Below are 72,089 nucleotides of genomic sequence, written 5' to 3'. Positions count from 1 at the left end.
GACTGAACAACCCCAACTCTCTCAGCCTGTCTTCATAGCTCCAGCCCTCTGATCATCTTTGTGGCCCTCTGCTGGACTCATTCTAACAGGTCCATGTCCTTCTTGTGCTGACGACTCCAGAGCTGCATGCGGTACTCCAGGTGGGGATCTCACCAGAGTGGAGTAGAGCAGCAGAATCACCTCCCTCGACCTGCTGGCCATACTTCTTTTGATGCAGCCCAAGATACGGTTGGCTTTCTGGGCTGCAAGTGCACATTTCTGGCTCATGTTGAGCTTCTTGTCCACCAGCACCCCCAAGTCCCTCTCCTCAGGACTTCAGACCAAGTCTGAAGGGAGTTGCACATATCCATATGGCCTACCTGGTCAATACCCTTCAGCGTGAATCTCTGGCCATCCAGCTCCTAGGAGGAAGATCAGAGATATGCAATACCTTCTGTAGTTTTCTCCTGAATACACACAGCTGGAAAACTTCCACTCTGTTTTCCCTTACGATGGCATCTCATGCCTGACACCAAGCACAGCAAAGGACCAGGGATCTTTCCGGGAAGGTTCTGGCATTATCTCAAGGACAGAGAGGTAACCTTTTTAAATCAGGATGATCACAAAGGAAATGTCAGGAATAATGTCTCAAGAGGTCCCTCGCTTTTTTGATTCTCCTGAAACCTTCAGATGAGATGCCATTATGAGATGATTTGACCAAATAGGATAAAAACATGCTGTATCACTGCTCTCAGGCCCATACATCTGTCTCACGTGAGTCTAAATTCTGCTGTCAGCATTTTAACATAAATCACAAACAATTTCCCGGAAATGTTGGTCCGATTGCAATTAAGTAATATTGTAAAAACAAGAAAGGTTCATAAACTGAATTTTGCAAAAAATCTTAAGCCTTTTTGATATGTTGTGAAGAAATATCATGTAAGAGATCCTGGTTCTGTGTTCACATCAATTATTCACAAATTGTTATTAGTGTTTTCTTTGAATGATAATTAGTCACTGTTTATAAATCACAAGGTACTATTTCTCTCTCTTGATATAGAAATGACATTTGTTAGACCATATACTAGAGAATGTCAGTGACTGAACATATGAATTTTCAGGAAAAAATCATTAATGAATAAATATTGAAATTTTGGGATTTTGCAGAAACTGCCATTTTTACATTACATCCTTGGAATAATATGACCCAAGAATAAGAATCAAAGTGATTTTTTGAAAATTCATAATAAGCTACTTCAAAATATTTGATATATTTTATATATTTATTAAATTGTTCCATTAATCTATGGCTAAATGTACAAATCTGTAAGTGGTGTAAAACTGTATTGCTAAAAAACTGGAAATTATATTAGAAGAATTAAGATTCAAATTAAACCCTATTCATTGATGTAATCAATTTATTTGAAACGCAAAGCTAAGATTAACCTGTTCAGACTATACTTAAATAAAACAAATGGCAAAAAGAAAAGAGAGCTTTTTTTTTTATTATTCTTTGTTTTGGTTTGGTTTGGTTTTTTTACCTAATTGACCTAATGGACACTATTTTCATTACTTTTTTTGGCTTAGAGGACCATTCTTTATTTTGAAGTCTTTCCCTGCTTAGAATCCAGAGCTCTAGAGGTTACTTATGATGAAAGAATCTTTGAACATCCATTATCTGCAGGCACTGAAAGATTGGAGCTGTCATTTCCAGAAGTACACATTGACAGAAAACTGCTATTTTTTAGTCTAATTTTGTTTTGAGAAACTGTTTAATACAGCACTGTCCATCAAGTAGGTATCGAAGGCCTAAATATGAAAGATAATTTGAAAGCACTCAGTGTCAGTGTTATGTCACCTACCAATCACAGTACATTGAAAGTATTCTGAATGACATATGTTCATATTTTATCAACAAAGGTACTATATACAGTGATATGTATATGATGAACAGTTTTTACCCTCATTTTCTGAGAAAATAAGTTAATGATCTGTCTTGGTATGTTTACATATGTCTGTCTGTCTCTCTCTCCTCTCTATGTCATCTGTGAAAAACATTTTTGAACACTCTGGCAGATCGGAACCGATAAAGAGAAAAGGGCATAAAGATAATGAAGTTTCCTGAAGTTTTGTGAAAATATGCAGTGGGGTAAAGAAATTCCATGATTTCTTCAGCTTTATATTAAAGAACAAGGAGCCTATTTTATAAATGCCTCAGCCACTGAATAGAAGAGCATCACTCAATGCTTGCAGTTAACTGGAGGACACAAATCTGAAAAAATAACTCAGACCTCATTAGTTCCATGCCCATAGAACAATTTTTTTTTAGCTTTTATGAATACTGTTGTAGGAGGAATACTGCATTTGCATTGCTGTTGTGAGTGTAGTCTGTTAAATGTCTTGTTCTTAATTTTCTAACAAAAGAAATATATGTAAAACAAGAGGGTGCATATACGAGAATAATGTAATATGGGCATACAGTTGCATGCATGTACATGTCAATGCAAAACTTGGAGTTGTACTCTTTTTGGCTTCCAATTTGAATTCCAACATTTCTATATGTTTTTAATGTCGCATGTAAATCTTGTTCTGTAATTTCTGTTTTTACTATCATAATACTCATGGAAGCAAATTATTCCAGAAAAAAGAAACTTCCCCAAATATTGATCTGCACAATTCCATTCTTTTTTTCCTTCTTCTTTTCCTTTTCTCTTATTTATTTTTTCTCCCATTACAAGGTAATGATTTGATTGTATGATGTGCATTATTTTTGTTCTTTGTGAGCACAAAAACTAAAAGTGAAACAATCTGAAACAGAACAGCCAATGCAATAGTCTTATGTCAGACTGAAAAAAAAAAAAGTTTGAATTAAACAAATTAGCCATTTATAACTATTTCAATAGAATCCTGGCTTGGCCTTGAAGTACAGTTCAGCATAATAAAAGGGGTATGATGTCTCAAGGGAATTTACTGAAACTATTCTGGAAAATTTTAACTGAGGTTGTAGAAGTTTCATTTCAGATCAAACCAAGGAAAGTCCTAAATCTCCTTTTCTCCAGTAAAGGGACAATGCATAAGAAAGGTTTCCAAGACATTAAATCCTATATAAATAGATAAAAGGACATGTACATTTATATACACACATACACAAAAATTTAAAATACATTGTCAGACTAGTAACTGAATGATTATTCAATATTGTGTGCAAATTACCATTATTCTAGGTCAAGTCTTACAAAATTCTCTGTAACCATTGTTCTCAAGTGAGATGTTTACAATTTAACACTTCTACAAATGCAGTCACTGTGCTAGATGAGCTTTTTTTCTGAAAAAATAGCTAATTATTTAAATCCCTCAGTGGAGGTGAGAACTTTCGAGAATCTGACAGTATTATTCAGAAACATATTTTTAAAGTTATTTAGCAGCAGGATCTTCAAAAGTATTTAGGGCTTAACTTTTTTTCAAGGCCCAATACGTTGTGTCAGGTTCAGTTAAAGGCCATAGGAACATTTAAATACCTATACAGAGTTTGGTGCCTGAACTTTATAATAATCAACAAATACCTGATCAATGAGGCTTAATTCACTTGCCTCACAAAAATGTCTAATGCTGTTTGAGATGCCATAGGGTCTCAATGTCTGTCTGTCTGCCACTCCAGAAGAGTGATATAATTGGATATCTCAGTTACTTGAATAAATAAGAGTTTGACACCTAATTCTAGGTTTCTACCATCTGGAACAGAGTCTCACTCCTTACAGTTTGGTAGAATTCACTGCACTATTAGATTTTCAGCACAATTCCCTCAAAGAAATTTTAATGATCTCTATCAACTATGTCAGCTTTGACAAAAGCTAACACCATATGAATAGAAGGTTACCTCAGACTAGTTGACTAATGTGCTGGGATTCATTGCCCCATATCAGATATCAAAATTGTAGATGTTTGCATGTGAGCTAGTCACAATAGTGTCAATAAGTACTGTAAGGTACCATTCATCTTATCAACAGAAGTGTCTGTACTGAGGCCTATGTCTTAGAAGTTCTTGTTTTTGTCATTGGACTATATTGATAGGGTGGCCAACTCATCTGTAGACCCCTAAGAGATGTCTGATGGATCTTCCATACAGCAATTTTTTACTCTTCAGTGATTTATAGGTATGTCTCAGTCCTAACCTTTTTATGCTCAAAACAGGTAGATGCCTATGTCAGCTGTGGGTCTGAATGTCCAGTTCACCAAAAATTATGTTTTAACAGGAATCAGAGCCTTAATTTGAAATTACTTGGAGTTAGCTGACTATGCCTTTAAACATTGACTACTAAAAACTCTGTTATCCACAGAACCTGGAATGCAAGCAGAAAATAAGGAATCTTTGGCTATGTCTGCTCAGTCAACCAGAGGCAGAATTGATGGTGTCTGAAACTGCTAAATAAAAGAGAACTGGGGACTATCTATCTCTGCTCCTCATGCCAGGTGTCACCAAGTGACTTAAGAAGCTGTACTGCTTAGGGATATACCTCTGCAGAACTGACAGGAGAAAACTGGGGAGAAAACTCAAACACTTGACATCTCACCATATACACTGCTTTTTGTTATCTCATTTCATAGCAACATTGTGAATTTTTTGCAGCATTCTCCTCTCTCTCTGAAGGTCTAGCAACTAGCTAGACAAGTATGGATATAAACTAGTTGATAACTACTTGGCCTCAAGGAGAGAGGTTGGTCTTCGACTCTTTTTTATTAAGCAGTGTTGGCAAAAAGCCATTTAGGTCTTTAATCCATTGCTTTTTAATATAGACTAGGACATTAGTAAGACAGTGGCTCCTACCAATCTTCTCTATGAACAAAATGTCTCCAGGGAAAAAGACTGAAAACAATCTTTTACATTTTTAACAGTTACAGGAGGTTATACTTACAAAATGTTCATGTAATTGCACAAAACATGAGATTCTAATTCTTCTTTCTCTTTTACTGATGACTTTACTTGACAACTTTGCTAGCTTCCAGGGAAATTTTCTCAGCAAATTTCACCAGCTTATTTGTGAGGAGAATCAAAAGGCTGAACAGCATAATATTTGAATATAAATTACAAGAAACAATCTATTATTTTTTCAGATCTTCTGCTTAAAATTTGAAATTCAGTACTTACACCATAATTGTGCAGATGTATTGCAGAGTTGCTTTCTCATCATTGTGAGTTTTTAACTAGCAATTGTGCTATAACAATTCAAAGCCACTTCTTTAATCAAATCTTGCTGATTCTTACTACCTTTTGTTTTCTGATGCCATAGTTATGGTCATATTTGTGATCTATATTCTCCACATCAATGACCTCATGATCACCAAACTTGTTTAATTTATTAATACAACTATAAGGGGTATCATCTCAGTACTTGCAAAATAGAGTGGGGTCAGTTTCCTGCCATTTATTAGACCTTCCTTTTGCTATACTTGATTTCTGCTTTTGCTTAAAGCTGCTTTTCTATCTGTTCCTACACAAAAACTGTAATTTCAGGTATTAAACATCACATATTTTATTAGCTGATACTATATGACAAGTGCTCAGCTTGGCACATTCTTTAAAAAATGAGCAAATGCATTTTGTAGAAAAGGACTGAGTACTTACATAGTAGAAGTAGTAGCTATGGTATTACGTACTGAAATAATTCAGTAGCCAATAAAAATAAAAGCACATTCTTTGCTGTCTTGCATTCTGAAGAGCATCTAGTCTGAACACAGAGAGAGAGAAGAAAATATAACTTAGGAAAAATAAAGAATGTGACAATGGCAAAAATACAGTGTTGGTTGGGTTTTGGTTTTTTTTGTTTTCCCAGTATGGAATGAATACATGGATTAAAAAAAAAAAAAAAAAAAAAAAAAAAAACAAAAAACCCAAACACTGGAGGGAAGTAGAAGATAGGGACTTTGTGGAAAAGAAGAAAGATCATTTAATAAAGTTGATGTGAAGAGACTGAGAGAAGGGTGAAGCAAAAAATACCACATCACTACAGAAGTAGGAGTCTGTGTCTACACAAAACAGTGGCCTCTCACTGTTGGCCTTTCATGAAACACTGGGACTGACTCAAGGGGTAATGCTACATTTTCTGTCTTAGATTATACTTGGGATGTACCAAACTAACAAGTAAACAGTTCCAGTCACTCTTCCACAGGTTACTGATGTGTGGCACAGGGAAAGTCCAGAGCCATTCCCCCTTAAGCGAATCACCACACCACCCAATTGCAGAAGTAGATGGCCTCTGAGGGAAACTTGGTCACAAAGTAAGTTCAGAAGGGAAGCGTGAACAGAAGGAAGTGTGAAGTTCCTCAGAAATTATGTAGTTAGGGATACTCATTTTTGTAGATACAGTGTTGGGTAAGGGGGTTACCTCTCAAGGTGCTTAATTTCTTTCTAATTTCTGAAGTAAAACCTCCCTGGTATGCAAATAGCTTCCATCCTACGCTACCTATGGCCTGAGTATGCTGTCCTCCAGCGCCCATTGTTTCAAAATTATGTGAGAGCTAAAGTCTGAGTTCATCAATATCTGGTTCTTTCAAAACTTTTGTAAACTCAGTTCCAGATGGCCATCTCATGCTTATTGCATAGAGACTCACAAATTACTTGTTTTAGTACTTGCCCATGACCTGATCCAGGTACAAACTTTCACAATAGGGTTTATGTAAACTGTAACTAGGACAAGTAGCATTATTTTCCTTTTGCAGTGTCCACAACACTCATTTAGGTCAAGAAAGACAAAATAGAAGTTTTTCCTCTATTTATTTGGTTTTTAAAACATATTTTCTATAAGGTCCATAAAGAAAATGCTCTTAATACTGGACTGTAGAACAGTTTTTTGTTTTTTTTTTCACCACACCGTTTGTCTGTTCAAAGTAGAACAGTTTTAACTAAAGAAAGAATGAGTTCACATTCCTCTCTAAATATTATATCTATTAGGATTTTCTTTTGGAGATATGGCTTAAGTATCTTCAAACAAAGGAAGAACTGCAATATGAATATCCAATATAATTGCTGAAACTTCTATCTACTAGGCTATGAGAGCAGAGGGAGGTACTACTTTCTTTTTCTGTCACTGTCTAGAAGATAAACTGTTTTAAGTGCCTAATCTTAGGGTGATATTCAAGGCTATGAACCCAGTAGAACCCCTAATAGCTTTATAGAGTCATAGGCTAAACTGCATTTTTATCAGCACTCCATCTTTCTGACATTAGGTGGTTTGTACTTCTTTATGTTGCATTTTGTATGTCTCATTCTAAGGTACTCAAATTTTGTAGAGAGCCTGAGTTTGCTGTAAAGAAATCCACAGACAGAAAGATATAGAAAGTTTGGCTCATTGTTCAAATACCAAATCCACTTAACCTCTAATTCTTGGAAACTGGGTATGCAGAAGGCACAGGTAAAAGCACGCAACAATAATATGACTAATAAAATAATTCATAAAGGTTTCTTCATACATGCTAAGGAATATCACATGTTTCAGCCTCACTTAATTAATATGTAGTGCAAATTCATTTTCATGAGCTTTCTTTTCCATTCATCACTGATTTAGCAATGTGCAAGTGTGTGGTGCCTCTGCATAATTACAGGTGCCTGTTTCATTTTTACTAGACAAGGTATAATTAATACATAAATTCTTTTCTTTTTCTGTTGGAGAGAGGCATGTTGATATTTTAGAGAGCAATGTGTGAGCTATGGGACAGTGACAGGATAAATATAAGGAGAGTTCATTTGTGTACGTGCTGAGGGAAGTAAATTGCAAGCTTCTCTGTCCCTTACTACTAACAAAATTGTGCGAAGTTATGCATCAGGAGGCAGCATCAGAAATAGCAGAAACTGAGGTGCAAATAGAAACAGAAGATGGAAGAAAGACACAAATGGCTGCCTTCTAGGCAGGCACAGTAGGAAAGTCATACAGAAGGCGGGGGGGGAAATATCTGTGGAAAAATTTCAGAGAGTTAACAGAGGAAATGACAATGGAGTTTGTTCTGAACTTCACTTATATAGATGTACATCTGGAGTAAAAACAGTCTAACTATTTTGGGTGTAAAAGAGCATGAATGGGCGGTGAGTTTGAACAATTATGTGGGAAATTTCTCATGTCCATCATTATGAGATACTTTCAGCAGCAGTTTTGCCTTTTCTGAATTTTTTTTTTACTCATTCACAACTTCAATAAAGCTTCTTTTGAGAATCTACAAAACAGTACAGATTAGGACCTAAAAAATATTACTCTTATTTTTTCCCAAGTTGGAGAGCTCAGTTTAGCTTTGGTCCAAGACCTAACCAGACATTGTCAGCATAGCCTGTAAATTATATTCTTATGTGATTTAACCACAATATACAACCTCTGTCTCACTGCTGAAGGAATCTGAGAGTTGACAGCTGCTGCCTTTCACTTTTTCATTTTCCTTCATTCACGTTTCTGTACCCATGAGATATGATGTTTAATGATCTAGCCTTACATGGTCTTGCTGGACAGTGTGAAACTCCAGTGGCTTCAGGTTTATGTGTCCACCAAACTCAGCAATGAAGATTGTCAGTAGATTTAATGCTCTGTTAGTGCAAGCAGTCATGCCAAATGATATCTTTCAGACTCCATTTTAAAATCATTTGGATGTTTTACCTGTTACTCCTACTGAAAGGCTATTCCAGGATTTTTTTTTCTAGTTTTCAGATAGTTTGTAGACATAGGCTTTTGTGATAACATTGGCCTTTAGATCAAATAGTTCTCTTTCTTTCTGCTGTTTACCTCTGGTGGGTTTAATATCAACTGTCCTCTCAGACTTAGGTTTTCACCTCTTCTTTGCATGAAAAGTTGTATATTCCCTAATCATCTTAACCTGCATCTGTTCCAATACATTTTCATGGTTCTTCAAGACAGGTGACCAAAACTTCAAGAGTCATACATGAAAAGTCTTGCCATAGTGCAGGGTACTTGAGCTACATAACCATCAACATCTGAATCATGTAAGAATACCTTGCCTGTTATACCAAAAGTTTTTATTTACCTTCCTGGTTTATATGGTCATATTCACTCCCCCAAACATGAGCTCGATTTGAAACTATTTCATTAGTATGTGGACATTTCAACTGTTTATTACTTATTGCAACGTATTTTCTATATAAACTGTACATTGTGTTTAGTCTATTTGATAACTGTGTGGGTTTTTTATACAAAACTACCAAATTAATCAACTTGGTTTTTCTTCCATATCCATTCTGTTCTTTAGTATACCAGATTTTCCTCTTCTTGTATTTTGAAACCAGGAACAGGAACAAAAGGAACTACAGGTCTAACCTAAGCTTCCCATTTGTAATACTAACATTGACCTCAGAAGAAGTAAGAAAAACTTTAATGTGATAAGCAAGTACTTTCTGGTATAAAAAATAACAAATAATGCTTGATTATAGCTGTAATGTTTATGCTATTCTGATAGATTCAGACAATAGTAGAAGACATTAACTATTACAAAAATATTAAAATTTGAGCTACATTCCTGATTCAGAGTTTTGGGGCTTGGGGGTATGGGTGATGTAAATGAGCATTTGAACATTATTTTCTCTGGCACTGTATTTTGTTCTTATTCTTGCTATCTTAATGATTTGAACACAAAACTATAGACCTTTGTCTTAAGTATGCCAGTTGAACAAGTTTTTCAAAGTATATACTTCTGAGGATCATTCAGCTGTTAGCTTTTGAGTCAAATCTGCTACATGATTGCTGCACACTTCATTCTTCTATGATGTAAGTGCCGTTCTCCTGAGATAAGTGAAGTTTCATGTCTCCATTCTGCAAGAAACTCCACTTAGTTGGACTCCTGTGCCCACATAAAACCAAAGGTCTGATGAAAGTCTTGGTTAAGGAAATTGCCCTGGAGCTAGGAGGGGGAAATTGAATTGCTCATATGAAAGAATTTGGTTACGAGAGCTTTTCCTGAAGCCACTTGTGCCTGTCAGGCTTAGCTATTAGAGACATCAAGGTTTTAGGGGGTTTAATGTCATATAAACCTTGTATATGACTGAAGCTTTCAAACTTTTTGCGCAGCCACAATCCTGTTTCTACAGATATGAGCATTTTTCATAAGCAGAGAATATCTTCTAGTTGTGAAGCTTCACTACTGAGCATACAGCTGAGAGTGCATCTGGTGAAAAAACAGCTGCTTCACAGGACTGGTGATTCTGAAGCTTCGGAAGTGCTCCTGAATACCTTGCTGCACAACAATATGCCTTTCTGATTACACTGATTACTAGAAAACATTTATTTGCTGCCTTGAGTTTCAACTCTCTACCTGGACTGTGCAGCTTCTAAGGCTTCACATGCTGTTACTCTTTGAGTACCTGAGATATGGCCTAGGGAGCTGGAAAACTGTAAGGGCTTCCACTGCCCTGTTTGTTTAGTTGTCAAACCCTTGGGTAAGGAGCACTTAGTTATTATTGGTTACCACCCAAAAAAAGACTAAAAGAGTTCCTTAGTTGGGAATATAAAACCTACTGTCATGTCTGTGAATGTAATCAAAAGCAGATGAGTAGGTATGAGTACAGAGAATCATATCAAACAATCATATATAATACTTCCACAACATGTTTTCCTGGCCTTCAAGTATTTGCACCACAAGAATTCCTTGAGCCAAATAACTGATTTCATGTTTTCAGTAATCCTCAATGGATTTTCTCATGAACTCATACAGTTTCTCTCAAAATACATGAAAACTTTTAGCATCTTGCAACAGGGAATATTATACTTTGACAACATATTTTGTGAGGAACCTAGTAACTATTAACTGAGACCAGGATGAAGTAAATAAATAACTAACATAAATAAAGGTATTTATAGACTAAAAATCCCACTGTGATGTTTTGCTGCACATCACAGTATCAAAACAGAGGCATAGGTGAAGTGAAGGAAAAACACAGTCAATGTACTAGACTAAGATGAAATAGGAAATTCTTCCTTCATCCAACTGATTTTTGGTAACCTTTTCTGAAACAAACCTTTCCTAAATATCTTTTTTATATACCTTACACTTCAGAGAGAACATCAGCCTGAGGGAGTAATTCTCCTCTTCAAAGTCCTTCCAGGTATCTGTATGCATTTAACACTTTTCTCCAAAGCAAGTTTACTTCTTACTTTTCTTAGAGACAGTCCATCTGTTTTTCTTAATTAAAATGCATACTGAATCACTTCCTCACTCTCTTAGAAAGGTGAATGTCTCTTTGTTAGACCAGGTGTTGTCTCCTTACTTGACTGACCAGTTACCTCAAGTTATAAAACTCTTCCGCTTTGTGACATGTAGTGTACTCATTCTCAAAGATAAAACCATACATTTTATTGCTGTTCTTCATCTGACATCAGACACAACGAGTATTTGTAATTACTCCATCTTTCTTCAAGCTTGCTGTAGCAAAATTTAAAATGCATTTTGGCGGGATTTCAATACCTAGGTGTACAGACTGTTTACACTCCCTGTTACAACATGACACTGAAAGACTATAAATTCTGCCACTTGGATCAAAATTTTCCCAAGTATCATTATAAAGGGGTTATGGTACATCTTAAGATCACCCTAGCTTCTAGTTTTACAGACAAGTCTCCAGCTGCTGTACAACAACTTGGAGGCTCTTAAACTGGTGTATTATTAAGTCATTCACACTGATAGTGAGAACATCAATGGTTACATTTATAGCTCATGCATCCAAGAACAAATTGATCAAACAACATATTCTACAGCCTAAAAGAACCACTCCCTGATGTAGTTAGGAAAACATTTATCTGTTATGCTGTAATTCCATTCCACAAGAAGGGACTACATTTTCAAAAACATTTTGCAGTTACAATTGCAGGTAGTTTGGTGGGTTTTCCAAGGTCCTTTTTTTTTTTTTTTCCCTTTTTGTATGTATTTTTAGTATCAGCGTTGAGAACAGAATTTGTAGAATTCTTTCCCAATGGCTCCTTTAATAGGTAGAGAGCTGAGCTCCTTTCCAAATCTGTCTCTATATTCAGACTTTTCAATGTTGAATGCTATAATCTTTTTGAGAATCAGGATCTGAATCTTTCATGAAATATCATGCAATATTATTTTTGACAACCTATTTGGAAAAAACATCTAGCTAGTGTAACTGATGAACACAGTCTTTGGAGTCTAATATGACTCAGTTTGATGCTTACTTCAGGTAAAACATATTTTGTGGACAACATACTTATGAACATTAAATTCTCTAATTTCTAGTATTCAAAAATATGTTTGTCTCCCCATCTGAAAATTCATTTTGAAAAAATTCATTTTTTTGTCAAAAAAATGGAGAAAATAAGTTATTATTTTTTCCTTTTCTTTTTTTTTTCATTTCCCTGCTTTCCTTCTTTTCGCTATTATTAACCAAAATTGGAAGAAGAAAAAGGGAGAAGTGAAAACACATAATATGGGAATTGCATAAAAGGTTTGAGAAACATTCAAAAATCATGTTAATAGAAATTAATTAAATCTAACAAAAGATTCTATAAAAATTTCAAAATCCTCCATACAATTTTCTCATTATTAAACAGCTCTATTAAGCTCATTGCTGGATAGAACTGAAACTAACAATATACACAGTTTAAATCTAGTTCTGAATGCACATTGATCTGTATGGGAATAAAAGAACTGTTAAAACACAGTGACATGATTTAGTTTCAGACAGTGACGATACTGACATATAAAGTGTGCAGCCATTGTGGGTATGTAAGTTCATGTGACAAAATACATCCCCTCCTCCTCCAAAGACTGATTCTGAGGAAACAGCCATCCACAATTGTTCTCCATATTTTTTTCCATCACCATAAGATTGTGCTTTCCTCTAATGCCTGATATGTGTTATAGAAGTCAATAAAGTTGAACCAGAACAAAATTAGAATAAAATATGAATAAAAGGCTCCCAGAACATGCGTCCTTGTTTGTGAAGCATATCACCTCATCTGTACGCAGACAACCCAGCAAAAACTAGCAGTAGTTCATTCAAAAAGAAGAATCCTTCTTTCACACTAGACATTGCCCAAGTCCTTAAAAAATTTCTACTGAAATAAAACAGTACTTTCATAATTAATAAAATCTTAAATAAGGATTTATTTTGAACAATCATCGTGATATGTGATCACGAGTATACACACAGAATTCTGGAGCATTTTAACCGGATCAGTATCTGAAAATCCCCAAACTGGGGAATTATAAACTAAAACGTTAAGAAAATGAAAAGCATTTTAGTTATTTCAGGTAACATCAACAAGTACACTCGGAAAAGCTCTGAGTGAAAATTATTGTTTTAAGTGAGTATAAGAGGGAGTAACTACCACTTGAATAGTGTATGGATTCTGGTTATTGTGCAGGATCAGCATTTCATTGTCCAGGGTAATTTAAACATGTGGTACAAAACATACAAAAAGCAATTGAAATTACTGTCATTTAGAGCAACCTGATGCTTTTCAAATTCAAAAGAAATATATAAAACACTAAACATGAAGAATACCACTTTTCATATCGCAGATATGATACCTTATTGAGGTATCACAGTTAAAAACCAGAAGTGATGATAGAGAAATAAGGAAACCCTTTTTAATGCAAATAACTCAAGTAACTCATATCTTGTATAAATATCTATATAATAAATCTATGTCCAAAACCTAAGATCTGCTCCTTTTGCTCCTGAGTCAGATCTCCTGTCGCTAGCTCCTCATTTCATTCTGTAATTCTGATACATCTGGCTATGCAATCTCAAGAAGAAAGTTGGCATTAGTTTTGTCCAATGTGTATCTTTATTTAGTCCCACTCTCTTCAAATGTGTGTTTAACCTTTTCTATGCCTAACTTCCAATCCCCAGAAATCAGTACTCGTTCATGCAAAAAGTTTGTTAGTGTGCTCCCCTTTTTGGCAGACATTAGCCAGACCAAATGCAAAGTGGATAAAGGTACCCCACATTTCTTATCAATTTACTTTATAATCAACAGAAGACTGCTGAACATGATGGTTATGACATTCACCAGATGTGCAAAGGGAGATGACCAGTCTTTGTCTCCCTGGCAAATTTAAAACTTTAAAGCAACCTTTTCCTTCTACTGCTCATCACTCATTTCCAGAGAAGAGCCACTTGATCAGCTAGTGAAATGGTCGGGGAGAATCATGCATCAAAACAGTCAGGGGAAGTGATTCAGTTGAGAAATAATGAAGCTCTCTCCATGGCTAAATAATTTTTTGTATCCTTACAACTGAAGGAGCAATGCTGGAAGGACAAACTTACAATAGAACTTCAAAATGTTGTTGAATATCAATCATTTGGTGAAAAACAATTGGGATTACTTGAATTTTTCAGGAATTTATATCTGGAATCAAGTATTTTAAGCCTTTTTTAGGTATACCATCTTTTACTTCTGAAAAGGAACTCTTCTTTATTGATAGCTATATTTGGTGCTAGAAACTGGATTCCTATAAAAAAAAAAATCTAGCATGAATTATTGGTGCAGGTGCAGGTGCCCAGGTGTGCCTGCACAGGCACAGCCTGTTTCAACTGCCTCTAATGGACCCACCACAGGACACGGTTGAGCTCCTCAGTCAAGATGGTGGTGCCTTAGGTAAAATGTATTTAAGAGACGGCAAAATGCTGCTTGGCAGTGAGGAGTAAGAAAAAAAATGTGAGAGAAGCAGCCCTGTGAGCACCATGGTGAGAGAAGAAAGAGGGAGAAGATATGCTTCAAGTGCTAGAGCAGAGATTCTCCTGGAGCCTGTGGAGGACCCCATGCCAAAGTGTCTCTGTCTTGACCCATGAGCTTTCTCATCCTCTTTCATGCCTCTGTCTTGCTGAGGAGGTGGACTGAGGGAGCAGCTGGGTGGGAGTTCGGCTGTTGACAATGGCTAACCAACCATAATTCTTCATATTTTTCTTTTGACACATTGATATAAAAAAGGAATACCTGCCATCCCTTACCTTTCTTTTATGTTTTGCTATTAAGTTTTAATTCATATAGGCATATTATGGTATTTCCTTTTCTGTTATTTACATTAATTTTCAAGTTATGATCCTTCTCCAAACTTAATTCTAAATTGTATGTACATACAAATCCTTACAGTGTTAGATAAATGTAAATTGGAAACATTTAAACAGTTTGACAACAGTTCTTGAAGGATCTGGTAACCCTTATATTTATAGGAAACTGACAGCACAGAACTAATTCTAAAACAAAACAGTTTTCCAAGCTTCTCTTTTTATAACTTTATATAAAGATATATTCATCTGAACTTAACAGACTAGAATTACTTTATTGCTTTCAAGTTGGTAATAATTGCACAAATTATCCCTAAGCTGAAAGCTGTACACTCACTATACAAACAACAGTATAATTCATACTTTGCTGAACAGCAACACCCTCAAAGTACATTTGTAACATTATAATACACTGAAAGATCTATCTTATATCCAATTCCTATTCTAAAATTGTACAAAAAAAAATGTTTACTAGAAGGTGAAAAATATTGCTATTTAGTTGAACTTCCTATTTAATTGAAACTTGAAGAAGTATAACGAGAGGGCTACCAGATTGATTGGGGAATGGAGAATCTTTCATGCAAAAAAATGAGGTTAAACAAGGTAGGCTGAAAGCTAATATGAACTCTTCAAGGGGACTGTTGTATAAACACTTCAAAGGAAGGGAACAGACACAGGGAAAACTTTTTTTTTCCTTTTCTTCTTTTTTTTTTCCCACTACAAAAGACAATGTCACCATGAAATCAATCTGAGTATATGAATCTGGAAAATGATACAACTCTAACTATCAGAGTAGTGAGGCTCCAGACTAGCCTTCCACTATAAGTAAAATTAAAAATAATATATATAAAAATAATAATTAGCATTTTATCTGGGTGGTATATAAAAGAAGATGTCTGTTCAAGATAGCAAAGCTTGGACTCAATGTTTCAAAGATTTCTTTCCTTTAAACTCCTGTTGGGTTTATAAATTTTTTTGCAAATCAGGAGTTCTTCATGTACACTGGAACACATTCAGTCCTAGTGTATATGACACTCAAGAGAAGGGGTTCACAATCTGCCCTTAATTAATTTTTAAAACAGATCATTCCATCCTTAACAAAGGTTGTTCTGCATTCATTCTCAGATCAGTATGCAAATTGTATTACACTTTTCTTTTCTTTTTTTTTTTCTTTAAACTACAATGCCTTAATTTAGCTAAATGTCAAGAAAATAGATTTATTCTTCTGGAAGGAAGATGGATAATTAAATCTTCCATGAAAATGATTAACTCTTATTGAAAAAAAAATCTAGTGAGAAACATTTAATTGTAATTGACTAAAAGAGTGCTGCATTAAGAGAATATAGATCAAAACATTTTGCATGCACAAATGAGATGGGCCAAAACAGAAAAATCTAGTACTTAGATAAGAGGTAGACACCCACACAGAATAAGTCACCTCTACTCTGTTGTGTGTCTTCAAGTACATGACAACAAATATCACTAGGAACGGCACTGCAAAATCACCATGCCCCTTTAATTCCAGTTTTCACATGATGTGTGGCTTCTATTACTGCTTCCCTTTAAACAAGTCTAAAAACAGGAGAAGAAAAAACATAAAAATTATTATTGTCATGATTTCACTTATAAATTCTATTAAAATGTCTTTCTGTTTCTATGGCATAGAAATAATATACTGAGTCTCCTACACTCATTTTTATCCCCTTCTTTGCCTTTGCTGTTGGGCAGTGTCAGGCTACTGCTGCTCTGGGAATTAGCTTACAAAGGCTGCTTTATTGCTCTTTGCTGAGCACCTTCCCACAGGGACCTTTAGTGTCACCTCGGTAATGCAACTATCTGCCTCCAGTCCAGTGCCTAGAATCCAACATTTATTTTTGCCTTTGATTGCATTTAATTTTCTCATGGTGTCAGAAAACATTTGCAAAAGCTTGTCTTAAATTCTAATTTTTGTAATGTTGCATATTCTGACTGGCATCAATTAAGGTTTTGGTGATAGGGAAGAAGCAAAGAGAGGGAGTCTCTGAAAAAAAAAATATGAAAAAAAGAAATACTGATGTGTTGTCAAAAGCCCACTATGTTTGCTTTTAAATTCAACATGTATTTATTTAAAGTAATAGTGTGCAGACTGCTTCTAAATAAAGCAACAAGTTCCAACGCCTACAGCAAAAAACTTATCAGTTCCCTCATTATTGCACATTGAGAGGGAAACAGCTAAGGAAGAGGAGCAGAGAGGGATCCTTTTTAATTTAATTCAGAGTACAATCTGTATCAATTTTAAACCATTAAATTTAAAAAACAGACATGGGAACCCAGCACTGGATTGAAACTGGATATTTATTCTATAATACAGATAGGCATTCATATTCTTAGACAAGTTTTTGGATCAGTTGCAATTAGTCCCTTGATTATGCCAGAAGGTAGATATTGGATTGGATTTTGATCTGGAGGCTGAAATTTACACAAATCTACATTTAAATTAAAGATGACAAAATAGATCTATTTACCATGCAAGATATTACTTTAAGACTGACTAATGGAAGATGCTTCACTGTAGAGAGAAGCTAGATCAGTCTTGGCAAGGCTGAGTCAAGAGAGGTAAAGGCTTTGTTGGTTGTGGGTTTTGGCTCCCCCTCACTTTGGGTTGGTCGTTTGCTAGGTTTGGATTCATCTGATTTCAAATCGCTTTCTAATGGGAATACATTGCATCGCACAGGATAACTGGTGTCAATACACTATACAATATATTATTCACTCCCAGTGGTCCATAAAAGTTAGTGACCATTAAAAAAATACTTTCCTGCAACATTTACTTCATCCTGGCATTTCTGATATATAGAATATGTGAGGCAGCACTGCACTTTTGTGCCTGAATAGGGATCAGATTGTTTCTCCCTTTCTCAGGTTGAAGGCATCTTAATATGGCCGTAAATTCAGTAAGACTGTGGCAGCTGCACAGTCACTTTCCCTGTTCCAGTGTCCTTTTTTTCAGAGCGGCAAATCAGCAGGTGTTTCAATAGCTTTTTTGGACCTGCTTCATTCTACTCTGAACGCTAAGATGCAGGGGGTTTCTTACCTTTTCCATAACTTTTACCCACTCAGTTTCCAGGCATGTGATACAGAGAATCATGCAATGTTCCAGTCCTCTCTCTATTCACTACAGCTAAAATGAGAATTAAGGGAGCAGGGGAATGATATTCATGCTTCCACATGTCCAAGTCAAGGTGGAGACAAATTAAGTGTCTCTTTATATTCAGAAGAATGCTCCCAGAGTAAGCTCTTACTTCTAGTATACCCGAGGGTAGAATTCATCTCACTTAAATTTAAACACCTACTGTATGGAGACTGTGTGTGATCTTAATATGTAGCCTCCTCTTACAGTTAATGAAGAGGAACAGGCACTCCTAGGGTGCAGTTCATCTCATTCAAAAGTAGTTGACTAAACTAGGGCAGATAAACCATGCCTTAGAGTAACCTATTTCTCTGTTTCTTTATTTTTGACTATAAAAAAGTTTAAATTACTATCTATCTCAAATGAGGAATTCTACATCTAAAAAATTCCAGTGTTAGGACAGATGAAACTCACCTTCATTCTTTTGATCATACCTTGTTTCACTGAAGCCATAAGGAAATTTATCCTAATTTGTCAAATGTATAAATATTGCATCCTTTTGCTTCAGTGCGACATAGTTCACATGCCTTTCCATAATGAAATGGTACTTAGATAGTAATGGGATTTTGTTAAGCACATAGTTATCGATCATTTGGTGTTCGACAAAAAAACCCACAATGTATTTATTCTTTTTTTCTGTAGTCCTTAATGCAAACACTACAACAACATAGCTCTACTCTATAAATCTATTTTAGATTTTTTCATTCCATTTGTGGTAAGAACAGTTGAACAGTCCACAGGAATGTCTGTTACTCTGTTCAAGTACAAACAAAAATGCCTGTCTTTTACATTTAGCCTGAAAAGTGTTGCTGTGGAGTTATAGCACAATATAAAAAAAAGAATAATTTACAGAGGCGTTTTGTTCCTGTGCAGTAAAGAACACGTCACTTCAGCCCCCGATATGTGCAGGTCTAAAAGGTCTCTCCTTTCCTTATACATGCAAGTTCCTCATAAAGCTAACATTTTTTCTGAATTCCATTAGCTTTTTTATCAAAGGCCTGCAGGTGTTTTGATGTACTCAACAAAAGATCTATTTAGCAGGCATAGTGGCTGCAAACATTAGGAGGGATTGAGAACAAAATTACTGAAGACGTGCTTCAATGCATCCCTTTTCTTCAATATATTCAATGCTTAACCATGTACATGTTGTTTTTTCAATCCACAGAAGTCTTAATTAACACCTAATAGAGCGTTCATGTTACATGGAAACGTCACATATGCTTGTTGTACATTTTTATTTGCATAATAATGCATGAATTCATTTTACATTAACCTCAGCAATAACCAAAATGTGATCGCTCATTTCTATTAAGTCAAACCACCCTGTTACTAAAGAAGTCTAATGCTACAGACTTATTTTATATGATTTATTAATGAGCTATTTATAGTACCAGGGGTGTACTTAGGAGCAGTTTTCCCAGCCTGTGAAGCTGGGTCAGTCTGATATTAATGTGTGTGATTTACTCGGCAAACAACCTAACTTTTCTGAGCAGCATTATCAAGTTACATAATTATGCAAAATTTCAAGACGCCTAAGCTCATAATTTTTCCCCCTGATTGCTTTCCAGAACACATCAAATAAATTCAGTATACATGAGGAGCAGATATTATCTAAGTACTCCATAAAGATCAATACCTGAAACATGCCTATTTAGAGCCATCTCTTCCTCTCAGGCTCATATAAATCGGCTTATTACAGTAGAGTTCTTTCTAATTAACTCCTGAGAAGAATCAAAACCTTAATGTACACATTAAAAAGGAATGCACTAGTAATGAATAATCTGCAATCTGTTTAAGCTCTGGCTATTAACTTCATTGCAAAATCATGGGATATACTCACTTATGTGAAGTATACACATATACAAAATAATAGCCAATACAGATTTGGAGTGAAAGAGATGGATTCAGGGCTCTGAAGATAATGTAAAAATGACAAATTATGATTTATTAAAAAATATCATTCAGTCAAATTTAAAACAACTTTTATAAATGCAGGTAGCATTTTTAGGAGTCTGTATTGATAGTCATAGAACTGTATTAGGAGCCAGTTCTATGTTCTACCAAATTTCTCTCTGACAATATTTTTGAAACACTACATATAAGTGATAGGACTTCATATACTTAATGTCTAAAAAGACTGGGTAATAAAAGTAAGTAGTTTTTTTGTTGGAAATAAAGAATATCTGCTGGACATGGAGTTTATGCCATGTTTCCTCACAATCTGCTGTAATGAATAATTATCCAGTTTAAAAATCTACGACTGTCATAGTTCATTTTCATTTATTTAATTTCCTTCTGCTTCAGCTGCCAGCACTGGTTCTAGCCATGCTTTTTCTGCTATGTTGAAAGCCTTCTTGTATCAGATATGAACTTCCTCAAATAATACACTTAGGTCATATATTCATATGCTGTTAAAATAACATATATATCACATTTCTGTTGTTTCCAATGCCAGCATTTTAAAAAATTGCGTAGATTACCTTAAAAGTTGAACAAGGAAGTTAGAGATCACTGTGGAAACAAAAGTAACAAAGATATCATACAGAACAATAAGGGAGGTCATTTCTCTCTGAAGAAACTGTATTTGAGATTTTAAGTTGTTTGTAAAATGGATCAGACTTCTCCTCAAAGATTTTTTTTGGTTTTGTTTTTGTTTTTTTTTTTTAAATAAATTACTTCTTTTATACTACTTAGGAACAGAAGTAAGGGATTTGATTTTCAATTTTTTTGATTTGTAAATATTTTCATGGCATTTAATAGGTAGTATGCTTCTATCTGATTCTTGACCCCTATATTATCTGTCTAATTGGATTATGTTTCCTAGAAGTACTACTAATCTTGACAGAGTTTAAGAGGAGATGATTCTAAATGTTTATGCGGCAAATGTGTGGAAACAAGTTTGGAAGACAAAGGGGCTTGATTCATGTGATCACGTTTAAATGTTTAAAGCTATTTAAGATTATGACCTTCCTCTACTACTCCAGATAGATATTAGTATTCTGTTGATTTTATGTGTAATCTTCTAATCCCACATGATATATCAGATTCATCTAAAATGAATTAGATACCTATATGTGGGTAACCAAGGTGTTGAACTTCTAGATGGCTATAGATTGATAAGATTCCAGTTACCTTTGATACACATTGCAGTATTTTGTATTTCTAGACTAGAAATCTTAGAAAGTAAGATGAGACTCTAAATGTGAATCTGACAGCATTCTAATTTGAAGAAAAACATTGCTTAGAGTAGTTATTAATATGCTAGATCCTCTCAAATTTTGACGTTAATCACTGGGAAAACTACTGTGAATTACTGTGCTTTGAAAGTGAGTCAACAGACTAGTAGCAATAAAAAATACATCAGAAACTCACCTTTGTACATTGTCATTTGGTCTTTAGTGTTTATGATAATAGCTTTTAATTATGCTTCAAGATATTTCACATGAAGAGTCAAGCACTAGTAATAAGAAGCCTTGCTTGCTGTGTTTGTTATTAATTCTTTGCTGATTTGAATGGTGGCATTATGCAAGTTTGTCAGATTTTAAAAGACATGGATTATTATTGCCTTCATGAAGAAAATAGGTTTGTTTGTTTTCAACAAGATAATGGAATGATCCATTACGTAGAGAATTTCAGAAAACTAAATGATTCTTCTGAGGAGAAATAGCAATCCAATCCATAGGCACAGGACAGTGGATTTTCCCATTCCTTATTATGAGTGTGCATAAAGGGCGGAAAAGGGTAGGAATTAAGATCTGTATAATTTTGAGTGTTTTGGAAAACAGGCTTCATTCTAATCCATCACTGTTTTACCAAGTGTAGATCTTGACAGTAGTTTAATGCAATTGTTGGGAATGTTACTAGTGTTCATTGTATATACTAAGAATGAGGAAGCTATTGTAATTTTATGATTGGCTTACATCAACAACTATATTTGTGCATATGCATATATATGTATATGGGAGGGGAAGTAAGATGAAGCTTATGCTGTTTCTGGTGCTCTCTGTCTGTGTAAACTCAGAGTAAAAATACAGATCATTATTGCCATGAATGTTGGATCAGGGTTCTGGCTTATCTATCTTTCATGGCTATAGGGAAAGCCTATATACTAATAAGGAAATTTGTATCTTCTTAAACTGAATATTGCTTATGTTGTTCAATGCTGCAATTTAGAAAAAGGATGACAGAAATCAAATTCAGGTTAGAATTCCATTGATGCAAAAAATGAATTTTGGTTTAGAAACTAAAATAAAATGTTAAGTTTCTGCTTTTTCATGTTTCTGTAAAAATATAAATATAAAAGATATTTCTACTTAAGGTCATAGGGTAAAAACTTGGACTTTTTTCCTTTGATTCATGCTATACAGAAAAAATGAGGAAGTTACACAGTCACACTGAGAATTACTGTTAAAAAAACAACACTGAACAGGTTTCTAAAATTTTTCTTGTGGCCGCTACAAAGTTTTAATTTAACAGAGATCTTTTAGTCTGACAAATAAACCCCCAAAACCCCACAAACCCAGGAAAAATATGAAGGTGTTAAAAAGAAAAAGAAAAACATTGTTCAAAGGAGATGAGAACTACCAGCTGTAGGTCATGTAAAACAACAGAGTTCATGACATCTTATTAAGCAGAAAAACTCATAAGAAATAAGGCATTTTGTACTCTACCTCCTAGCTTCCTAAGCAGTAAAAGGTTTGACTGGGTGAAGCCCAGTGTTTCAAAAGCTGTTACTTTACTTTTTCTCACGGCTAATTAGTTTTTCCAAAACTAACTTTATTCTGCTTTTAAGTTCAACTGTCTTGAAAGAATATTGAACATAACATCCAAGAACCCAACTGTCTCTTCAACAAAACGTGGTGTTTCTCAAGTCCAAGTAGTGTAATTCAACACTATAAAAGTACTTTGCCATACTATATTGATCTCATTTTCAATTGCAATAATTAAAACTCTAAAATCACATCTAGACATTCTAAAGAAGGTTCAAGCAGATATAGCAAAAAGGTCTTTCACAGTTTTTCAACAGTCTTGGGCAAGGAATTTCTTGAAGAAATGACACTCAAGTAAAGAAAAAAAAAACCAGAAGGATTATTCAGTATTTCATCATGAATAACAGTATTTCATCATGAATATGTATGTACTTTAGACTAAACAATTTTAAGTTCCACAGAGTCGTGAGTCTGTAATGGGAAAAAAGATTAAAGTTTATTTGTTTGGTTGTTCTTTTTTCAAATTTCTAGTGGTTTCTATGGTGGAAAAAAGACGCATGATGGGAAACAACAGCTATTTAAAAAAAAATAAATCTTATTTTCCAAAAAAAACCCAGAAAAAAATCCCAAAGAACTGCTATGCACAGTAGATGAAGTTCCAGGGAGGATAGGGTTGTTTACTACTGCTAATAACAAGTACATTGTTTGTTTCACAGTAGTACGACAGTTCATTTTCAAAGAAACTGCAGACATTGGACCTTTTTTTTTTTTTTCCAATGAACATTTAAGTTTCAAAAAAAACGTTTTGAAAAGAGTTGGAAAGTATCATCACCAAGAGCACATATTTCCTCACTGAGAAAAGTGATTTAAAATGTGTCTAATTAAAAGCATTTATCATCTTTCTGCTCTCTCCTTTTTTTGTCCTTAACTACAATGCAATCATTTTAGTGATTGATGTCTTCAAATTCATGTGTTTAACTTAGTCATATGACTAAAAATGAGTTAAGTTCTTTGTGGATAAAAACACTTCACTGAATGTTAGAATATTATCATGTGATATATTATGTGCATTTTTTTAACTCTTATAATGTTTGTCGAAAGATATGTTAAATTTTCTCTTGAAATACATCTGTTAAATAAGTACAGATATACTAACCAGTACAAAATATCTGCAAGTAGTGTATGTAACATAGTATTTCAGTATCATCCTAAGTAAAGGGTTCAAGGATTTAGGGTTTTAAAATATCAATTCATCGGTAATGTCCAAATGACTCTGTGAGCTTCTATTAGAAATGAATGGGATAGGCAACTTCCAGAGAACATCTTTGTCTCCTGGATAGATTTTTCCTTTTTTTTTTTTTCTTTTTTTTTTTCTTCCTTAATATGAATCACTTTATAGTCATGGCACATTCAGTATCCAGGAAAAATCTTAGCTTTCCCTTATTTGGTCATTGTTGAAAAAAAAAATAGGACTAGAAGTTCTCTTAAGAAATCAGAAATTTCAGTCAAAAATCTTATCAACATGTGAGTATAACAGGATGTGGACGATAAAGAGTTGTCTTGCTAAATGTCACAGAAAATAAGTTGAAATTTGCAATTTGGTCTAAAACCAAAACAGATATTTGATCTTTACTGAATCTATTTCTAGGGACTATACCTTCACTGAGAAGTGGAAGTTAGGTATGTATTTTAAGAGGATCTATTTAGAATGTGAAAAAAAAAAATGAGAAGCAATTTGTATGGACTGGGTGCCAGATTTAATTAGTATTATTTTGCAGAAGATACCAGAATTCAAATTTGATGTAACAGGAGACAGAAATTAATACACAGATGTGAAAGCATTTTTTTAAAGGACTGAATAAATAGCACAAAAAGTTTCCCAGGGAAAGAGGTGACTGAAGGATGTGTGGTACAATTACCAACTCTCTTTACAAAAACTATGGTCTTTCAAATGAACCTATCTAATTGCAGATTAAAACAGATAAAGAGAATTAATCCCTTTCCAATGGGTAGCTCTTCCTGCATGAAATTTAAAATGAAAAAAGTTTATGTTTTCAAAAAGGAACTGGAAAAGTTCATAGAACAATTATTCAAGGAAGATTATTAATTACATAGAAACTATATTAAAAAGCCCTTGAGACAAAACCTGTTTGACTTTGGAGACCATTCTGAGCATCATCACTGCATATTTGTCTGATTCTCACATATGTGTAGATACGGCACTTAGGGACATGTTTTAGTGGTGGACTTGGGGATAGGTTTACAGTTGGACTCAATGATCTTAAAGGTATTTTCCAACCTAAATGATTCTATGATTCTTCCCCAAACATCCACTTTTGGCCACTATAAGAAACAGGATATAAACCTACATGGACCTGGTGTTTAATGTGCTTTAGCTATAGCGTTAGTAGCGGCAAAGCAAAGTTTTATTATTTTATTATTTTATTACTTGTGTTCCAGCTCATACTAGATTAATCCAGTTATTTAGTTCTGGGAATATGTAATCAAGGTCTTTGTTCCGGAGAGCGTTCTACTGCAGGCCATGACAGTACGTTATCCTGAATTCATTTATACTTTCAAAATGATTATACAAGTTAAAGCAAAATAACTGGTATGATTTTATGTCAGAGTTTAGTCAATTTATGAAGAAGTTTGTAAAGTTCACCGCATTCGTTGGTTCAGGGTGTTCTTTATAGCCATACATTCCTGGCATTTCCATTTTTAAAAATAGAATTTTAAATTATATCTTTTAATTATATTGCTTTTATTATGTTATAAAGCAAATATATTGAGGAATGGATTACTGGGAGCTATGGAACTTGTAGTATAGCATAGTGTGGTCAATGCTATAATTTCATCATTCAGACATACATATTAAAGACAGCTCTATTACACAGAAATATTTCTTTTAACATGTATGGATTTACCACCAGGAACTAAAGAGGCTTTAACCTTCAAAAAATACAGTGATGACACTCTGAATTCTGTGATGTAGTCTACACTCTAGAGTGTCCTCTTTTGGTCTGCCTTTACTTCGTAGTATCCCAGTGTCAGGATTTAATCTCATAACAACCATACCCAGTCAATCATCAGCTGAATTAATTTTTTATCTTCTTAAGAAGTATAAGAAATCTCCAGTGCAAAATTCCCAGCAGAGGCATATAAAGTACATCCATGTAGCACTGTGTGATCATAGTTCTGCCAAATTTAACATAATATATTTGTGTATATTATGCTAATTATCATTAACTCCATAATTCCAACTGTCTAATTTTGATTGTTTAGTAGACCAGAAAATTATTTCATCAAGTAATTAATGTCTCCTTAACCAAGTTTTATTATTAGGTTAAAGCCTTAATCTGATTTGAATTATTATCAGGGCCTCTGGCAGTTTATTTATTTGTATAACGGCAAGAGTGCCTAAACCACCAAGCACTAAGTAATAACCATAGCGTGGCTGTACTGTGCGTCCAAGTATCCCAATAAGCTTTTCAAGGTATTCACACAGGTTTGCTTTTGGAGTTGCCTGTTTGTCTGGTTTTGATCAAGTACTTAGTACTTCAGAAATACATTCCCTCCAGTGTTTATGTCTGTTACCTCCGTTCTGCTCTCACAGATTAACAGATTCCCATGACTTCTACCGTAAGATTACCACTTCTAATGGTGGCATGCTGAAAAGATAGACGTGAAAATCGCTTCTCATACAGTTCAACTGTTTCTCTCCACTGGGTTGCCCATGTCCATTTTGCCCATGACTCTGTTCAAGCAAGTTCTCAAATTACCCTCTGTTAGTAACTGTTGATAATATTGATATAATCAAACCAGGAACTTTTCACCTGGCATTTTTTCATAACTGTAGGGAAGTAATTCTGGAAGGTTTATTAACACTGAAAAAGAGGAATCTCTTATGAGAGACAAATGCATCTATATTAATTTTCTTCATAAAGTGGAATAGCTCTTCCTAGTCCTATTCATGCCCAGATATTGATTATGTTGAACTAAATGACACTGGAAGCATTCAAAGAAATGTAATGGTAAAAGGTATTTAAAGCCATAACTGAACAAAGGTAGATGGCTTTGGTTTTGGTTTGTTTGTTTTGGGTTTTTTTTGGTTGGTTGGTTGTTTTTTTTCCAAAAAACAAACTAGATCCTCTTCAGTAAAAAATGTAGCTTTTTCCTCTGGAGATGGAAGTTGACAATACTAAGGCTATCAGCAAATAATTAAAAATATTAAAAATATACAATAAATATTCCAGTTCATATAATAACTGGTATATTAAATAGACCAATGCATCAAGTATTTTTATTTTGAGTGTAAATAAAATGTAAAGCTTTTTCCATTAATTTCTAGAAATCAGTGAAAAATACATGGAAACTACATATATGCAAAATGATGTAACTTCTGTTTATTACATAAATCAAGAAAGTGTCATTTATATACTGAATGTCCTCTAAAAGATAGACAACTTAACTCAGGTGGAAAAAGAACTATTAAGCTTTTCTTGTTCTTGTTTACATCATATGTATAGGTATACTTACTGCATTTCATTCAGAGGGCATAAAATTTAAAATAACACCATAAAGTCTAACTTCTTTCTACTTTATTAATGTTACAAATGTATACATAATATACCTGTTTCTCTCACCCCTAAGGAATCACCCAGTCACTCAATTTTGTTTTATATGTAGCTCATACATATATATATGTATACAGCCTGTGTCTTTACACAAATATGTGTATTTATATAAATGACAAATTTTTATCACTTTATTGCACATAGATTTTGCATAATATATAAATATATGAAATATAAATATGTAATATTTGATTTTAAATAAAATTTAAACTAACACTTCTTCTAATTTTTTTAAATACCCACTGTGCATGCAAGAGGAATAATTGTGTAAGCATCCAATATGCAGTTGAACTGTGAAAGTAATTTTGCAAAAGAGAATGTTAACTTTTAAAAATCTAGCTCATGTTTTAGAGGGATCAACCCGATGAGAATTTTGTTATACATATGTATAAATCATGGAAAATAAGGATAGACAATGAAAACACAGGAAGACCTTTAACACCCAAGTGAAGTTTTATTTTAGCTAACATTTACTTCCAAAATAGGAAATAGCTTGACTCCATTCCAGAGTAGGTGACATGTTTATCTTACCTTGTGCCCTCCTGTTCCCCAGTAGTCTTTGACTTACCATATTGTGACCTTTATAATAGCTTTATAGAGGATCAATCAGGCCAGGACAGAACTGTAATACAAAGAAGTATTCATTATTTTATATTGGTTTAAACTAATAGGCATGACAAGTAAAACACGGGTGATTGATTTCCTGACCTTTAAAGTGTTTTATATGTAAAGTGCATAAGTTACAAAATATTTAATGTTAAAAATGAATTTTAATGTTTAACTATATTTGTTATATGCTGCCAGTGAAACTCGTTTCGTGACAGCAAAATCTACTATTTCATCTCTTTGCAATGACTCTTTTAATGAACTTTTCTGATACCTTTCCAGTTTTTTAAAGAGTAGTATGAATATCCAAAATAAGATCTCTTTTAATAACTATTCATTTTATGTGACTATGTACAGAATTGGAATCAAGCTAAAATCAAATTCAGGAATTTTTCGGAGGCTAACTTTCCAAATAGCTACATAAAGTACTAATGTGGGTGATAATATAATATAAATATTATAAATAACATAATATAATAATAATATAATTTATATGTAACTATATATAAAAATAGAAATTATAATATAATATTCAGTGGGACTGAATATAAAATGACAGCACTAGAAGTTGTGTGGGAGTGGGAAAAATGGTGGAAAATGTTTTCCTGTTTGGACAAAAATCAGAACCTGTTTCAGAAAGAAATTCGTGATCTAACATAAAGAATTCCTTGAATCTTTATGCATTTGTTCACTGCAGAAAGTAAATTTTGAGGACCCACCCATAACATGTTTGTAGGAGACTTAGCTAAGTTTTTCTAGAGCCCACTATAGGTTGGAGTATGTAAAAAACTGAAGATCAATTTTGAGATGTGAATCAAAGGATCTAACTTTCATTTACAATAGAAAGGTACTGACCTTCTTAAAATCAAATATATTTATAGGGTCTCTTGGCAGATACTCTCACATTCAGGTGCCTCTTCTACAAGTATTTCTGTTTAAAGATGTAAGTTCTAAGAATGGCATCAACCTAAAATCAGAGCAAAGGAAGCAACTGTTATATCATTTAAGTCTATATTTCAGAGTCCTTTGCATGTACTTCTTTTACTCACTTCTATATCCCATGAATCTTAACTTTCATGTTGTTTAGTGCTTGGAAAAATCTGTAATTGGCCCAACAAGTAGCTACCTTGATTCTGCCTGGACACCAAAATATAGATATCATTATCAAGCAAATAGAAAATAATTACCCTCATTTGCTCTCTAGGGTCTCCATAGTTGGAGAACTGATTTTAAATTTTTTCTACTACTTCTGTGAATCTGAATTGAATCACATTTATACATATATTACTTTTTTAATGCATACATTCCAATGTTTGTTGATTTGTGTGTTTTTCACTAGCTAGTGTCATCAACTATTTCTCCTTTTGATATTTCCATTAAACCAGAGGAGTCTTTCTTTTGCTGAAACACAGCAGGTCTTAAGAACACCTTTGGTGAGTCATTTCAACACATATCTTATCAAACACCAAAAAAGTTACTTAGCCACTAAGGCAAGCTGTGGATGTAGACTGAGATTGTTTTTATCCTTAAAAATAAAAACATTAATGCAAAAAGAAAAAAACAGTGATCACCACAAATATTTGGGAGACTGGTTTTAAGTTAATTTCCTGAACTTTGTTGCCATTACTTTGTGCCAATGTTCTCATTTATAAGAAAGATATATTACAATGTCAAGCAATAAGGGGTAACCATATTGCATGATTACACAAAATAAACATACAGTTAGCAGTTCTTATATTTAGTTGGTGACTAATTCTTAAATCACGAAAGCTAGAAATTATGTTAAATTTGTTGGTTAAGTGCCCCTTCCTACAAGTAATTGACATGTCCCCCTCCCACACAGTGGTGAAAGAATATACAAATAGCACTTGAAGCCTAGGAGTTCCTGTGCTCATCCTGCTGGATAACTAGATAGAGAAAAACAAGGCACTGCAGGAAATAGGGTGAAATTAGCATGATTTTCTTCTTTCTGCATCTGCTGCAACTTTCTTTCTTCTTTGCTTTCCCTATTTTCCCTAGTTTTCCTTATTTGAAGCAGGTTTTAATAAAAACAAACAAACAAACAAACAAACAAAATTGTTAACTCCTTTCTTGAACTCTGCCACATTTTCAAAGACGACTGTGTAGTTGATATACTTGTGCTTTGCCAGATCTTCTAACAGGATGCTGAGTTAACTGAGTATCCCTGATCATCATTAACTGAGTATTATTGCCATCTATAACTTTCACATTCTACAAATAAGAGGAATGGCTGAGATTTTATTGCTAGAAGAGTTAATTTGGAAGACGGTACTTCTGGACATTATGTAGTTGGAGATAGTTTTAATTCCAGATTAATACAATATCAGAATACCTAACTGTAAGCATCTGAACAATGCAAGTCTTACAGTTATTGACATTTTTTTAAACATCTCAATCTCTGTTAAATTAATTTAGTCAATTCACACTTGAGTGTAGGCTACAGGGTAGGATTCTTTGATTTTTATCTTCTTTAAAGAAATATCATGAAAAGCACTTTAAAAATTACTATCATTAGATCACACAATGTATGACTGGGCATCTCTTTAGTGCCTCTAACAGCAGGTGATAGTAAAAAATGCATAAGAGGACTGATGTGTGAGGAAAAGCTTAAAAAAAAAAAAAAAGAGAAAAAATTATAAGGGATCATATCTGCTGTCAAAAGATCTAAGCCTTAGAAGTATATGAAATCTTGTTCATATTCAGACGTTGAAGATTGCTGTCATGTAATTGATACTTCTCCACATATGATGTGGTTTCATCAAAGAGCAAAGAAAATAGTCATGGAAGGATGATTAAGTGTTTCCTTCACTGCCATCAAGATTCAAAAACCAAGATCAACCTGACACTGGAGATCATTATCAAATATAACATTCAAATTATACTAATAATAAATCTTTAGTTTTACATTAATATGTATATATTTATAAAGATGTAACATGTACTTCTGCGTTGCCCATAATATGAGATTTTGGGCATAACAACTCCAAGGAATTATTTTTATTGTAGCTTTCTTTGCTTTAACTGAAATACTTCCAAAAGAAGCTCTGTTTGAAGAAACTATATGGTAGTACTTACTTTATTAGTCCTGTTCAACACAATGTTTTCTGAAAAATGAGAACTGATTCAGACATTTGTTTGCCACCTCATCAGTACAAATCTAGAATATGCTGTCATGGGTTTTAAAAATAAAGTTGAATATTTATGACGTATAGACATGTGTCGTGTGTAATACATGATGTGAAGATGTGGTGTACCTTAACGTTTTTTTTCATCCATGTATACTTACATATCCAGATACATATACATATGTATGTATATAGACTTTTATATATATGTGTGTGTGTGTATATACAAGTATATACATATATATGCACGTCTATATACATGTGTGTGTATACATTCTACCATTGGATTTCTATTATTATTTTAATTTTTGCTTGAATACATTTTAAATCATGCAAACTGAATTTTACAAACCTGTAAAAATTCACTCATAATTGATTATGAATATTACTACAAGGCACTTTTGGAGAATAATAATTTTGAGGAAAAGTTGGAGAACAACCTCAGGCAGTGAATTTTTAAAATAGTTTTCTTAAACATGTAGTGCGAGAAATATTAACTATATCTGAAATATAACATACAGTTTTCTGTAACAAGACTGAGAACACCCTCCTGAATTTCAGGGTGAAAGGTTAAGATAGAATTTTCAGAAAAAAAATACTAATATTTGAAATACAGCTTATTTCATAACTTTAAAAGTCAACACGCACCAATTGTGTAGTTTATGGCTATCAAACCATTGGAAATAAATACTGAATTTCTTGAAGGTCTTTCCCTAAAATATTAACCACAATAAATAATTAAATAAAGTAACTATATCTAAACAATCACAGATAAAGCTAAAATCAAAGTTCATCTTTGTGCTAACAGTATTTTAGTAGAGAAGAGCATTTAAGTAAGATAAATTAGTTATTCAACAAAGAAATAAGTACAGAATAATGCAGTATTGGTACAGAATGATTGAATAATGTAAAAGGGTGACGTTGATCTGATTAAAAGGAAAAAAAAAAAGGAGTTTTAGTTGTTGGCTATGCCTGAGCTAATCATGATAGGCTCCATTCACAGTCAATGGAGAGAAATAGACACTTCCAGGTATGACTCATTTCACCACAAATGAAATGTCTAAAATTGGCCAAATTAGCTGTGCCCTAAAAAAGCCTTTTCTCTCCACTAATCAGAAAGGGCACACACACAGCTGTCAATGTCTACAATGTGGATGGTCAAACATAACTAAAACGTAACTCATCAAATTTCTGTGATACATTTACACTGTTTTCTGTATATCTAGGAGATTCTTTTTTCAAGAATGTTGTAGTAACAAGATGGAACATATTAAATGGAGTTGAACAGACCTAGATAAACAAATCCTAATGAAGTTCACAGAGCTGTAAGCCTGTCTCCTTAGAAAATCTCAACGTAAAAAGTAAAAGAAATTGTCCAGGCACAGTAATTTTGAGTATTTGAATCTAACTCTCAGCCCTTGTAAAAAGGTGAACAGCGAAATAAGAGATTTAAGCAACTGAATACTAGTTTAACACTGTTTAAATCTCTCAGGCTGAATAAAATGGCATTTTAAATTTACGAAGTTGTGCCCAAGACACTGTCTTAAGACTATGCCATATGCTTAGTCACATAATGTAACTGACATTTACAATAAACAAAGTTATACTGATTTCAGCAGATATTCTTGTAAACTACACCCTCAGTGTGCCACAGCTTGCTAGAGAATTGAGTTCTTCCATTAACTGTTTGGGGGGGTGGTGTTTGCTTTTTTCTTTTTTTCTGCTGTTAGCAAGATATTCTCTTTCTCAGTGTCTGTGTCTATCTAGAAGTTATCACCAAGATATAGGAGTGTACTAGAATAATAAGGAGCCACTGATTTATAGCACAGTGTGGATATCAAAAACTTCAAAAATTCATTTTCAAAACTGAGTTTATTCTCAACATACCTGAAATTTGCAGTCTATGAAACTGGATGTATACATAAGTTGTCCTTCAAAGATTCGGGGCACAAAGGAAAATTAGACTAGCTGTAGAAAATGTTACGTTAATTTAAAGTCTGGTTTAACTCCAGGTAGTTGAGAACTTTATTACATTAGAAAATGCTGGGGGGTGGGAGGGGAAGCCTTTTCAGGTACTAACTAGGTGCTGCATTGTTTGTCTTTAAACTTTACCAAAGTTTTTTAACCTCATTATCACAGTGAATAGCAGGTGGGTTGGTTTCAGTCATGTAAACATAAGTTTATAGGGCCATTAATGACTGCCTAGAAATTCTTGTGGCTTCCAGCTGCTGCTGCTGAAATCTGTGGGCTTGCTTAATTCACACTTGTCACGTTTGCCAGCCCCATGTCTAAGATCATTGTAAATGTCTGTGAGTCAAGCTGCATAGGAAAATATATGTTTTACCTAAAGGTTACCATCTGAAGTCAGGCATCTCATCTTGGTTTGTTAACATGAAGAGAATTTAACTGTGCAAACTGTTAACGATCAAAATATTGTTTATGGGCAAGGAGGAATCACCTTATATATACAATCAATAATATTTTGTTAGTATAATTGAAATCTCAACAGTGAAATCCAAGAATCGTTATTAGTTCAAATCCAACTATTACAGAGAAAAAAGGAGTAGTTCTGTAGAGAAAAGGCCTCAATAAATCTCCGTGGTTTACAGTTGTGGGGTCTCCCGTGTTAGCCTATACCCCATCCCTTATCATCCCATAGCTGTGCTCCTCTATGACACATCCTGAGTCCCCACTTCTCAAGACATCTGCTGTAGTACCAGGCCTCTATTTCTTTATGCTATCATTAGGTCAGCATCATAAAAAGTTAGTGTCACTGTTTATAAGAGATGCAAAAGCAAACCAAATTGTCTGGTAAATTAGAAATCTCTTTTTAAATCTAAAAAAAACCTTCACTTGATTACATTTTTCTTTCAAACATAACCGAAAAGTGTGAAATATAGACTTTAACTGTCACACCTCTTAATTAATTTTCCTTTTTCGTGCTTTGTGAAACAACTGTTTCAGTATTAACTCCCTCCTGTTCCTCGCTTCAAAGAGCTTCTCTTCTTAGAAAATAAAACAAGTTCTTAGATATGTGGGGTAGTTAAACTAAAGCATACTATGTGGGTTGCAGATAATAACATTCAAAGAATTTCCTCTATAATCATGCCTAAATGTCTGATCAGGGAGTATATATGGAGGGGAACTGATTAAATAATGAAAGCTATCCTTCAGCTAGTATAGTTAACTGAACTGAATTAATCATAAGTATTCTTTCTGAGTTCAGCAAAGGTACTGGTCTAGAGAGCTTGCATCAAAGATCAGCATGCTCTTTGGGCTCTCTGAAGTCCATTTATTGTGTTACGCTTCTGAATTGTGTGCTAACTCTTTTTTAACTGCAATGAGGATGAATTTTGGTTGCTCTAAAGTAGGTTTTGGGCAGGTCCTTAAACTGTTGTTATGAGATTGCGAATTCCCGTCGCCAAGGACACATAGAAGCTTAAAAAAAAACACCCAGACATCTGGGGACTGCAAGACATATTTTGAGTGCCTTGAAGATTCTCACTGCAATAATGAGTTGTATTTGATATAGTGAGCCAATTGGCTAGTTGCTGTCCTTTTTGAAATTTCCTTTCCTTCATTTCCTTTCCTTTCATCTTACACATCTTCCTCTTTCACTGTGAATTTACAACACTACTTCCTGTCATATTTCAGAATAGGATAAAGATATTCCAAATTGTAAAAGTCACAAAATCAAACATAAAAATTTCTTCTGAAAGAAATATATTGTACTATTGATTTAATTTCTTTAGATTATGCTGCTTTCTGAAGCTATTTTTGTCTAAATTGTCTACAGTAAAAGAGGACACCAGGATCCCTGGAAAACAAATAATCTTGAGACTGTTGCAAATTATGTTCTTCGATATCACAAAACAGTGAGATGAGCCTGATTCTGATAAGAATGAACTTTCTGAAGTAAATCTTTTCGAGTCAATATTTTTTTTCATGTTTTCCAGCTTCTAGGACAAAACAGGATCCATGGTTACCGGAATATGCAATAACAATGTCTACTGAGTTCATACAACTTAAAAATGTTTTACAAAACTGTATTTTGTTGAAAAAAATGGACTTTCAGAGATTTTCGTCAGTTCAGACAGGGACATGACTCAAATACTTTAATAGTAAAAAATATTTTTTACATGAAAAACTATTCTCAAAAATAGTATATATCCTATTTCAAAAACAAAGGTTAAACTCACAAAGAAAATCAAACATCAAGAGGTCAAAATGTTAGAGACAGCTGATCATGTCTTGTGGTGATCTCTGTGGGAGGTAGGGAGAAAGAAATCCTTCTCCTCCAGGACTTTAACAGCTCTGGAGTTTCTTTCGGGCCATTACTTCAGCTTTGAGAGTGAATCTTTGCTCTTACCTTCAAGTTCCTGGCTTTATCATATGTGGAACATTTCTTCTGCTTGCCTTCATTAGACTTGAGCAAATTCCTTTGCACATTCTGCTGTGTATAAGGAACTGTTGGCCTCTAAACTTTCCTCCTTGATTGAGATGTTTTACAGTGCTCAAAGGTACATCATGACCTCTCTAAGCTGGTGGGAAGGCAAGTCTTTCTCTTGTAATGCAAGTATTAAATAATTTTGAATGGGAAAATATGGACTGAATTTTTGGATACATAAAGATATTGCTAAGAAGTGTTTTTTATTAGGCAACAGTTGTCACAATAGAATACAAGCACAGTATATAAAAGGAAAGAAAAGAAAACAGAATCATAGAATCTTCATTGTTGGAAAGGACCTTTGAGATCATCGAGTCCAATCATACACAAAAAAAACCCTACAATCTCTGCCACTAAAGTATGCCCTGAAGTGCCAAATCTAGATGTTTCTTAAATACCTCTAGGGGTGGTGACTCAACCACCTCCCTGGGCAGGCTGTTCCAGCGCCTGACCACTCTTGCAGTAAAGTAATTCCTCCTTGTATCTAATCTAAACCCCCCCTGCCGCAACTTCAGACCATTTCCTCTGGTCCTGTCATTATTCACCTGGGAGAAGAGGCCAACACCCACCTCTCTCCAGCCTCCTTTCAGGTAGTTGTAGAGGGCAATGAGGTCTCGCCTCAGCCCCTCCCCTCAGAAAATGCAGCATAATGAGTGGAGAGTGACTTAAATTCTATAAAACCAGTTTGAGTTTCTTAACGAAATGAAGAGGTTTCCTTTCAGCATGAGAGCACATATATACCACCAAAACTGATCTTCAGCTTAATGGTGTCCAACTGACTGGCAGTGGCAGTATGTTATCATTTGGAACATAAGAAAGAAGTGTGAATTTCCTTTCCTATATTTCATCTTTAAATGTTACCCCAGAAGCAAAAAAGAAAAGATGAGGTTTGTGACATACCTAAATGACCAGAAAATAGTCGCTGTCATGACATGTTTAACTCTGGGCTAATCAAGAAAAGGAAGCATTGTTGCAAAATACTGTATTGCACTTGGTGAATTAAACAGCTTTCTTAATTTTTCTGCTTCTACTTTTTCCTCTTTATATCCTTAGAGACAAAGTTTGGCATGATCCCACAGAACTCATTATGTCTCCATAAGTATGCATAGGAGTACTGTGACAACAAAAATAAATTCATTTAATCTAGAAATATGGTTAAAAAAATCCACTCATCTGGGTCTGATTTAAATTAAATAAACTTGTTTGTCAATTTTAATTTTGAGATATAGTACACACAATGCTACAGGGACTTGATTCTCTCTTATGACTCTCTTAAAAGTCACAGGTTTCAACACCTGTTGACTTCAGCTTGACTTCCATCATACATTTGAACCGGATGCATAGCTTTCTTTTTAAGCTTCTTTGTAAGCTAAGACCATTATATAAACAAGTGTATGTCACTGTCTACTAGCAGAATATATAATATCAGTGAGTTTAAGAGTCTTCTCTTGAGCTAGCTTTGAAAATATTTATCATATAACTGAGTCATGATTTTCCATACCCACATAATGTTAAAAAGCCTGAAAACATTTTTAGAAAATAGGACATGAATTCTGGGCTTAAAACTATAAAATATTCACATTTTAGACACTATGATCTACTTCCTCAAATGCAAATGCTAATAGTGCTGTAAGCAAGAGAGTTGAAGGATGTGAGACAAGATTTGTACAGCAAGGTAATATCCTTTATTAGAAAAAATGTTATGAGTGGAAAAAAGTTTTTTCATATACTATTTCTTACTCATGCTTAGTACTTGCCTTTCCAGCATGTTGTTCTTGTCTCAGTCCAGAGAAAGCTTGTTTGTTTCTCTTTTTCCTAAAGGCGCTATCTCCTCTCACAAGCCATGTCTCATGAAATATGTGAGAGATGGTGGTGGAGCTGTCTCTGTTATAGCATGAAAAGTTATAATACGTTGAGGGTGTAATATATAGTAAAGTTGCAAGATGAAGGTTTCAACATATTGCTTTTTGGTTGCAGAAATCAGTCAGATTTCATGTCTAGGGATTTAATTGTAGCGTACAATAAGCCTGTTCGGGGTCTACCCATCTCCCTTCTTTGAAGGACAGAGTTATTGGCGAAGTCCTAGAAACATCAACCACAATGATTTTCATATACTTCCTGACCACTAAGGAGAGATTGAAAATAACTTAAACACATCGTCTATCTGTTACCTTCATTGTGCAACCACATGAATTATGAATATGCAGGTGAAACAGACAGACAGCAGGCTTGCCAAGCTCTCCATCTCAAGGGCCATCTTTTAATTCTGTGTTTAGTTGTACCAGTTGTGTCTTTATCATAAACTCATGTTTCCATCTTTTAATATTCTACTTCCTCTGTTGTAAAATATCTTTGGAAAGTAAAAAGAACAAAGAGGGGACCATCTAAGAAATCATAGACTTCAATACTATGAAATTTAACTGTTCCCAATAATAGCCTTAATCTCTTATGCATCTGAAGATCTATTTGCCCTTATATTGCTTCCTGTCCAGTTACCACACATGCACAATTTTATTTTATGCACAATTTTCCCTTGATCACTTAGTCTTATTAACTTTTTAAAGTTAATGGGAGCCTTTTTATTCACTTCAACAAACCGTCCACAGATTAGATTGAACACAGGCACATAAAGGACAAGAAAGTCATCAGTAGTAAGCATGGATTCACCAAGGGGAAGTCATGCTTGACCGACTTGATAAACTTCTATGATGAAATGACTGGCCTGGTAGATGAGAGGAGAGCAGTGGATATTGTCTACCTGGACTTCAGAAAGACCTTTACCCGTAAGATCCTCATAGATAAGTATGTTAATGCATGATCAGTGACAAGAAGTCTAGTTGGAATCTGGTAACTAGCAGTATATCCCATGGGTCACTACTGAGTCCAGTACTGTTTAATATCTTCATTAACAGTCTGGATGATGGGGCAGAGAGTAACTCAACAAGTTAACTGATGATAAAAAACTGGGAGGAGTGGATGATAAGCCAGAAGGTTGTGCTGCTGTCCAGAGGCTCCTCAACAGGCTGGAGAAATTAATCAACAGGAAGATCATGGAGTTGAACAAGGGGAAGTGCAAAGTCCAGTACTTGGGACGGAACAATCCCATGTACTAATATATACTGGGGGCTGCCCGGCTGGAAAACAGTTTGGCAGAAAAGGCCTCAGCAGTCCTGATGGACACCAGCTTGAACAGGAACCAGACACATGCCCTTGCTGCAAAGAATGCAAATGGTATTCTGGGCTGCATTAGGCAAAGTATTGCCAGCAGGTCAAGGGAGGTGATGTTTTTCTTTTATTCAGCACTGGTGAGGCCACACATGGAGTCCTGTGTCCAGTTCTGGGATCCTCACTTCCTGAAAGGAGGTTGTAGAGAGGTGGGGGGCGGTGTCTTCTCCCAAGTAACAGGTGATAGGACAAGAGGAAATGGCCTGAAGTTACATCAAGGGAGGTTTAGATTGGATATTAGGAAAAATTTCTTCACTGAAAGGGTTGTCAAGCATTGGAACAGGCTACCCAGGGAAGTGGTGGAATCACCATCTCTGGAGATATTTAAAAGATGGATAGACATGGTGTTTAGGGACGTGGTTTAGTGGTGGTTTTGGCAGTGTTAGGTTGATGGTTGGACTCGATGCTCTTAAAGGTCCTTTCCAACCTAGATGATTCTGTGATTCTAAGAGACACATGGGCATATTGGAGAGAGTCCAACAAAGGGCACATGGATGATGAGCAGAAAAGAGCAGCTCACATATGAGGAAAGGGTGAGAGGGCTGTGACAGTTCAGTGTGAAGAACATAAAGCTCAGGGAGGATCTCATCTATGTTTATGAACATAGAAGCTCTAAAGAAGATGGAGCCAGGCTCTTTTCAGCAGTGTCCAGTGATGGGAACAAAGGCAATGGGCACAAAGTGAACACAGGAGGTTTTGTTTAAAAAACAGGAAACACTTTTTTCATGTGAAGGTGACTGATCACTGGCACAGATTGGCCAGAGAAGTTATGAATTCTCTCACCTTGGAGATATTCAGAAGCTGTTTAGACACGGTCCTGGGCACCCAGCTCTAGGTGGCCCTGCTTGAGCAGGGGGCTTGGACAAGATGACCTGCAGAGGTCCATTCCAACCTCAACTATTCTGTGATTCTGTGGTCTAAAATCAGAATTAATACAGAATATTGCCATCCACTTCTTGTCAGCATGAAAGAAATTATGTAAATTTACTATAAAATTTTGTTATGAGCAGTACAAAATGAATTTAAGGTTTGAATGTAGACATAAAGAAATACAAGTGTCATTTTATTATTGAAATTTCACCCTTGAAATATATCTGTTCATCACCTCATCTCAAAATTCTGTCATCTGTGTTTATTGAAATGGACAGTAATTAAATTCATGGTACTGTCTTTTCTTTGTGTGTGGAATATTTTTTCTCATTTAAAGTTCAGGAAAACAAAGTACTAATATTGCTTATATAGTTCCAGAATAAGACCATAATGATATTGCTAGATTTTAATTAATCCTCGTTATTTCAGAGTTTTGCATAAGAAGAAAATAACTGTGTACTGCTACCTATTCTCATTAGAAGCCTTTCGTATGAAATAGATATCATGATTTCCACTTTTGTATAATACGTAAATTAAATTAATGTGACCCACAACTATAGACTGTTCCTCATAGCTGTCTGTGTTTTGATCAGCTGGATGTTTCCTGTTCATACCTTGGTAACCTGTTGGGAAAAAAATGGAATTGTCTAAGCAATTAAAATTCAAAATAGGTCATAGTAGCACAATACATGAACATAGAACCTGATTTCACATAATGGAGAAAGCACTGAAAAACTCCAGTACCTCATTTTTGGACACAGATTTTAATGAGAACAGAAACTGGCATAATATAAATCAGTATGATGTGATTTCTTGAACATAGAGGGGATAGGAAAGGTGAAATATTAAAATCTCAGGACGTTCTCATTAGTCTGAAGACTGAAAAACTATGATTGTATTGGGTCACTACATTCCAATCCAAGAGGAAAGAAACCTGTCAATTTTTCAAGCAGTTAAAATAATAAAGTAAAATACTCATTTGCAGAGAAACGCAGAGAGATTATTTTACGTTACTTAAGTGAGATGCAAACATTCCATCTTACCAGTTTTCATTTCCAGTGGCTTGACCAGGAATGGGATCTGTCTCCTTGAGCAACAGATCTGGATTCTCTGAGCAATACATAAGGCAAGGTAACTTATTAATGTTCCTATGTTAGTAGTAAATATTTTGTTTATTTGAATCTTCTCTACCAAATAGAATAAAAAGATGAGGATATTGTTAGTAAACATTACCACTGATGAAGAATAAGAGACATGTAACACACTTCATCCTTCTTGATGAGAGAGTTGTCTTCTCTTGTGATTTTACCAAACAATTTATTCTAAAGTATTTTATTACAGCACATTAAAATTCTCTACTCTAACATTACATTATGCTTATTAAAAGCTTATGTCTAGTTTGGATATTTATAGTAATATTCATTAATTGGCATGAATTGTTGTATTAGTATTGTTTTGCCAGTGATCTTTTTCTCTTTAATACCTTAATGGAGTAAAATGTAATGGAAATTAACAGACAGAGATCATGTAATGATATCTGAAATTTGTTGTATTAATGTTGAGATTCATGTTGCATTGCTAAAGTGGTAACAAACTCTCACTAACATTACCCAGTGTTTCTGGGCATTATTATTTATCCTTTTTTCAGCTCCTCTTAATATCTTTTGGTTCGGTGCAGTAAGAGATTGTAGTAAATCTCTTTTTAGTAGCTTAAAATTGTTTGGTATTCCCTAAATCAGATTACTTTATGCTGAGTTTTTTTGTCTGTTTGTTTTATGCAAATGTGAAGTCAAGTAAAATGTTATGGTCTTTGTAGGAAGTATATTTTGTCTAATCCAAATCACCTATAAAAGACGTGTATCTCCATTGACAATAGGGAAAGCCTAACATGGTAACATTGCTCAATTTAGGTGCAACATTTAAATTTTTAAAGTTAGAGGGGATGAAGCCCAAGCCAAAAGATTCAGAAAGACTGTAAAGTTGTTATGTTTTAGGTAGTTGTTGGGTATTAGCTGAACAATGAAAATAATTTTATTTCCTTGGCACCGCAACAAAATAGTGTTAAACTGAATCCTGCCAGTTAGAATTTGAATTGACTAAGAGCAGACAAATAATTATTATAGTTCAGTCCTTATTTGAGACTGACAAACTATTTGAAGACACAATGTGGATTGTCTCTGCACTATTTGAGACGGTAAAGAAGCCTTTCTTTAAATTGTGGTTTCCAACCACAAGTGACTAATGGAAGCTGAAATCTTCTATGCTCTCAATAATGATCTTCCAGCTGGTACTTAGGAGAACCAAGAAGAAAGGGAAAGGTGAGAAGATTAAATAGCTGAGGACAGCCCTTAAAGTACCACTTAAATAATCTTTAAACATAACGTAAAGTAACAACAAAATAAATGTGTGCCATTGCCAAAATATCCTGTTGTTTAATTTAGTATTTTAAAACCCCTAAATTACTAGATTAGCCGTAATAGATCACTGTATTTTCTTAATTTAAAATTTAATTTATTTTTTTAAGATTAATTATATAACACATTATATTATAATTAATAATTAATAATACAGTAGGAACAGTTTGAAACAAATTAAAACAGCCACTAACAATGAAAATAAATATTTAACATTAACTTTAAAATTTGACTAATTATCATCTTAAAAATGTGTAGTTGTGCAATCTGACATGAGCAAAATTAGAGGTATTTGCATAAGTCCCTATGAACTTTTTTATACTTCTGTATGTTGAACAAGAAAATCTGCCTTGAAGAAAAAGGACCCTCGAGTGTCACTATAATCCATTTTATTTATCTTTTTCAGCTCTTCTTAAGATCTTTCTGTTCAGTGCAATAATTTTTTGGTATCAACTTTCTGACTTTTTTTTCCATTTTCAGTCGTATAGTTCAAAACTCTATAAAGAAGCACAGAAATTTCTATACTGTCAAAAGAGAAGTTGCAGCAGTTGGTCTTCTTTAGGCTTGTGAGGAGAAGAAATTTGATAGCCTCTTACAACGACAACAAGAAAAGTTAAAATGATGAGTGAGCACTTTTTTTTTCCGCAGTGGCAGACAACCATGGCCGCTGATTGTGGCTTAGGAGTTTCAGCCTGGACAGACAAGGGACAAAAAGAGTGTAGCAATAGGACGAGGGGTGGTGGTTTTAAACTGAAGAAGGGGAAATTTAGATTAAATATGAGGAAGAAATTCTTTACTGTGAGGGTGGTGAGATGCTGGAACAGGTTGCCCAGAGAAGTTGTGGATGCCCCATCCCTGGAAGTGTTCAAGGCCAGGTTGGATAGGACTTTGAGCAACCTCGTCTAGTGCGAGGTGTCCCTGCCCATGGCAGGGGGGATGGAACTAGATGATCTTTAAGTCCCTTTCAACCCAAACCATTCTACGATTCAATGATTTAAAAAAAAAAAAAAAAAAAAAAAAGTAGCAAACTAGTGCAGAACTGGCAGAACTGGAGCAGCTTCCCTGGAGGTTTATAGAACTGCACCCCTGAGGGTTTTCAAGGCTTAGTAGCCAATGCCACAGCCTGATGTAGTGGCAGTGGTAAGGGGGATGTAGTTGAGACCCAGGTTCCTTCTATGATTTTAAACAGGGCCTGTTATCCGGACCAAGCTGCATACTGTTGGGAGACAATTCACAATGCATATACCTTATTATTTAGCTTATTATTTAGCTATGATTTTCTAACAAACCAGCTTATTCCAAAATGAAACTAGAGGTTAGTAACCGTGACAGTATGACGTTATGAATGCTGGGAATGACATTGCGTAATTTCTAACCCCTTTTATTCCATAACTCTCTCAAACTATCTTGTTAGGTTTTGAACCCTCAAGATGCTTTACCCGTAACATCGTAATGCATCTCTTCAAGATGAATAAATCATAGTCTTTGTCATCTTGTAACACAGACAGCATACTTGTACCTGCTACACCTCCCACATATTATTTCTGGAGCTTTAACTGAAAATCAGAGTCGTTGTCATCATGCCCTAGCTCTATAAGAAGGCTAAATGTGGCCCACTACAGTCTTAGTTCAAGGGATTCAAAGTGCCTATAACTGAGTTACTTTACAGGGATTAGTATTAAGTTGAGTAGGTGGAAGTCATTCCAAATCAGTTGGTTTAGAAGCTAAGAATTACTTTTCTGAAAGGATGCTGTTAACAGGATAGGTACAGAGTACACCTTAAATTGTATAAATATTATCTTGACTGAGTTTATGGCCATAAAGCAATCAGAAGTTTCCAGCATCCTTCTGCTTAACAGATAGTTTATATGCTTGCATATTCACATTTTAGCTAAAATAAATGGGCAAGCAATGCTATCACTAGATGCTTCAAATGGTCAAAAAGGGACTTATCTCAGCTAGTCAACTAAGGCATATATTATCTGACATATATTTAGAAAACGACACTAGGAAGAACTTTGCTTATTATTCAATTCTCTCTGATATCCATAAAAGGAACTTGGGATGTTTACCCTAGATGTGTACCTAGAGGTAACCATTAAGGTTTTAGTTGCTCCATCTTTGGCTTCTAATGTTGAGATACTCCAGAGAACTGTAAAAAGCTGACTGATACCAAACAGACCCTTTGGGACAAATAGATGATTCCTTGCTTAGGATTAGCTGAATGCTAGGTGTGATACTTAGGGTATGTCAAATGTCACTAGATGCTGGCCAGCTGGGCTGAGTCCCTAGGAAAGGAATTAATCCCGCTTATTGTAGATCACTACAATATAGATGTTCAAATTCTCACTATAATAAACTAAAATCCAGCCAATATAGTTGATGGAACCTGGAAAGCAATTGATCTCATCCTGAAGTAGACAATCATGTTTGGTCAGATAAATCAGTTGCCTTAGGTGAGATATGAATCACTCTCTAGACTCCATTGAGTCCATTGACTAGTTTTCCATTACCTATAAAGAAAGATTAGACACCTTTCTCAGAGCAGATGTCTATACCTAAAGTTACATGTGATGAATCCCACCCTAAATTTAGGTGAGATAAATCCATCATCAATAACTGAAAGTAAAATTCCTCTTGATAAACATTTGAAACTTAGGTATTATCCTTCCTGATTCAAAATATGATTAACAAAAAAAAAAAACAACCTTTGCTTCTGATGACACACCTTTTTATACTGTTGCTATTGACTACACCAAGTTTCATGAGAGTATTTCCAAATTGTGACAGATATCTCCTGAAAAATCCAGAAATGAAAATGTAAGCTGTTATCAGTCTTTGCATGTGATAGTTTAGAATATGAACTGTGATATTCTGGAATATGAACTAACCTGTAGAGACATATTTTCACTGAGAGAAAAGAACAAAAATAAATGAAGTACAAGTATATGTCCTATTCTGCCAACTGTTCTAAAAGGATTGTAATGTCTGAGAGATCAATAGGTGCGATGGGAAAAAGTAATAACGTCTTGAAATACTATAGCTAGATTTATCGGATGATTTCTGTAAAAGCTTTGAGAGTATAATGTTTGCACTGTTTTCTCACAACAGAGGTTGCTGTTACTAACAACTGAACAACTCATAGTCTTCTGCCTATGTCTACTGTCATGGTTTAACCCCAGCTGGCAACTAAGCCCCACACAGCCACTTGCTCACTCTGCCCTGGTGGGATGGGGGAAAGAATCGGAACAGTAAAAGTGAGAAAACTCATGGGTTGAGGTAAAGACAGTTTAATAGGTAAAGCAAAAGCCACGCACACAAGCAAAGCAAAACAAGGAATTCATTCACCACTTCCCATTGGCAGGCAGGTGCTCAGCCATCTCCAGGAAAGCACGGCTCCATCACACATAATGTTTACTTGGGAAGACAAAACGCCATCACTCCAAAGGTCCTCTCCTTCCTTCTTCTTCCTCCAACTTTTTATTGCTGAGCGTGATGTCATATGCTATGGAATATTTCTTTGGTCAGTTGGGGTCAGCTGTGTCCCCTTCCAGCTTCTTGTGCACCCCCAGCCTACTCGCTGGTGAAGCAGTGTGAGAAGCAGAAAAGTCCTTGATTCTATGTAAGCACCACTTAGCAATAACTGAAACATCCTTGTATTATCAACACTGTTTTCAACAAAAATCCAAAGCATAGCCCCATACTAGCTACTATGAAGAAAATCAACGCTACTCCAGCCAAAACCAGCACATTCTCCAACCCTGTTCCCTTATCATCTACATCATGTCCAGGTCCCATACTATCCAATACATCCTCATTAACCACCACCCCCTTTCCCATCCTTTGATATAATACACAGATATCATTCCTTTAGTCTATGGACCATCCCTGTAAAATGTCTGTAAAATGTCCACAAATGTCCACAAAAAGTCCATTGAGTTCTTTTAGTCCATGACTTTGGACTCCATCTGTTATGGTAGTCACTCAGGACAGGAGAGGTGGTGTGTTACATGGAGTTATTGGGCACCAAAGCCAGCTCAGGTCATGTCACTGCTGCACTTGCACTGCTTCACTTGCACTGCTTCTTGTAAGGCTTGCCTTCCATTGGTTCAGGTGGTTCCTGCTACAGTAATTCCTATAACACAACTCAAATCATGGGTTACAACAAATTAAAGGTATTTCCATTAAAATCTGCATGCCTGGATCCTTTGGGCCAGTTTATAGAGTTTAATATTGCAATGAACTTCTCCCCTTGTCCCTGCTCCAGCTTGGACTTATCCGCAGAATGTAGTCCCTTAGCACCTGCTCCAAGTGGAACCTTATCTATGGGCCACAGTCTCTTCAGGGGTATAGCTGCTGTGGCATAGACTTATCCACAGCCACAGTTGCTTTGAGGTGCACCTGTTCCAGCGTGCCTTATCAATGGGCCACAATGCCTTCAGAGAAATACCTGTTCCAGTGTGGCCTTACCCGCAGCCACAGTCCCTTCAGGAATGAACCTGCTCCAGAATGGCCTTACGCATGGCTGCAGTCTCTTCAGGGGAGTACTTGCACTGTTGTGGGCTTATCCATGGCCACAGGTTTTGAGGTACTCCAGCATGACTTTGTGCACAGCCACTGATGCAGGTGTACCTGCTGCAGCATGGACCTGTCCACAGTCACAGATGCTTCAAGGTTGTTCACCCCCTGGCCCTGCCCTCATAGTGTAGGGAGAAGAGGGAGAAAAGGAAAAAAAAAAAACAAACTCGTGAGCTGAGATAAAGACAGGTTAATAGAACAGTAACAGAAGATAGGAAATAAATAAATAAATAAATAAAAATAATGGTAAAAGAATATACAAAATTATGATGCAACACAAGTGTCTCTCACCACCTGATGATCAGTTGCCCAGCCTGTCCCAAGCAGCAATTGCAGATTCTGGCCCGTGGGCAACCCCCATTTATGTACTGACCATGACGTCTGTGGTTGGAATATTCCTTTGGCTGGCGTGTCCTGTCTATACTTCCTCTCAGTTTGTATAGGGAGCTGAAAAAGTCCTTGGCTAACTTAAACATTACTTAGTAACAACCGAACCAATAGGTGTTATTAACATTATTCTCATACTAAATCTAAAACACAGCAGCTACTTGAAAAAAGAAAAAAAAAAACCACCTCTATTCCAGCTGAAATTGGGACAAATGTGTACCTTCTCCAGCATGCACTTAGAAGGGAGGGAGGAAGGGAGGGAGGGAGGGACGGAGGGAGGGAGGGAGGAAGGAAGGAAGGAAGGAAGGAAGGAAGGAAGGAAGGAAGGAACGGAGGGTTTGTCACCTGGGTTATATAGAATATTTTTTAAATTGGTATCAAAATCAAACATAAGACTAGGACAGACATTATTCCGTGCTTAGTAGACTATACTCCAGTTTAGTTTCAGGGCATTTAATAAATATATATCTACATATATGCATAGATATTCATTGACATAACATGCACACAATAAAGAAACAATTACTGTCTAGATAGTGTTCTGAATTCTGAAACTTAACTATATCTAGTACAATTGGCCTGTTCCAAAAACCAGAAAAATCTGTGGGCATCTTCCAAAGCTCTTGAAAAGCAGTTTAATAAGTTTTCTTAATGCTGAAAATACAAAATATTTTTTCAGTGATCTGTCTTGGAGAAGTCTGTTGTAGCAGCATTACATGAAACTAGGTCTATTTGTACCTCAAAGTAATCTGAAAAGCAAAATTTCTTTTCCAATTATCTCAAATTGGTTTTCCTCTGTCATGAAAAAACAGGGTTTTAACAAAAGCCAAAACAATAGAAGTAACTACATTAAGTTCTAAAAGTAAAATATAACTCCAGCAAAAAGGTTGATAGTATGATATAGGAAGGCCAACATAAATTAAAAAACAAAGCAACTGGAGGCTAGGCTTGATAGCCTAGGCCTTTCAAAGTGGCATTACAAGTTCATGTGTCTATATCTGAATGAAAGAGCAAAAGTTCCGCAGGTACATTAAAACAGTATCTCTGAGTTGATAGGCCTAAAAATATAATCTCATCATGTGTGTTCAATGTTTATATCTTGCAATACTGCCTAATACTTTTTTCCTGATATGAAAAAATACATCTTTATTTCCTTTATAATTTTGTGAAGTCTTGTTCACTTGAATTTATGAACACTTATGTCTCATGAACTTATAGAAATATAAAGCTTAAAGTATTATTTACAAAGGCATTTTTGGGACATCCAGGAGTTAACTTAGACAGTCAAGATAAAGTTTATTAGTGTTGGTTACTGCCTCTCCGTTTTCTAATATTAAATTTAAATGTTGCATTGCAAATTAAGCCGGATGCTTCTTGTCACCTCAGAACATGTTGAACAACCTCCTGCTTATGTTTGCTTTTAAATGGGTGAATATTGCTTTCCTGTCTTACAATCTCTAGACATCAAAAATCCAATTCTTTCAAACTGTCTTCACTCAGCCTGTTTTCTGAACCTAATCATTCTCATTACGCTCTCATGGAATTTCAACAATATTTCCACACTTTATTTAAATAAAGACCTGTCCGGAGGCCTCCCGACTGTTGAGTAGAGTGGAAAAGATGCAAAAGTTTCAAAAGATTTTAGAATGAGTTTCAATAAAAACAACTTTGCAACAAAACATCTAAGACAACAAACTTAATCATCTGGGACACTGGAAATGGCCTATCATACCCAAGGTGCTTACTGAAATATGTGACACCATATGTTCCACCAGGGTAGCAGCTCTAGGTCAGAAGAGAATTCCACATGTATGTCTTGCAACTAAATCCTGTCTTCACTTCAGAAGGATTAGTTCATTAAGCAACAAAAATTTAGGTGCCTTATAGAGATAAACTGAACTTCACCTAAACATTTCAATGTTTAGGTGTGTAAGCACATATCTGAATTAAGGAAGATAACCAAGGCAAAGACAGTGAAAGTGTCAGTGAAGAGCAAAGAAAACTACTTTTCTCTGCTGGGTAGAGACATGCAGAATAGGCGTGATCCCCAATACTCCAAGTAAATCCAGTATTCATCAAACAAAAAAGGATCTATGCAGTCCCTGAACCAAGAGAGTAAATCAGAGCTCAGTACCTATGGAGGAATGTCACAAAGATTTAGACGACCACAGTTAGAATACCCAGAAAAAAAAGATAGCCAGTGGCTGAATGGTCAAAGACTTTCTTTGAAAGGAAACAAAGGCATAGAGATGGCAGTTTAACTAGTTTAACTACCACTAAAAGTGGTAGTTTTGATAGATAGTAAAATATTTACGTTTGCAAACAATTATAGGGAAAGAACAGTAGAGAGTGTGTGCATAAGTCAACAGAGACGCAAAGAAGGGATTTCCTGGGGGGAAAACCATTAGACATTTACTGTATAAATTGGGAGAAATTTTCCTAGAAGTATTTAAGAAACAAGTAGAAACAATAGTGATAAACTGTTGAGGATAGAAGAGGTCCCAGAAGAATAAAGATCAAACACAGTACCTTTCTGTGAAAAGAGTGAAAGGACTCATAAAGCTGTAAAACAATAAGCCTAAGTCTGATTTCTAGAAAGACAGAGAAATTACTAAAGAAGCAGTTGTTACAAGCATCTATATAGTGCTAAAGTGATACAAGACAATCTGCTATGGATTTGTGAATAATAGATTGTGCCAAACTAGATTTTCAGCTGTGGCAGGGTAAGTGCCTTAATGGTTAAGGGGAAGAAGTAGATGTGGCACATATTAAGTTCATTAAGAATTTTTAATAGATATTCTCCAATGACATTTTTGTGGCAAAACTAGAAAATATGTACCAGATAAAATTACAGAAATATTATTAAAAAACTAATTAGAAAGCAAACTTTGAATATCACTTAGAAGGATTATCCCTGTTCCTTGATTTCCAAAGTTATTTAGTAGCAATATAAAAGAATTCTCTACTATATACTCACTTTATTGATACTCATTGTGCCTTAGTCAACTCAGCACAGATCTGAGCACATGCTGTAAAATACAAAATGGACAACTTCAGTGATACCTCAGCCACTGTCTTATGGTTGTTTGTATTTCCTTTCTTCCTCTTCCTCTTCCTCTTCCTCTTCCTCTTCCTCTTCTTCTTGTTCTTCTTCTTCTTCTTCTTCTTCTTCTTCTTCTTTCTGTAACTTGCAAAACTAAAAATCATCTTTCCTTTGAGCTAAAAACCTCAAAACCCCTATCATATTTACAAAGTGATAGTAACTTTTTTTGGAACTTCAATTCTTTACTATTAATTTTAAATAAAATATCTGGATTTTTTTTTAAGCAAAATAAGTGAACAATTCTATATTCAGTGACAATACATAAAGCATTGTTTCCTTGTTTTTTCCTCTTTCCCATTTAAAGGACAATCCATTTTTATTGGTGGTAAATTGTTGATTTCCCTTTACCATGCCAACTGTGTTACTAACTATTCTCATGGATGTAGACTCACATTCACTCATTTTGTAACTTCTCTGCTATTTTCCACAGTTATCTGTATTATGACAGGAATATCTGTCAGAAAATGTTTTGTTCTTTTATTTATCTTGGATCTAGTTCCTCTCCCTTGGTGTTATTTAGTTTTTTGTTGTTTTGCCTTTTTTCTTCTTCCTGACAGTCGTCAAGGCGCTCAGCTTTCCAGTTCCAGCAAGTTCCAGGTATCTTTAAAAAGTCTGATAGGGTCATAACAGATAGATGATCTGACTCTAGCCTTGGCCCACCATCTGCTTTGCCTCTCTGGGCACCTAGAAACATCAACTTCTCACTGAGTTTTTGTTTTGTTTTAGAGAAGAATTGGGGCAGGAGGAGCAACGAGATTTTTTTTTCCCCTCTGAATTTCCTTCATAGCAGTAAATTCAGCTGTTGTAAGAAAATAAAAGGGATTATATTAATTGGAGCACATAGCTGATGAGGCTGGGTCGAACTCCAACAGGAATATATTTATTATTTTTTAATATTAAAAAAAAAGAGAGAGAAGGCATGGAAAAAGGAAAAGCACCATATAAATGATGAGCTAAAAAGCCAGAGCTTGGTTTATTTGATTATAAAAAAGAAACTGGTACCATCTGAGGTGTCTTTGTGACCTAAGACATCCCTAAGCAAGCTGATATGTCAGAGTACCTACCGGAGAAAACCAAGGCACTTGGTGCTCAGAGTGAGGTGGTGAGACTGAGACCATAGGTCCCACAGAAACCAAACACAAACTCGTTTTTCAGATGTCACAGACCACCAGTGCACTGTCTCTGCGTGTTCACCCTGAAGTTCAAAACACCAGTTATTTGAGCCAGTTCAACTTGCAATACATTTAGGGGAAAAGATCACATCTGAATTTTATCTCCTTTCTTCCTCCCTCACCTTTCCACTCCGCTGTAAATAATGAAGAAAACAATACATACAATGGGTTAAAAATGAGGGAGTTTGAGGCTGAGTGTGAGCACCATCCTGGTTTACCATGAAGATAGGTGAAAAAGAGGTATTTTGGGGGAAAAAATTGATATTTTTTTCCTTTAACCTTCACACTGGAAAATGGAAAAAGAAAACAAAGAAAACCCACACAACTGATTACCCATTTGGACTGGATAAGTAAAATGGGGGACAGTTCAGAATCACCTACTCAACTCGTTACCCAAACTTCAAAACCTGTTAACAGAAAAGCTACTTTGTTGTTACTGTATGTGTTTTTGAGGAAATGGGAATAAAAATAAATTATTTTTCAGCTCTGTTGTCTCCTGGTTGCAATAAGTGATTTAAATTGGCTTCCTGCTATGGGAAACCTAAGCAGAAGCTAATGTGGCTTAAACATTTGTGCTACCTTAACTTTAACCTGCATGGGTGTGTATAACACTCAGCAGGAAAATGTCTTGTTTTTGCCAGCAGGCAAAGGCTGTTTATAAAATGACATTTTCAAGTCTGATTAGAAATTAAGGTTTTTAGAAGTAAGAAAAAAACAGTTAAGAGTAAACCACAGGTAATATTAATGTGGTCATTTAAGAAGTACATTTCTTGACAGAGTGCTACTGTTCCTGCTCACAGCAAGCTGAGAGACTAGATGTAGAGAGAATAATAAAGTTTTTTGTCTATGTTTATGTCCACTATATAAGACAGCTAGACTGAATAGAAAGAGAAAATGATGTGCCACTAATCCTCAAGAGAAATGCCAGTACAGATATAAGCTGTCAGGAGATTGTCCCCTTTACAATAGAGAACATAGGCTTACTCTTCTAATAACCTACTTGCGCTCTATGTAGTACTCGTCCAGGAATCTTGGCATTTCATATCTTTTCTTTCATATCTATTTCATATAATTTCATATTATCTATTGCATTTCATAACTCCTAAAGCAGTGGACTCTCCTCTCTCCCTTAATCTCCCATCCGCCATATATATTCACACTTTAATTTCTATTTCTGTTACAAGGCTAAAAGTCTCCTATTGTTTAAGATTACAGTTTCTGAGCAGAATAAGTAGCATGCTGAGTAACCAGAGATTCAAAAAAGAGTAACATGGCAAGCATAAACTCTAGGCATCGTTTCCTCTCTGTTTACAATGATGCATGCTGGAAGCAACCTCGTCTTTGTTTCAAGTCCTGAACTGATGTTGAAATTCATGTCTTTGGATCTCTAGTTGTGAATCTATCAACTACTGAGCCATGTACCTGTTAATATCTCTATCTCTTTTTGTCTGTCTGTCTATCTATCTTTAAATATATTTCTTATATGTATAGACACACAATCATACATAATTTTTTTCTATATATTATATGTATGTATGTATATACACAGACATTAAAACATTTGGCTCACAAATAACGGTATATGATATAGAATCATAGAATCATAGAATGGTTCGGGTTAGAGGGGACCTTAAAGATAGCCTAGCTCCAACCCCACTGCCATGGGCAGGGACACCTCCCACTAGACCAGGCTGCTCAAAGCCCCATCCAGCCTGGCCTTGAACACTTCCAGGGATGGGGCATCCACAGCTTCCCTGGGCAACCTGTTCCAGTGCCTCACCACCCTTACAATAAAGAATTTCATCCTGATATCCAATCTAAATCTATGCCCTAAATCTCTAAACCTACCCTCTTTCAGTTTGAAACTGTTACCTCATGTCCTATCATATGTTGTGTCTTTGTTTCCTGGGATATGTCAATTTCCACGTTGGTGCTTTCTAGCTAAGCAGGAGAACAGGCGTGATTTTCTAGGACATTCACTGGGAATATTTTTGTTTTCTTACATTAATTTACTTTGAGATTGTTCAAAGCTGTGATGTTTACAAATGTATGTCTTGCTCTAGGAAAGCATAGTATCAGTGCTGTTTCCCACTGCAGTTTCATCTAATAATGAACTATATCTCTCGCCTGCTTGCGGTACTACTGAATGGAGCTGTGTAACAGAGTAATTATTTATTATTATATCAAATTAACATGTATTTATGATATGCATATATTTTATTACAGCTGGTCTTTTGTCTTATTTAACTGGAGTGCAGATACATAGCTAGTAGACTGGTATTCATTTTTCCCAATATCATGATACATTGGTTTGGGTTCTGGGACCTTCTCATGGGGAATTTATCTGAATTTACTTCTATAATCTAATACTACATTACAATATGTGAATGAAATATTTATGCCCCCTCCATGAACTTAGCTCGTATTTATGAAATAAATAATTTCCCTGTTGTCCATAAAATTTCCCAGTGCTGTTAAGTCCTGTAATAGAAAACCATAGTGTTTATTTTCCGTAATGACAATATAGGAGGCGATAAAATTGGAAGTGCTAAGGTCTAAGTTTAGCTTAATGAGTTTAGGTCTTTCATAATGAAGCCAGGTATCTAAATTAAAAGGAGAAATTAATAGTAAAGTACTGAACCAATGACTGTACAAGTAAGAGCTGGTCTGACATCTGAATACACTTTATTAACCAGGTGTAAATCCCACTATTATGGTAGAGTGTCTGCCTCAGAGAAGACAAGCATACTGGTGTGCTGTTAAATGCTGGTTTTTCATGAGTCACTACAGTGGTACGTAGAGCTGAATACCATTTTATAAACCTCATGAGCACTTTTTTAAATATGCAGAGGGTGTAGCCAGAATTAACTCATGGTGTTCAACCTGAAGAAGTAGTCTTTATATTCTGTCGGTTTCTATTCTGGCGGGATTAGGGTGTGTGCAATGTTTTTACAGATTATTTTCCCCTGAAGGTTGCTGGTAACATTACACTAGCATTTTTGACTACTTTTTAGTGATACAGTGCTATGTTAAATGTTACATTGCATTATGTCACAGTGGTTTACATTATCCTACCAAAGGCTGGCACAATACGAAACCAAAAGGACTACTTTTACATGCTTTCTTCAAATTAAAAACTTTCAATCGAGGAGCTCAGTAAAACATGCAATAATAAGAAATATATTATAAGGATACATTTCTAATGTGAAAAATATTTTTGAAAAATAATTGTTACTTAAATGTATTTGACACGGTATAATTACAAATTTAATCTCACAGGTTTTACACTGCTGCTATAATAAAGTTACTCATTTTCAGAGCCATTAAGTTAACCACCTTCCTGATATAATGAGAAAGTCAAAGTGACCTTATATCAGGCAATAGGTGAAGTACATTGATTTATAATTTTCTACTTTAAGACATACCCTATAGCATTTCCTCAGGTTGTATAAATCAACTAAGTTTTTACTGATGGAAGCAACATCCAACTGCTGATCTGAACAGTGGGAAATACGTTGTCACATGACATTTGTGACCAAATATTTCATAAATACAGATATGCTTGATAGTATTGGATCCTTTCTTTATGTTTAGGGATACATTTCTCCTGCCTAGAACAAAATATCTAGTTCATACTGTAAGAATGTATGGAAAGCGTGAGCATCGGCTTCATTCAGGTTATCTGATAAAGGACATTTTCCATTCAAAAGGGCATAATAAGTGAAGGGGGAAGTGATAAGCAACACACAGAGACAGAAAACGAGTAGACAAGGGCTAACAGAGGCAAAAACCACAAAAGTTTCCCATCGCTAAGTAATGAGCCGTTAAGAAACTGCAGGCATATCTTTGGAGAGGGCCAGCCTGGCATTGGTAACTCATACAAAGTGGGGAAACAGAAGGAACATGAGGGACTGGGATATCCCAGGGAAGGGATGTGGAACTACGCAAAATTTGTTAAGGAAGGTTTAGGGGAAGAAGACTGAGGAGGAACAAATGAGAGGAATAGATAGAAAGGGATATAAAAGGGGCAGGTGAAGTGTAAACCACGGCTGGTCAGCATGCTTGTCTGGTGGAGCCCTGCACCTGATCACCCCAGTCTGTCCTTTTCTTCTTGAATCTCCCCTTAATGACCTCTCTGAGTAATCTCACTCCCTATCCCATATGTGTCAGTGCTGCAAGGGCTTAGTGCAGCACTGAGGATCTGTGGGGATCTGGGAATGTGCGTGTGCTTGTGAACCTGGGGAGTGTGTGCGCTGCACCAGTGACCTTCTGCCTCTGCCAGCCCAAGGGGAGGAGGGGACGTGGCTGTCTGTGCCCGTGTCTGGTGTGAGACCTGAATACGGGTGCTGCTGGAGGCAGTGCCTTGTCTGTGGCCATCTGTGTGACCAGCCATGTCCGTGTCCTCTGTGTGCCTGTGTGATACGCATATAGCCTCACTGCTGGTTGAACCTGCAAATAGGGAAGTAGCAGCTGCCTCCATTGGACAGAGACCCCGAGGTCTCGGGGTTGGGCAGAGTGGCAGGGCAGAAGGAAACCCTGAGCCCGGAGCTGCTGGATGCAGCAGATGCTTCTAACATCCATTAACATGTACAAATTGAAATGACAACAATATGAAGCATGATTGCTTCATACTGTCTGTCAGCACCAGTTTTTGTTGCATCTTTTACGTATTTGCTGATTACACTCAGAAGTCATAGGATAGGAAAGTCATGTTAGGTATTGAAATGTTCAGAAAACATTCTACATATGCAAAACTAGATTATAAATTTCATAAAAACCACATGCAATCATAGCTTAAAAATCAGAAGATTTTTTAATCAACTTGTAGTTAATGGAGAATTCCATTTGAACTGATCATGAGATTTTCATTACACAATAATTTGATATGGAAAAGCAGCCTTATTTGCCTTGTAGAGAGTTATAAGAGAGATTACAAATCACAACTTTCACATCCTTTCTAAGCTACTGTTTACATTTTCAGTGTTAATATTCCTTTTCTGTTATTTTATGCTCATCTTATAATATGATGAGCATATGAAGAAAAATATACTCTTAGCATTCCACAGCCTCAAACAGATACAGAGCTTTTTAGTCTGTTTGGTAAACTGGAATCAATTAATTTTGTATAGAGCTAATCTGTACTAATGGAATTAATCTCCACAACCCTTTTTATTTCTCTGTGAGGCTTTACTAAGTACCAATCACCTTCTCTACCAATCTAGTTTTCAACTATTTATTGCTACAAGGCTAAAAATTTTGCAAATAAATTTGGCTACTTTACTACAGTAGGCTAATTAAGTTATATGAGGTTCAGTTTAAGAAGGTTAAAATAATTTAATTCGTTCATTCTGGTCCATGTGAGCCATTTATACAGACACTTTCATATTGACAAAGACTGATACATTGTTCTCCCGAAAATTAAATTACTTAACATGTGATAAGCAAAGTTCTTATCTGAATGTGATACTTCTAAATACATAGTGATATTATGTGTAAATAAACTTGACAATTAAATTCTAATAATGTCCCCACATTGAAATTACCTTAGCCTGTTTCAGAGGTAAATCACATATGCTCTTTGTGCTGAAAAGAGCATTTCACCTTCTGAGGTGACAAACATTTGCCAGACATTGAAGTTGAATAATCATTCACACCACATAGGAAGTAGAGTAAACGGCTAGCCCTGGCTTGTACATGAAAGCCAGCATCCTGCTGCACCTGCACTGGTTATCATGTAGTGCATTCTTCCCAAGAGGGACTCTCTTAATACATACTCATAGAATCATAGAACGGTTAGAGTTGGAAGGGACCTTAAAGATCATCTAGTTCCAACTACCCTGCCCTGGGCAGGGACACCTCCCACTAGACCAGGCTGCTCAAAGCCCCATCCAGCCTGGCCTTGAACACTTCCAGGGATGGGGCATTGACAACTTCTCTGGGCAACCTGATCCAGTGTCTCACCACCCTCACAGTCAAGAATTTATTCCTAATATCTAATCTAAATCTCCCCTCTTTCAGTTTAAAACCACTACCCCTCGTCCTTTCACTCCACTGCCCCATAAAGAGTCCCTCCTTATAACTCCTGTAGGCCCCCTTTAGGTACTGGAAGGCTGCTATAAGGTCTCCCTGGAGCGTTCTCTTCTCCAGGCTGAACAACCCCAACCCTCTCAGCCTGTCCTCATAGCATAGGTGCTCCAGCCCTCTGATCATCCTTGTGGCCCTCTGCTGGATCTGTTCCAACAGGTCCCAGTACCGACCCCTGAGGAAAGCCAGTCATCACTGGTCGCCATTTGGACATCGAGCTGTTGACCGCAATTCTTTGAGTGCGACAATCCATCCAGTATCCACTGAGTGGTCCATCCATCAAATCCTTGTCTCTCCAATCCAGAGACAAAGATGTCATGCAGGACAGTGTCAAATGCTTTGCAGAAGTTCATGCTATTAAAATGCTGTTTTCAAAGTGCATACATTTCTCTGCTAACACAGCACTTTCATCCTTCACTTTCCTAACTTCCTACCCAGCTCCTTATATGAGTCCAGATAAACTTCATCCAATATCATTGATTTTATAACACATGAACAAATGGACTTATATGAATAACTTTAAAATGAATATCATAACGAGTGAATTAGTTTTTCAGTCTTGAGTTGTTACTTCAAAAGCTGTCTATACTTACTCCAGAAGAAGTAGAGTTATATTTTGTGGTGCCTATATGATTGATTTTTTCCGGAACCTAAAATGATATTTTTTGTCTTTGTTGGGTGGAATTTGTTTCTCCTTTTAGGGAAAAATTAAGCAATGTTATCTAAGAGAAGTGTTGCAATTCCCTTTATCATCAGAGGAGGGAGACAGGCACCCAGAAAGGGCAATTAATCCCACCTAGGTACATATCTTTCTTTGAGAAATAACCCACTTGGAATTACATAGTGTTTACTGTGTTGCAGTCACTGTTATGCAGGTTTTGCTCACGGAACAGGTGTTTACCTCATTGCAAATGAGGCATGGCAAAAAGTGTAGGGTGGTGTAGCCACCAGTGAAAGAGAAACTGGCTACCTCAAATTTCTCTGCTGGTGTATGCTGTCCTCCTTACTGGTAGTATCAAATCCTTTACAACGTGCCAGAGTTACATATTACTCTTATGTAGTTCATTATGCACAGAAGTGTGTAAAACAAGCCAAAAAACATTCAACCCTGAAAAGCTGTGTGGATTTTAGCAACAGTGTGAGCTATGAAAAAGAAAACAAAGGAAGAAAACAAAGGAAATGTTTGGGGGGGGGGGTTAGCAATTTTTTTGTACCAACTCTGATATTGAAATGAAGAGAGTCATGTTATAATTCTCTTGAATGTGGGTAAATACAATAAATGTTGTGAATGGTGACTGCTCATTTTGGTGTTCAAATCAGTATCTGTCTGAAAAGATTTAATCATATTGTAAATAATTTTCTCAAGCAGTGTAGATCACTAATTTCCTTTGGAAGCGAATCAGCCAACATGTTATTCAGGACACACCTGGAGGGCAATTTGCTTGACTCAAGTTTTGTGAAACAGAAATGACACGATGTTAATTTACTTTTAAACTGCTTGCCATGTCTAAGAATTAAATAAACAATTGGATGAGACCAAACTGAATTCATTGAGATATCAGCCATGCAGTCCACTTATTTTGCCTGATTGTGGTAGAAAAGCCTTTTATATGAGCAGTTAACATGTTCACATTTTCCACACTTGGCCTTTTCAGAAATCCCAGTGACAAATTCTTTGCTGATTTATATTTCACTCTGCATTTGAAGAAAATAAACCCATGGAGTTTAACTTATAATGTTTCAGATTTTTTTGTCTCTGTATCATTACTGTTTTTATTACTTTACAACAGGGCTTAGTCTATGTGTAGAGTTAGGGGAATATGTAGCTCTATAGAGCGATGTATTTGTAAATAAAATCTATAAGAACACTCAAGCTCAGGATCCAGTTCATTTATGTGTTTACAAACATTTATATTCCAATATTAACATGTAATTTATTACTATTAATTTATTAATTGATCAATTAATACATGGCAGCTATTTACATAAATAGGATCTCAGTCTCTATCATAGTCAGTACAGCTAGCAACAACTGTAATGATAACATTTATTATACATTTCAGTTAAACTTAAATGAATGGATTTGGGTGATTGGAGCAACCTCTGGAATAGCTTATCTTTCTCCAGTCTTTCATCATAGAGGATTTCAGTTCAAAAATTAGTAGTCTAAACTTAATTAGGATGCACCTATACCAGATTATCTTTCAAAAGCCACTATCTTAATGCTAAGGGATAAGTGGCTACCACCTCTGGCATCTCCAGACCAGGACAACTCTTGCCCATCCTGGTACCTGGAGACCCTGAGTCTCTGACCAGGCTGAGGGATGTGGCTGCTGCTGTCCCTTCAACCAGTAGTGAGGCTGACACAGACACACACAGAGGACACAGACATGGCTGATCACACATGCGGCCACAGAGGAGGCACTGCCTACAGTGGCACCCACATTCAGGACTCACACCAGACACGGGCACAGACAGCCACATCCCCTCCTCCCCCTGGGCTGGCAGAGGCGGAAGGTCATTAGTGCAGCGCATACACCGCACTGCCCAGGTTCACAAGCACACGTACATTCGTGGATCCCCTGAGCATCGGCATGGCCCCTTTCCCTGCCCGGCACCCCTGCTGATACACAAAACATCAACTGAACAGAGAGATATCAGTACAAACCACAACAGGGAAAAAGTTCCTTCTAAATTCACTGTATTTTATTGTGTAATGATCTAACATATGGCCTGACTTTGTACTTCTGGATGACAGACATATGTTGAGAAAGCTGGATGATTGAGATAGTGAAGGAAGAGTCCTGTATCTACAAGTTACATAGGAGGCAGGAACAGGCCTGGATGTGTTCATTAATCTGGCAGAGAGGGTGGATCATGATCTGATACTAATTGTCCAGGGACAAACCCAGGATCTTTCTCATGTCTCTGTTAAGATTAAGTATAGCCATTTGGATACAACGGCTGCCCCCTAATAGATCAGGATCTTGGCAGGAGGCAGGATGGAGTAAGTTCATTTGCAGATTAAACAATAGCAATTGAGTTATAAGGTATTTCCTGGGGCTCATTGATCACAAGGAAGGAAATAAATGCAGCTAGTCATTATTCCCAGGAAACTGTTGCGATGATTTTATTCTTTTCTACACATTTCTAAATGCTTCGTGACAAGGTCGGATAACAAGTACATGCATATCAGGATGATAAGCATCTTAGAAATGCTCATGGTAGAGACACTGAAGGTTGTTATTACTATTATAAGGTGAGAGTGAAAAAAAAATCTCTAAGGTACGTACCTTTGTCATGGCTATTACTATTTCATTGGTATGTATAAGGCTTTTCTGGAAAATTAATGTACCGTTTACTAAGCAACCAGTTTCCGTGAACCATTTCTCTACATTCCATTCAGCATGTAATTAATATTTAAACATCTTTATTTATGATTTATTCATTGATTGAGGCATAACCCAAAATTATCAGTAGTAGCAGGTAAAAGCTTAAAGATCATTTCATGATTCTGGGATTCTGAAGACAAAAAAAGAAAATTCTTACACTCTTAGGAAGTTCTTGATCCAAACCCATTGAATGTAATAGAAAATCTTCATTACTGTTAATAGGAAGAACAGCAAACTTAAAATGCCAAAATGGAATCTCTTTCCATTTAAAACCTAGACATATTGTAATTCTTTAAAAATTAAATTCAGTCTGTAGTTTTGTATATCCATTTTGTATATTGGAGCTTGTGGTGTGTTGATTCCTTTTAAATTTAACTTCTGCATTACATTTAGCTGAAACACCCTTGGGAAATACACTGTTCATAAACAGGCTACAGTAAAGATCATATTTAGGCATATCTGAGCATAACATCAAAAATGTATTTGTTCACCATGTCTCTGGGAGAATGGGTTGGGATCACCATATTTAACAGCCATTGACAGAAATGTTTTCTCTTAATTTTCTTTTCAAATCTATTAATCTTAAACACTGGAATACTCTGGCAATGGGGTCCATAATTTAATTAGACATTGTTTCAAATCTTTGTCATTCAGTCATTCCTATGACTGAATATTCTCTAGTTCTTTTTTTATGACAAATATGGAATAAGCATCCCTTATTCATCGTTTGTACCATGTCAATCATGATTTTGTAGGCCTTTCTCATAGCTCCCCTTAGTCATACCTTTTTTAAACTGAAGAATTCCTAGGCTGCTTAATCTTTCTTCATATGGAGATCAATATCCAAAACTGGGGATACACAGAAAAGGATGGATATAATTCATGCTTTAAATGAAGACTGCAATTAGAACTGGTCTCAATGGGAGGAAAGACCTTATTGCAAAGAACCACACAGAAATCACAATATGCATGGATTCTGGAAGACTGCCCATCTGATTTATTTTCTCTGAGACTTTTGCAATCCAGCTAAGTACATTTGATTTGGGATGATCAGAGAGGAATACAGTATTCAAGATTTGGATTTATACTGTAGTAGAATGAAGTTTTCTACTTGTTTCAAAACCCTTTGCTAATAATTCTGATGTTCTTTTTGCTTTGTTTTATCTCTGCTGAGCACAGAGTAGAGAATTTTGGAGGATGTTCCACAGGTCATACACATCATTTTACATCTAAGTGGACATCAATAGCACTTTCCTGAAGGAATAGCAGCTAATTTACAGTATGTTTCTCAATAAGAATGCATCTACATTGTGCAAAACAAGATATGAAGATCCTCAAGTTAATGGAAATCCAACACAAGAAATAACAAAGCTGTGATATCATAGAGACTGGTTGACCAGTGTTAGCTTTAGTACATTTTCATACCCTAACAGTGGTCACAGAAGTAATACTTGAGCAGGTTGATTGTAGCAGGGCTTACAGACAGCCTTATAACCCTTGGTCCAATATTGAATGCTTTACTGGTTTTCAACTAGATTTGGAGACTCTGAACAGCACTTTCCTTGGCTGACATGAAGTTAGCCACTAAAACTTCTGTAGTCTTGACTGTGGATGTGACTCCTAATTAGACCTTTTCACATATAATCCCACAAACCCCTGTTCTAACTTATGAAAATTAACCAGGCACACTCCTTGGCTTGGAGTTGGCTTATGTGCTGGCTTGTTTCTAAAATATATGAAGCTGAGGAAATGGAGCACACGCTTGGTAGCCAGCATCACTAAGAAGGAAGGAAGGAAAACATCTTTAAAGTTAGCAAAAGTTGATTTAATGAACTTTAACAATGTATTTGTAGTGAAGGGCTTTTAATTTGTTTTAATTTGTTTTTTTTTTCATATTATGTTATAAAATAACAAGGTTCATCAGAGCAGTGATGCCTCCTGTGCTGGCAACCGGCTCTAGAAATGACATAAAAGCATATTTCTCTGACACTCTGGGCAAATTTATGAAACCTCAGGCTTACCTAAATTTCCTGCCGATTTCTTGCCATTTGACAAAGCAGCTGTAAAATAAGTGATTCGGTCCTGCTCTGATCTTTGGCCTTATACTTTGAATGGGGAAAAGTGATCCTAGAGGCCTAGAGGAATGCTTAATTAAGAGCAGAGTATTGAAAAGCATGCAAGAATGTAAATCAAAGGAATGGATTTCAATACAGGGAAAACTTCCTATGGAATGCCTTCATTATATATTATTGTTATTATGTAAAATCTTTATTGTTATTTTTTATATAATTTATAGTTATGCATATACATCATTTTATATAATTAGATAAAAATGATAATAATAATGTTATATATTATGTTTATATTGTATTTAATGTAATATAAATATGTTTCTATTATACAAGTCTATTTATAATTAGAATAACTATTATACTGAAACAATCATTATTATACTGAAATATTGCACCCATTATTAGAAAAAGCCAAAATATTCACAAATTAATCAACATTCTAATAACATTTTTTACTGGTCCATGATCCTGTGTACTAATCTGAGCACATTTTAAAGAACTTTTAAATTCTGAGAACTGAATAGTTGGAGGGCAATACTAGTTCTGTCACAGTATGAGCTGCAGGATTTTGTTTTTACTCAGTGTACTGTAAAAAAGATCTTCTTGGACTTTCATAGTGTATACTGCCAATGATTTTCACCCTGAGGATTTAATAGCCCTGTGTGGCATTTATGGCCTTTTTACATCAATTTCTTGATACATAGTGTTTATTCTGTGTATTGCAGACTCAGTGGTAGAGTTTATTGCAGCCATCATTTTAGATGTCCTCAAAGTGTTTCAGCTCCTTCTTAAGTATCATGAGAAAATGTATGTTTAAAATATATATTCTTGACCCCTGCTGTGGTTTGTTTGACACGTCCAGCTATAAAAGATGTTTTGCAATAGGATATTTGAGCTGTGCAATTAAATTCATTTGTATCAATGATGATATCAGGACTATATTATCTATGGAGTCACGCTTTCTTACTATTGAGAATAAATTACCTGCTAAACCAGTAACCGTTGAGACAATACATTGATGTGAAACTCCTCTGATTACTAATGTATCTCAACATAAATGTTGACACATTAGTCCATAGCCACAATTGCTGCAAAGGCACATACCTTCCTGAAGCAAATCCAAATATTAAATTTCACATAGCAGTTTTGGTGGTTATAATACTCGATTCATGTCCAGTATCGTCTTTAAAATGAAATAGCTTGTTAGTTTGCTCTTTTTAATTTTTTTCCAAAATAGTCAAAGCAATTACAGTGATTGTCATCCTTATAGAATAATTACCTGTCAAATTTAGTTTGAAAAACAAGTCATTTTAACTCATGCAATTCTTACATAGTTTTAAAATCCCAACACCTCCTTTTTAAGTAGTTTGGTTTTGGTTTTTTTTAAATCAAAAATAGTGAGATTTTTCCTGATGTATATTTTTACATCTCAATGCAAGGTATTGACTTTCAGAATTAAGAGATCTGATCTTGAGAAATTAAGGTATTCAAAATATATCACTGCCTAATCCCATGTAACTTCCTGTTTTTTTCTATAGAACTGCCATTCTGTAGCCATGCTGGAAGTGTTTTTCCTAAGATTGGGAGAGACAAATACACAACAGTATAATTCATATTTGTGGTATTGTCACTCTGAGACAGCTGATAGGAGATATCCAAAATCTGTATAACAGAGACCTACCCAAACACTTTCCTATTCCAGAAATAATGGGTTTATGTCGGTGGACTGCCTAAAGTACAAGGAATAGGAACACTATCAATCTGCCATATGGCTGTGTTGCAGAATGTTGCTACACCAAGATGTTTTCAATTCCCTTTATTGTTTTAAGAATCACCACCTGTTAATGTATTTTGTATGTAATTGAATGTTGTTTATGCTCTTCTCCATCTTCACTCTGGTAAGAAAAAAACGATCAAAACAGATTTACAATGATTAACGATGGTGGAATTTGCCTTCCCTGATTTCTTCTTGAGTGAGAATCTGTAGGGGTGTAGGAAAGAAAACAGCAATGCCTAGAAAAACATGGGGGCTGTGATCTGTATCTTGAAACAGGTGGCAAAATTTGTTTGCTGGGGATATGCATCTTCTCCTTAACCAAAAAATTACTTACTGTCATATTGTCTCTATTTTCACAAATATTATTCGGTGTAGCCTGTATGTTAAGACTGTTTCAATTAAGAGTAAAATGAACACCCTCCTTGCAGGTACCTCAGCAGTCTCCCTTTGAGAGTAACTTCTCACAAATTCTTTAGAACCATGCATTAGGAGTTTTATGAAATATTATTACAAATTAATTGCTCAAACAACTTCTTAATGATTTTCAATTTGTTGATGGATTGTGTCCTGAAGCATATAATTCCTGGAGCAAATAATTTAAAAAATGTTTTTATTCTCTCTCCCTAGGTATTTTCACTATCTTTGTGTGGTAGGTTGAGCCTAACCAGCAGCTAAGCACCCACCTGGTTGCCTGCTCTGTCCCCTGCCCTCCAGTGGGATTGCGGAGAGGAATGGAAGAGCAAAAACTGAGAACTCATGGGTCAAGATAAAGACAGCTTAATATGTGAAGCAAATTTTCACGGGCAAGCAAAACAAAATAAGGAATTAATTAGTTACTTCCCATCAGCAGGCGGATGTTTAGCCATTTGCTGGAAAGCATGTCCTCAGCATGCATAGCAGTTACTCGGGAAGACAAATGCTGTAACGACAAATATCCCCCCTTCCGCCTCCTTTACCTGAGCTTGTATTGCTAAGCACACCATCATATCCCTTTGGTCAGCTGGGGGCTGCTGCCCTGGTTGTGTCCCCTCATAACTTCTTGTGCACCCACAGACTACAGGCTTGGCGGTGGGGTCAGAGTGAGAAAAAGAGAAAGTCTTGACACAAATTTAAAACGCAGCACCATAATTCTGTCCCATCCAGAGCCAGCACACTGTATTAATGGCTCACTCTTCTTGGAGTCCCATTACACTGCTGACCTAGGTTCCTGTCTGGGAGAATCTTAAAAAAAAAAAACCAAAAAAAACCCCAAAAAACCCAAACCCAACAAAAAAAAGCTATAGCCAAACCAAATGTAAATATTATAAGCTTTTCGTTTATTTTCTTTTATGCATTTTGTCTGTCATGAAGGTATCTGCACAGAAAGAAAATCTGCGTCAGCACATCTGTGCGTGTCTTAACATGAAATCCTGTTTCTGTAGAAGGATTCCCTGACAGGTTCCTGCTAAAGTATGCATTCATACACACACACACATATATATATGTATAAATGTATATACATTGTTATATATGTATACACACACATATATGTATAAATGTATATACATTTTTATATATATACACACACATATATATGTGTATATATATACATATAGATGCATATTTTTATATAACAAATGTTGTTTGCTATTAGTTAGAGGTTTGAAGGGATTATTTTTTTTTTCCATCAGCTAAGGTATACTAGGAGAGGAATTGAAAGTAACTAAGGACCGATGTATTAAATGGTACCCAAAGTTCTCCATTATTTTCAATATTTTACACTTTGTAGAGGTAAGAATTTTTTTGAAGCCCACAGACTTTCCCAGCTATAACTGCTTCTCAATGTAAAGAATTTTTTTCTCCTTATTAGTGTTAACTGCACTGCAAGTGAAAGGAATTTTAACTTTTTTTAAGAGATATAAATAATCTTTGCAAAATCACCTGACCTAAAGCATCCATGGCATAATTGCTAATTGATTTTTCTGCCTCTTGCAATTGTGTGTGATATCTCTACTTTGGTATAGAAGCTATAGTCCACACATTATTTTGCAAGGAAATGCACTAAATTTCTCTTATAAACTCTGCAGAATATGATAAAATATAAATGAATAATGTAAGTTACACTTGGTTCTACATTCAGTGAAACCTGAATTAATATAATAAATATATATATTCTTCAAGCAGGTTTTAGTGATAAACTGCAACAATTTAAAACTACTGTGTAATCTGCTTAAAACTGTTTCAGTCTTTGGTTTTATAATTGGCTTTTTATTTCTCAGCAGAGGGGCTGTAAAGCATTTGTGATCCAGAATATGTATGTACACAGACAACGCATAGGCAGAAGATTTGCACAATCTGTACTGATTGAAAACACAAACGATCCATATTTACAGCTGCATCCTTATGCTCTTAGTCACAAAAAAACCTGACATGTTGTTTACTGTCAAACTCCCTGGTAACCTTGTAAGTTCAAAAAGTTTCTGGTTTTGATGCAGAATGGGTATGATGTTGTACATTAACCAATAGTGCTCTCTTTGGGTCTCATTCAACCTCATTGACAGTGAAAGAAGGATTGAATTTTTAGGCCTATTTCAAACATGGTAGGGACACTGTCTGTGGGAACTGGCTATCCTTAATGCTCACAGTTCTTAGACATTTTTTCTAGTTTTCTAAATGCTTTTCCCTGCTTTCTGTGTTTGTTTTTTTCTTGTCTTTTTTTTTTTTTTAACGGGGTTGTTGACTTGAAAGCAATTCACCATTGTTTTTAAGAGTTTGCACAATCTAAAATCACAAACCATTTGTATGTTACAAGAAAAAAATACAATGATGTTAATTGTTTAGTCAGATATTTTAAACAAATGTATGAGCAAGATTCACTAAACCATTTTACATTAATCTTTTATGCATTTTCATATGCTTAAATGCTTATGTTACTGGCTAAGAGCATTCTGTGCATCTTCTCTTTACAGTAAAAATGAATAGAGTTTCTGTCACATTAGTTAAAATTAACATAAAAGTATAAGAACATAGATTCGTGAGAATATGGGCATGAAATCCAAGACACTAGAGGCAAGTATTTTATATGATGACCTTTACCTCACAACTAAAGGCTTTTATCATGTTATTCTTCTGTCTATTTTTGCTATGTTCTCTCATAAGAGTTGTCTTTCTCAAAAGCTTGTCTTTTTGGACCTGTCTTATAGTAAGTAATGCTTTGGGGTCATTAATCTCTTACTTATAGTTTGAAAGCAAGGTCCATACTATTAAGTTCACTAAAATCTATAAGCTGATATACCTAAATGGAAACCGTAATCAGGCTAGGGATACAAGCAGCCACATGGTTGTGTCTATAGTAAGCTGAAATAGCTTCTTGCAATAAATTTGGTTGCACTAAATAAAATTATATAGCCATAAATAATGAAGAAACAAGTACAATTTTGCAGTAGTCACCAAATGAAGTGTGCATTTGAGCGGTGACTTTATAACTAACTGCTTAAAAAGGGTACGTGCTTAACTTTCTTTTTCAAAAAAGAAAATAATGGCCTTATTTGATTATTGGAAATGGCATTTTTTGCATCTTGCATTTGTTCATAATTAATATAATCAGAGTCAGACACTGAAAGAACTTGTGTGGCTCATAATTGATTCCCTGTTCATTCCAGTTGCATCTGTAATTTTTTAAAATTTTACCACAGACATCTGCGAGATAATAACTGTGTGTTCATTCTAAGGCAGTCTGTCCTAAAGTACAAATCCGAGCTGACTCACAAAGATCGCCATATGAACTTACAAAATTATTCTCCTGGAACATAACATTAGGAAATGTCACAGCAAACTAGCTCGCTCACATGTTAACTACGCTTACATATTAAAGATGGGGGAAGACACAGAGCTTGGATCCAAATGGGGTTTATGTTACCATTTGGGGTTCACTGATGCCAAATCTTTTGAGCTTCTCTAATGATATTTTGCCACCATATGGCAAGCATCAGTTTTATCTTGTGGTAATCTGACCTTCTTAGACCAAATCTCCAGCGAATACAAATAGAAACTGAAAAAGTGTCATCTGCTTTTGGATCCAAAATAGAACAGAGTCAGACTAATGCTGAAATTTTACCTTTTTGCTAATACGTAGTGCATGGCAATTGTTACAGTAAAACTGAGGGGGAAAAAAGGTTACTTGAATCCCAGGCTAGGAAACCTAACAGCTCACATTCCCCAGGACAGAACACAAAATGCCTTGGCTGTTGGACAATTTCTTATGAGGAAAAAGTACTAATCCACATTGATTCCTTTCCAGGGACAAAGTCTGGGCTTACATATAGGTGTGAGAGTCTCACCCAAACACCTGACAGTTTTCCTGCTGTTTTTCCATGTGGGTACTGGCAACACGCCATGTACTGCCATGGTCAGATCAGAAGACGTCGTAACACCTTGGGTAATAAGGGAAGGAATATCAGTGCCTGGCTGCTCTCACATCTCTCAGCTGAAAGTTTAGGGTCAGGCAGATAGTAATGAACAGGGAACAAATGTATTACTGCAAAAGACAGCACTAACGGTTTCGGGTTTCTTGGTCACAGCAGTGTTCTACTATAACTATTTTTTGCTTTATGCTAGATGATCTCTAGAGGTCCCTTCCAACTCTGAAGATTCCGTGATTCCATGATTCCATGAAGGCAAAGGGCCTGATCGAGAATATGCTATTTTAGAATTTGTTGTAACCCATATAGAAATACTGACTGAGAATCTACAGGTATAATGTGAGTTGAATAAAAATTACTTAAAAGTGAGTAATGATGACTTTTCTAAGGAATTGATGGTAGATGAAAAGAAGAAGAGTAAAGATAATACAATTCAGAAAAGCCAACATGGGCAACTCAGGGAACCAAAAGACAAGGTGCTTCAGAGAGAGAGAGAGTTTAAGATATAAAGGAATGTAAGACAACTGGCAGTAACAGAAAAGTTGAGATTATATTCATAATGGCAGACTATCACATTGCACAGGAAAGACAGGAAGCATATTAAGAGAGCAATACAGGATCAGAAACTCTGTAAGGATGTGGAAATAAATATTGGAGAAATAAATGAAGAATGGAAACAAAAAGTAGATATCTAAGAATGTGCCTAAAGGAGAGAAAAACATATTGGGATAAAATCAAACTAAGGTGCAAAATGAGTTTCCATTAGCAAGGAACAGAAAAGACCTAGAAGAAGGAAATTAGAAATAAGATAAAAAAGAAGCAACGATACATAACAAACATTGGATTATGTAAAAATTGAGATAAACGGTGCCTTTTTTACTTTAAAAAAACAAACAATAGCAGAAGCGCCCCGAAACCTTGTTTTAACTACATGTATAAAGAAATAAACTTTATGAATTGTTATGAAGTGCAGAAGAGAATACAGAAAGAACACACTATGGTGTATCTTTTTATAAAGTAGGGTGGGCAAATTCAAGTTGCGCAGCTTGGCTAAATTAATATTTTTACATGCAGAATTAATTTTACTAAATGTCTAGACCCCCGGAAAGTTATTTTTAGGAAGTTATGTGATCCAGAGTTCTAACAGGAATAACCTTAACGTCTAAGCTCAAAAAATAAATTGGAAAAAAAAAAGAGGGGAAAAAAAAAAAAGAGCTTAGAGCATTATAGCTGTGTTAGTCTACCTCCAATTTCTGGCAAGATTCTGTAAAAAATTATTAAGAAATCAATTTATAAGTACCTCAAAGATAATAAGGTGATAAAAATGGACAGCATGAGTTTGTCAAGAACTGATCATGTCAAACTAATCTAATTTCTTTCTCTGACAGGCTAACAGGCCAAGTGAATAAAGAAGAAGCAGTAGGTTTGTTACAGCTTGACTTTATTAAGTTTTTTGACACTGCCATGCATGACATTCTTATAAGCAAGCTAAGAAAATGCAGTTAAGTTATAATCACACATTTGAAACTTACACCGAAGAAGTAGTTATTAAGAGTCCACCTATATCCTAGGAGGGTGTTTCAAGTGTCACTCCTCATGGATCTGCCCTGGACCTGGTTGTCTTTGATGTTTTCATTAATACTGGAAATGGATGAAATATGTAAACAGATGACATAACAGAAGAGGTGGCAGTCATTTTCAAGGGCGGGTTAAGACTATAAGATGATTTTGACACCTTATTTTGACACCAAATTCAGAGAATTTAAAATTTCAATTTAATTTTCAATATGTGCAAAGCATTGTCTAACTGTCTACTATGAGTGCATTGAAATTCAGAGAATTTCCATCAGAGATTACAGAAAAATGCAATGTTTATACCAAAACCTAAGATGCAAATTAAAAATGAGGGCTAACTGACATGGCAATATCATTTTTTTTAAAAAAGAAAACAAATAAAACAAGCAAGCATGGATCTCGACCTTATAATGGATTTGAAACCAACTATGAGTCAGCAACATGAAACAAAAAGAAGAAACCTAATTGTAGAATAAATTAAGGCAGTATTTCATGTGTAAGAAAGACATTATGGTGGTAAAAATTCTGCTCTTTGCAGCACAGGGGAAACTCTGGCTGGAATCCTTCTGCTTCTTAACAACCACAAATAGTCATCCACAATCTACAAAACCAAATCTTCAAAACTGCATTCAGACAGAAGACCTTTGATCTCCTGATAATTAGTTGGGTTTTTTTTCACAGCAGTAATAAATGATGCCACCTTTACGATATGCATCGTGAGTCAATTAATGGATTTAGGAGCATCAGTTCTAGTAAATTATTTTTAAAAACCTTGTCAAGAATAGTGAGGCACTTATGAATAATGTTGCTACATTTCACTAAGCTAGAAACCCTTTCTCCCACTAAGGGAGATTCCATAAACGTGTAATAGTGAGACAATGTGCTTTGTGTATATTGAAAAGTAAAGCTGTGTGCAGGACACATGCCAACTCAGAAAGACCTTCCAGCTTACAAAGCTAGAGAAAATGAAATGTATCTTCTCCCATTTCTTGGTGCTATCTTTCATGTTTTCGCTTACTAAATTGCATGCTAAATAGAGAAGTGAGAGCATTACTGTAGAGCGTTAAGAAGCTTTAGTACACAGACATACTTATTTCACTCCAGCTATTTAAAGGGCTGGCTGTGCATTTGCATGATGTTCTTTAAATGCTAAAATAACTATAATCAATCCATGCATTCAGTGTACTTTGTAATAGCTCATCTGCCATGTTGCACTTATATTGCAATAATGAAGTTTATAAATTTTCAAGCAATTCTACTGCATTTTAAGCATTAGTCCATCCTGGGAATTCAACAGCCACTCAACTTCTGGAGCTCAGCTGACAAGG

The sequence above is a fragment of the Larus michahellis genome, chromosome 1 (assembly GCF_964199755.1).
Source record: "Larus michahellis chromosome 1, bLarMic1.1, whole genome shotgun sequence".
NCBI lineage: Eukaryota > Metazoa > Chordata > Aves > Charadriiformes > Laridae > Larus > Larus michahellis.
This window is presented reverse-complemented; position numbering follows the sequence as displayed.